Below are 54,726 nucleotides of genomic sequence, written 5' to 3'. Positions count from 1 at the left end.
AAAGGGTAGAAAGGCTAGCCTTGGCACATCCCCCTAGAGACTTTAAAGAAGCCAACCACTCTACCATTAACCAAAGGAGCGATCCAAGGGGAAGAAAAGCATTTGCCATATCCAAGTTTATTATCATTCGTTGCTCTCCTCTTCTCCAGCTTGAGCCAATTGCCTCTTGGAGTAGGATTATATTGTCAAAAAATTTCCTCCCCGGAACAAATCCCCCCTGGTTGTCCGAGATCAAAAGGGGCAAAAGAGGTTTGAGTCTAGAGGCCAGCAACTTCGAGAAGATCTTATAAGAGACATTGCATAGAGAGATAGGAAAGCATCTAAATGAAGAGGGGGTTTACTCCTTAGGAATCAGCGCTAAGAAGGTGTTAATTCCCCCGCCCATTATAAAATCTTGAAGGAGTATCCCACCATTCTACAAAGGCCTTTCTTTATCACCTCCGAGAAGTTTTGATAGAAGCAGGCCGAGAACCCGTCCGGACCATGGGCTACAAACTTTATCTCATCTAGCAATGGTGCGGAGATCAAATCCGTGTTCATTTGCGAAGAAACCATTGGGGGTACACACTCCAGAGGAAATCCTCACTCTCTATATCTAACAGAGGGTCTCCATGGTAAAGACTCATGAAGTGATCCACTGTCGCTTTCTTTATTTCTTCAAAATTCTTTATAGTCTACCCCTCATAATTGATCTGAGAAATATTGTTTTTGATCTCTCTAAACTTTGCTTGCTTATGGAAGAACTTAGTGTTTTTATCACCAAACAAGAGCTAATTGTTTCTCGATTTTAATCTCCAGTACTCTTCTTCTCTTCTGAGGTTAGCGTGAAGGGCTTTGAAGGTTTCAGCTTCTTTTTGGAAGTCTGATATATTAACCTGAGTATTCTCCATTTGCCCCTACAATGAGGCTAAGCTTCCTCCATTTCCTTCGTGTCATATTGCCTTCCAAGCTTATTTTCTGAGCAATTTTTTAATATCTCGTTTTAACCTTTTGACTTTTGTTTCCCATATGGTAATTAGGTTGCCCTCAAAGCAAACCGACCAAGAGAGGGAGACCAGATCAAGGAACCCAGGAGAATCTATCCATAAAGGGGAGAATCAAAAGGGGATGGGGCCGAGATTAAGGGACAAGGAAAGGAGGAGACTAATCGAGCGATGCTCTAAGCCACACCATGCCAGAATAAAGGATTTTAGGCAAAGGTTTAAGATAAGCAAACTATCAGAGGCTAAAAAACGGTCCAGCATAGCAGCAATATGGCCCAAGTTGGTTCGTTTATTATTCCAGGTGTAGAGAAATTTCGAAGGCTTGACATCAAATAGGTTTAGGTTAGGAATAAGGTCTTCCATATTCTCCTGGAAGGCATCTTTGATTGTTGAGCCTCCTCTTTTCTCATTATTATGAATAGTGGTATTAAATCCCCTCCAAATATGCAGTTTCAACAAAACTCAATACTTTTTAGCTCAGTCAATGTTTTCCAACATTCCTGCTTCTCTTGAAACTGAACATGCATATAAACATTGATCACAATGAAGTTCAGTTGCATTTCTAAACTTCTAAAAGTAGTTACAATGCAATGTGTAGTTTTTTTCATACTTACTAGTGGTGATTTTGTAGGATTCCACAATGTGCAGAAGCTCCTCTCGAGCTTTATACTACCAAGTTGTTACAACTCCAAATTTTTGGTTGTAGTGAGTGAAGGTCAATCTCACCCAACTTTGTTGCCTAAAGGAGAGTGACCACCGGTCATTCCTTTTGAATTAGAGATTTCACTTCCGATATTCCTTTTCCAAATCCTAGTCCCCTACAATTCCAAGAGATCATATCCAGAATTTACTTCTTTGTGGAAGCAACGCCCTTCACATGGCCTACTATACTTCCCTTCTGTCCTCTGTTGCTCCCCAAACCTGCAAGTTGGCGAGGTATTATGTTGGAAACCCAACTCTTTATCTTTTTCAGTTTTTCCCCGCCTTATTTCTTTGTTTGGTTTCCTTCCTTATCTTCTAACTTTTTTATCCATTTCCTTGGCTCTTGCGCCTTCTGATTTCTCGTCTGCCGAGTTGTTGTTCTTGTTGTTCCCAGAGCTTCCTTAGAGGACAGGAAACTTCATCTTCCTCATCTTCATCCAAAGAGCCTTCTGTGCTGCTAGAAGTTTTTGGATTAGAGGTTATTTCTTGTTGTCTTTTTGAGTCCGAGGAGAGAATAGCAGCGTCAGGGACGTTGAGCCCCGAAATGCTTTGGGGGGGGGGAAGAGCCCCCATCCTCTTGTATTGAAGCCAAAACAATGATCCTATTATCTTCTTCATGGCCTTCCCCGCCTTTCTATGTAGCGCCCGCAGGAGGGCCAAGTACACTATTACTTGAACTAGCATTCTTGGGAGCAGACTTATAATTTGTTGTTGGCCCATTATTCTACTTTGAGTTTTCCTTTTTTCTTTTTACTTGTTGTCAATGCTCATTTGTTTCTCCTGGTTGATTTTCCAAAGTGTCCTCATGTTTTGGGCAACTTTTTGCAAAGTGCATGTATTCATGGCGTAGTTTACATTTGAATGGGCACTGATCATAGTCCACTACATGCGCATGAGTCCAGCTATCCATACATAGATTTATCACTGTTGGGAGACCTTTTTCTAGGTCTACTTCCACACAAATCCTTGTACAAGAAAATAGCCCATTCTTTGGCTCTAAACAGTCTATATACTTACCAAAGGAGTTTCCAATCAATTGAAATTTAAATGTTGCATCATTCCAGCAGTGAAAAGGAAGATAAGGCAACTTCACACAGACTGGGACCTAAGAGGGAACATCACATTCAGGGTTAAAGCTAGGATCCATCTATCTAAACACATCCCTTAATCACCCATGCCCCTAGGATCCATCTATCTAAACTCATCCCTTAATCACCCATGCAGTATGGGCCACTCCTAAACATTAAATCTTTGTCCAGAGTATTCTCAAAGTAGAAATTGTCATTACCACAGAAAGATGATATAACCTCCTCGCCTTTGATGAGAGGCCTCCAATTCTTCTCAATCCATGATTTAACGATTTGCAGAGACGGTCAGAGGCCCATAAGCTGGGCAATGAGCCCCCTGTCAGCCAGCTACAAAGCCCGAGAGCGGGGTTGAGTGGCATTAATCTCCACCGTGGTGATAACATCAGTCGTCTTCACAAAACGTGATGGACCTTATTTCTAAAAATTTGGGGCAAAGGCCACCATAGAGTTAAACGTTGCTATCTCAGCAACCAAGGAGCCATCCAGGGCCGGCACCGCCATGGGGCCCTAGCCAAAACAACAGCCCAGCCAGGAGGCCTAAGCAACAAGGAAGCAGGGGAAAGGGGAAAGGGAGCATGGTCCGACAGCAAGGTCTGAGGGGCCGAAACAAGCTAAGAGGGTGTCTCGCAGCAAGGGACCGAGAGACAGGCACAAGCAAAACCGTGAGCCCCGCAGCAAGGGGTCGGGAGACAGGCACGGGCATAACTGGGCCCGAGACCAGGGGAAGCGAGGGAGGGAGGGGGCCCTCAGCAGGAGGCCGAGAGCACAAGCTCAAGCAAAACCAGAGGAACCAGAAGCCATTCACCCTATAACACCTTTATTATTAACTAATAAATCATTTTTATTATAAATAACGTTATTTGATATTACAAAACCTATAGCAAAAACTCATATATGCTTTACATGAAATAAATTTAAATTTTGTATGTATACTTATACTATTAAAAAAAATTATTTAATTTAAAATTATGATTCAAATTAATGTATCATCGTTGTATATGTCAGCAACCAAGGAACCATCCATGGTCGGCACCGCCATCGGGCCCTGAGGCCTAACCAACAAGGAAACAGGGGAAAGGGAGCAAGGTCCGAGGGACCGAAACAAGCTAAGAGGGAGTCTCGCAGCAAGGGAACGATAGAGAGGCACAAACAAAACCATGAGCCCCGCGGCAAGGGGCCGAGAGATAGGCACGGGGGGGATCCTCAGCAGGAGGCCGAGAGCACAAGCTCAAGCGAAACCAGAGGAATTTAAATTTTGTATGTATACTTATACTATTAGAATTAAATTATAAATAAATAATTTAATTTAAAATTACGATTAAAATTAATGTGTATCACCGTTGTATATCCCACCAACCACGCGTTCAGCCTTTCGGATTGAGATCCATGATTCTATGTGGGATTGAGATCCATTCCTTCCACAGGTTTACCCCCTTTGGGATTGAGATCCATTCCTTCCACAGGTTTACCCCCTTTGTGATTCAGATCCATACCTTCCACAGGTTTACCCCCTTTGGGATTCAGATCCATTCTTCATGAAGACTACAAATTTATATGCGTGCATATTATTATTGTTGTACATGCAATCAACCGTACCTTTCCTTCGACAGGTTTGCCCTTTGGGATTGAGATCCATGATTCATGAATACTACACGACTTAGTGGATCCACAATATTCACACCATATAACCCTGTGAATCCCAATGAGCCTGTAAGGCATGAAAATCACTCAAAAAATGAACCAACAATCTTAAATCCAAATAGCTTCGATTTGTTATAACATCATGTCAAATACTTTGAGAAAGCGGCTTATCAATATGTGCTCTCGACCCCTTGCATGGTTGGGGGTGTGTGCTTGTGTATTTTCATTTTTTTTACCGTAATGTGCATGGCAACCTCATGTTGAATTTTACCAACAGTCACTTGCTAATTTTATTCTTTCCCTCCAGCAAGGGCTTCATCAACCATGCACTTTAAAACATGATAATGTATTTTAACTACACGATATATTGAGCATTTCTGCGTTCCTCGAAAACTATTACATGCCTCTTTTGCAAAGAGAAAATGCCATCCTGCTAGAACAGGATGGTTCATTAACTGTCCAGTTGATCATTTTATATCAACAGTGGATATTTCATGTATAATCATCATGTGCAAAGTTCATCATGCGAGGCAGTTGTGTTCTTGTAGAGATGTTCTTAGAGCATATCTTGTAAAGGTGTGATAATTAAATGCCAAATTCAGTTGAGCTTATTTTTCAAGCAGCTCAATTGTCTGTCAACATCAGGATTAAGGGTTTCCAACAAGTTGATGTTAATTTTGAACCTCTGAATATTTCTGCACAATATGCAATCCACCAGAACATGATTTAATTAAATGAGAAATTCAGTTGAGCTTATTTTTCAAGCAGCTCAATTTTCTGTCACATCAGGATTAAGGGTTTCCAAAAAGTTGATGTTGTTTTTGAACCTCTGAATATTTCTGCACAATACGCAATCCACCAGAACATGTTATATTCCTTGCTTGGCCTGCTGTTTAATTGATCATATCCTACCACTTTCACCGACAGCTTACACAATCAGCCTAACGAAATCATGGCAGAGATCTTCAAAGAAAACTTAGAGCCATCAGCCCAGTTGAAGCCCCAAGAATAACGTGATCAGAATTTGTCACATGTTTATGATCGAATGTCTTCCGGGGCTCTACAGATCATAAAACAATAAATACTTTGATAGTTCCAGTTTCCACGTGAGAATTGTTTAATTTGATGGTTCAGAATTAGCTGCATTACAATTTTCCATCAGTATATTAGGGTGATGTATAACAATTAAGTCACAAACTTCCTACCTGTCCATAGAAAGGCGGCAAAAAGTTGCAATTCATTAGTCAGACAAGAATGTCGGCCTTCTACCGTGTGTCTGACATGGAGATAAAACTTGTATAATATAACAGTATTTATATCAATACTAGGTATTCCTCGTTCCATTTAATGAGTGAATGCACAGGAATCTAGTAATGAAGAGAAGTGAAAATATATTACAGGAAAGTAAAATATGCTCTCCAAACACCCACTGAGAAATGCCTTGGAACAATATTTTTGATTAGACCATTTTGCAAAATACAATGACATTTTTTAACACAATTATACAGGCATAAAACCCAATCAAGCTTTTGATGGGCTCCAATGCTGTATCGGGAAGAGCTCCACCAGAGCCTCCAACAAGTGCCACTCAAAAAAGGGGCATCACCTTCCTAACAATGGAAGGGTATCCTCATTTCGTTGCAGTGAGGATGAAAAAGGTAATTTTAAATTGTGCATAACTGTATTTCCAGATTGCCTTGATATTAGTTGAAAGGCCCACATGATATTCAAGGATAAAGATGCCCTTAAAGATCCAAGAATGCCCAAGTTTCTATCATACGTATGAATTTGTACTGGGACATCAACAAAAGATACATAAGCCCCTTGCAAATCCGCACTTACACTGGTAGGAAAAAACTTTCGGAAAATATGTCGAATTGCACAAGATGTTGTAACTATCAAGCCTAATATTAGTAGTATCCTAAAATTTTGTTGCCACCATGGACGATTCCCTCCATCACCTGTACAAAGTCCTTCCCCTGCTTCCTCGCTACTGAACAGGGTCCTATCAGAACAGTCAAGACGGGCACCACAAGCTGCATTATATGATTTGCAAGCCGAATAGCAAACACGAAGCCGATTATCACCATCGCATCTTTGAATGGAAATCTGTGAACATATTCAAAGAAGTGTTTGTAATAAAACAGTTAATTTAAAGTTCTGTGTAAAAACCAGTGTGTTGTGGCTTCAATTAGTAGTAGCTTAACAGAGTAGCGATCATGTAGAGTGTAATAAAATAGTTTCGAACTAGGTAAAGTGCAAACATAATATAAATAATCAGTGCATAATGCAATCCCTGTCTTCCAGCAATTTCAGGAACAGAAAAAAAAAGGAATTTCATCCCTATAAACAACTTTTGTGGAATGGGAATCAATTTCCAACTTCAGTTTTTACATTCAAAGTTATAATATGTAGTAAGTTTATTTGCCAAGATTTATACAATGTGCATCATGTTTGCCTCTTGTTAACAATTTTCACTTGTAGATTAAATGATTGGATATGAAAAGGATGTTTAGTTCTGATGAGTAGTATGATAGTATATCTAGCAAGAAATAGGATGGGCTAGCTCTAAAGTAGTGTACCAAGATTCCTTCTGGGAAAAAGCAGAGGATGAAAAGTTAGAGAACGTTCAGTAAAGATTTTTTGCCGAGTTGATGGTGATTAACACACAAAAGGCTACCTATATGAGGCAATAGGTACCAAAAAAAGCTATCCATCCTTCTTATGAGTTCAAGGGTAAGTTGGAGCATGAAAACAGCTAACAATCTGAGATTTAATCGATCAACAATGCATCTAAACCATCATCCCATTGATCAGCCGAGTTCTACCTCGACCTCATTTTTTCTTAATAATGATTTTAGTTAATATGGCAACACTATGGAAGAACGTATTCCGCCTTCAGAGGATCGTGCCTAATCCAGTTGACCATTCAACCATAACAAGCAACATGGAGATGTACAGATTGGGCACTAATTTATTTGTCTTTGAAATGGGAGTACAGTGAAGAAAAACTACAATGCCAGGAAAGTAATTTAAATTTTAATTACAAGTCTGGATGTTTTGTTTTCTTCTTTCCTATTTGCTACTAGAAAAAAATGTAATTTAAGTCATTTCCTATTTTCTTATTTGCTGTAGATATGTGGTGGGCAAATTATGCTGGAAAAGCACCAAATTTGTAGAGATTTGCCATATCGGTGCCTAGCCAGACTTGCGGTGCTTAAAGTCACATTCACAAATTGGAGTGTGTTTCAAAAAATACACAAAGGTGCAACAGGTTAAAATATCAGTGTCTTAATAATACGATCTACAATCCTTATGGCTTAAGCAAATTGAAAAAACACTTGATATGGATGCCATTTTCTTATAGAAAATATTGACACAGTACAAATGGTTGGTGGAGGCATAACCCTGTTAAGGGGAAGTCATCTAAATGGTTAGATGAAGATGAGCAGTATCAGGTGACAGGTTGCACAGAAGAATGTCCTACAGCAACATAAAAGGAGAATGAGGAAAGTCAGATGCTAGCATCAGTACCTGCACAGACTGAGATACCAATTAGTAAGCATTCAACTGTTATTGCAGGACCTTCCTCTAGTAGAGGATGACACATTACCTTTGCCCATAAAAAAGGATTGAGGAAATTGATAGTAGAGTCTAGACTGATGATTGTACTCGCTCATTTATTCATTAATCTGTATCTGTATTCTAAATCATAATGTTAAAACGTAAAACTTAAATGCTTTATTTCAAAGTTTCAGTATAATTATCTGATTTATATCCCAGTTTCCTGATTTTTTGGGAGGGTCAAGTTTCCAGCAAATTCCCCTTTCAGATACACATTTCCATTTCCCCCATACCATGCAACTTAGGTTTTAAAGAGTATTAGAGAGCTCCTAATACAGGCAGTTCCCTCATTTTTCCCTATTTTTTGTCTTCTATATATTGTTTTATTATTTTAATACAGATTATTGCTGTTCCCAACCGGTCATTTCCAGGAAATTTTGGGTGAAACTTAATAGTCATTCCAGACACCGATACCCACATTCTGGACATGTCCATGTTTTGGAAACTTGTGCAACACTAGTTTTTTGTTCTTCGTCTCTAGAACTTAAACAGAACTCGCAAATCCAATCAATCTGCAAATTTTAGGCTAGAGTGTTTTACAAACACCAAGTCTTTAGAACATATATGTAGCCCCAGATAAATATTTAGTATTAAAAAGCAGCAGCTACCAAGAAAAATGGAACACACACAAATATCAAGAACTCACCCAACAAGCTAGCCGCTTTGCCGCTGCTGCACAATAACCATTATCCAGAATAGCAAACAGTGTCCGACTAGTTGGAAACAACCTGTTGTAGTTTGGCATTACAACAGCTGCTTCTAATTGCTGCAGAATGCTTGCTTCACTTGGAGCACAGTGTTGACCTTCTGAATCACGTACAAGAACATCTCCACACATTGACAAACTTGAAAAGAGAACACTGCTGTTTTGGCATGTGTATCCTGCATAATCTGAGCACCGGAACTCACAAACACCATTATCACAAACCCCACCATGTAGGCTACACTGCTCATCACAACTAGCTGCAAAATCAACTCCCAATTGTAAGTTCTTTTAAATAAAAACGATAGAAGCTTTGGATATAGAAATTTCAAATCTCGTGATCTGAAACTAAAATAGTCAGAGACAAGATCTGAAAAGGAAATATGATCATACCAGTCGAGCAGTCTACCCCAGTATAACCTGGTTCACATTCACATACTCCATTTGGGTTGCATGTACCATGCCCAGTACAGTCAGCAGGGCAAGTTCCTGTAGTGAATAAGCACCCTCTCAGATAACTTTAAAGGTGAAAATATAAACTGAAGTAGAATATTAATGAACAGTTTATCTCTGGAAGTACCTAAAACAAAACATTTAAGCTTGCTTGCCCACTAACTCATGAACATTCAACGGAAGAAACTTACTTGTGCTGCAATCATCACCAACAAATCCAAAAAAGCAATGGCATTTCCTCTCTACGCATTCCCCATTCAAGTTACATGAATTTGGACATTGTCCAGGTAATGCCAATGGTGTATCATCACAAAGTTCATGATAAGCAGGACAGACCAATTCACCTGCAATGCAGGACAAAAGGTAAGAAAACTCTCTCGATCACAAAGGAAAAGCTTAAACATAATGCAGCAACCTAGCATAAGACATGTTAGAAATCATACCATTAAAGCCTGAAAAGGCAATTGCTCCACCAGCTTCAGGACAAGCTTTCCATATACCATCGACAGCAACCTGGATAAACACATAATTACTTCATCTCAAAAAGGTTCATAATTGCAATTAAATGTGATTAAAAATATTAACTACATGAAAATCCCTCGATGCTTTCACATGTACACCAAAGTCTAATTTGAATATTAAAAAATTCAATTATCAATTTGTGGGAAACAAAATTTTCATAGAAACATTTCAGGTTTCTGTTACAGCCCCATGTAGATCATTTTGAACTATAAATGACCTTGATAGGATCAATATGTTGTTTGTCATCCATCTCGATGCTTTAGCACAGCATCTGTTTTCCTAATTCTACAAACAGAAATATTTCCAACCGCAAAAGAATCACTTCAATCGAAGTCCGTATGCAAAATCTATGCCTCTGAAGTTGACCTTCCTGCTTTGACTACCATAATTTGAGAAGATGCCACATCAACCCCCATTTCTTATGCAAAAGGGACTAGCCACGTGATCATGATGATGAAGACTCTAGAAGAGTCAAATTGTAACTCTCGTTAAGAGTTGAAAGAGTCAAACCTAACAAATAATAGGCTATCAAGTTGTATTATAACTGGGCCACCAGGAGGAAAAGAGGACCATTCTTTTCAAGTGCGCCTTGTTCCATAGACGAGTAGAGTAGCCAAGAGGCATAGGGAGAGAACACAAAAAGAACTTGTGCACTGTAGTAGCCCACAGGCCACAGATCTTACTTCTTTGTACTTGCATCCATTTTATATTCAAAGAAATAGAGCAAAGCGGCCTCACCTTCCAACTATGCATTCATTTGAGTTTCCTAGGATATATCTTGTGTCAATTGTGGTCTGGTTCAGGTGTTAGAACCAAAACAGGGCAATTCAACTAGGGAAAATTTTAGGGGCTAACATTCGCGAATGGGCTAATTTTCTATACTTTTTCCAAAAAAAATATTCGCCCAAATTTTATAGAATGAAATTATTTTACCCTAAAAATCGCCAAAAAATTATATATAGACTATATAGAAATATTATAAATTTGAATATTTTTAGAAAAATATCTCCAAACATTTTATAGATTTCATATTATGGGCTAGTGGGATTCACCAAGGTTTCTAAACTTTAAGATAAATTTCCATCCTTAAAATTTTTCATGAATTCAACACCGGTTCCGTACACGCGGCCCAACCAAAAAAAATTGCATTTCTTTTTCTTTTGGATGGCCAACATCTAATGGAGCCCTAGCCCCCCGCACACCCCCCCAAAGCTATTTAAACACATGCACCCCCTCTCTTTCACTCATACTACTCATTTGAGTTTCTTGAAATTCTTGAGCTGAGCTTCTTGAGTAGAATTGGAGAGTTCTTGCAGGGTCGTTATGAGGGAGTTCTTGGGCAGGGAAATTTGAAGCGTTGGTTGGAGAGTTGTTGCACTGATTTCTAAGGGAGATTTTGGAGCTGCTTCAAGGGTTTTTTCCCCAAATATCTTTGGGTGTTTCTGAGTGGTTTTTGGAGCTAATTTAAAGGACAATTTTTCAGATTTTATGGGGGCTGTTACGGCACTGATTTCTCTATTGTTTGGAGCTCATTTTCTTTTGAAAATTTAGAAGGCAACTCAAGGTATTTCATGGCATCCATTCTTGCTCTATTTTTCCTTAAAAAATTGTTGTTTTCGCCTAGAAATTTAAAAAACCTAGGCTTTTCTATGCAGAGTTTTATTTTTTGTTGCGAAAGTTGTTATGGCCCCTATCTTTTTCTATTTTTCTCTAAACAAATGTTGTTTTGCAGGACTATTCAGAGGGATTTCTTGGGCATATTTGTAAGAGATATTTTGGAGCTAACTGAAAGGGAAATTTTCAGATTTACAGGGGCTGCTACAAAATCACAAATCTAGTTTTTTTACTATTTGGATTTTATTTTCTTCTCAACATTTGGAGATCTCAAGGTATTTCGTGCAATCTACTCTTCTATTTTTATCTAAAAATTTGTTTTTTTGCCCTAGAAATTTAAAAATCCTAAGGTTTTATGCATATCTTTATTTGTTGTTGTAAAAGCTGTCATGGCCCCCAAAAACAAGAATGGTCCAACACAGGTTCACTGCCATTTAAATGAACATGGGGTAAAAATATGCAACTTTCGTGAATTAAGGATGGGGGGATCCATAGGATTAAAGAACGCCTAGCACATTGGACAGTGCAAATAAACCTTGTAAAAAAGCTGTTGATGATATTAAAGCAGAAATGTTAGGTCTGATTGAAGCCTTCCAAGCAGAAAAGAGAAGAAAACAAGAGATTTAGAAAAGAAATAGGCAAAAGTCAAAAAAATGATGTTGCTCTTAGTGAATCTAATTTTGAAGAATGTATGCTCGGTTTTGAAGATTCTTCTAGTTTCCCTATTAGAGTTAGAGATAATCATCATCATACCTCTAGCCCTAGTTCAACTACTTTGAAGAGCGCATCAGCACATAAAGGGATTGAATCTTTCTTTGTACCCCATACTACCCTTCGTTCTCAACCCACCATTGATGCTAAATGGAAGAAAATAGAGAAGGAGGTTGCATATGAATGCACTTGCTAGATGGTGGTATGATGCAAACATACATTTTAATGCCACTAACTCTGCATATTATTGAACTAGGCTTCAAAGGCCTTGGCTTTTATGATATCAAGGGGCCACTTCTACAAAATGAGGACCATACCAAAGAATAGATGAGTACCCCATTGAGTTCAAACAATCATGGACCAAAACAATGTGCATATTTATCTCTAATGGATGGAATGATGACAGATAATTGCTTGCCAAAAAAATAATATATTTCACAAATCTGTTGATGCATTTGATCAAGTGAAGGATGCACAATTACTATTTTGTCTTTTAGATGAAGTGGATATGGAAGTAGAAGTTGACAATGTTGTACAAGTGATCACAAATAATGTCTCCAACTATGTTGCAGCTGGAAAGATGTTGGAGGAAAAACACCCTACTATTTGGTGGACTCCATGTGCAGACCATTGTTTGGACCTCATGCTTGAGGATATTGGCAAAATTGAGTGGTGAAGTGTATGGATGAAGCAAAATCCATAACGAGGTATATCTACAACCACTCATGGGTTTTGAACCTTATGAGAAAAAGCACTAGGGTACATAGCTTATTCAAACCGTCATTACATGATTTACAACAAATTTTCTATGCAATCCCTTATTTAGCAAAAAGCTAACTTGAGGAAAATGTATTGTTGTGATAAATGGAATGAATCTTAGTGGAGCAAAAACATTAAAGAGAAGCAAATGGTTTACCAAGTGTTTGACAAAAATTTTGGTCAAAAGCAAATGAGATTGTGCTATTTAGTGAGCCTCCTGTGAGAGTTTCGTGAATGGTGGGTGGCAATAAACCTGCCATGGGTTTTGTTTATGAGGCCATGGATTAGGGCAAAAGAACAAATAAATTCAACATATGGGGATGGAAGGCAAAAGTACATTCCTCTATGGAATATCATTGATGAAAATGGAACAAAGTTACAAACAACTCCATAGACATTTACATGTAGTTGAATACTCCCTAAATCCAAGGTATGTAATTTTGGATTTCAATGCTTATAAGTTTTGTCATTCATTACTAATTAGAAAAGTTTTACCAAATATTCAACATCAATTAACGAATTGTTTTTTTGTTTTTTGAACTTCAAAGGTACCATTACACTACAAATTTTGAGATGGATGGGAAGGAAATAGAGGGATTGTATAGATGCAATGAGAGCGTGGTCCCAAATCCCAAGATTCAAGATAATATTCATACCAAAATCTTGAATTTAAATGAGAGTACAAGTACCTTTGGCATTTCTATGGCTATAAGAAACAAAACAAGGGATCCCACAAGTAAGAAATGTAAAAAATTGCAAATTATATTACTCATTGCAATTATTGAGTCCAATTTTCATTTGCTAATACTTCTTTGCCTTCCACCTTTTTTGTAGCCTCTTGGTGGCAACAATTTGGTAGCCAATGCCCTAAACTGCAAAAATTCGCAATTCAAATATTGAGTCCAACATGCAGTACTTCAAGGTGTAATATCCCATCCAATTTGTCCTATATTCTTAAGAACATGGTCATGACTGTTGTCCAAAATTTACAAAACCAAGGAAATGGAGAAATGAACTTTCCAACACACCTTGTTGTCCCAAAAGTTCAATCTATGTGAAATTTCACCTTATTGTCCCAAAATATCAGTTTGTTGTCCAAACTGAGTTTGTTGTCCAAAAATTCAGTTTGTTGTCCAAACCTCTGTTTGTTGTCCAAACCTCTGTTTGTTGTCTCAAACTAATGTCTGTTGTTCAAACTGCAATTTTCAACATGTGCCTCTGATACCATGTTGAAATTTGATGATTAAAAAAAAGTTTCCTGCAATCCCAACCCGATTTTAATTTCACCTTATCACTCCCATTCAGTTAAATGTCCTTTCCCATAAACATACATTCAACATATAGAATTCTGGAAATGAAATTTTCAGGTTAAAACACATAGAACTATCAACACACGCTGAAATTAAATATGGACATAACCAGGTCATCAACACACATAAAAATACACACAGATTTTTGGTCAACTTAGACCCAGGCAAAACCCCTTCAATATTCTCCTGGGAAAACCTATTAGAGAGCTCTTCAAATTTATTTATCTTTCAAGTTCAAGAAAAACACACTTGTAGACAAAACAAAACCGCAAAATACAACTTATCTCTTCTGTTGAAAACTCCTTGAAAATTGTGCCCACTTTGCCTCAATTTTCGTGCCCACTTGAAGTTGAAAATATGTACTATACGGATATAACTATAGGGGATTTATTGTACGGATTGTACAGATTTCCGTGCCACTATACGGACTGTGCCATTTTTTTTTTCAAAAACTTTTCTCGAACGCCGTGCAGCTCACAGCGTTCAATGATGTTCGTACAGGTCCTTTTGTTATCTTATATACCTTGATTTCCATGCCCATATTTTTGCCCAGAAATCACTCCTTTAGCTTGGTGCAACAAATTTCTCCTTCAAAACTTTTCTCCAGCGCTCAGCGTCCTTTCTCCAATCTGCTCATGAAGAATGAACACAGTATCTCTTTTCTTTTCCCCCTTTTGTTTCCTTAAATGACTTTTGAGCAACCCTAAGATCTAATGGCTCAGAGTCATTTAGATCAAGGTGCATTTAATTCTCACTTTCTATCTTTTTAACTCACCCATTAAATAAAGTACCCACATTGTACTTTATGTCTAAAGTCACTTTTCACTTTATAATTTAACATTCACTTTACCACTTACAAAGTCACTTTCACTTTATAAAGTCACACTTAGGAAAAGAATTATTTGGGACACTTTTCCCTAGGTAGAGACTAACCCGCGGGAAACCACTTGTCCAAAGCACATTAAAAATCAACACCCAAGACAAGGATATGTCACAGGATTACAGACAGGAAATGCAGGAAAGATTTAACAATCAACATTTAGATAAATATGTGGGAAATTAAGGGTTATACATGGAGAACTGATAATGTGTACACAAGCCGCAAACGACAGAGAGCCCTAGCCCATTCCTGAACTCCATGTTTCAAATGTTACATGTCAAGGAGTATGTTAGAATGCTTGCTGCAAGGGACCAAAGAATGCCACTTGAGTGCAGGTCAATGAGAATCCCAGATGATACAAAGTAATGAACTGAAGGTATTGGCCTAGATAGTGTGAATTTCTTTAATGGTTCTCCTGTCCCTTATGTTCATGTGTTTTCTTATGAACAAATGAGTTCATATAAAATGCAAATGAAACTTGGGTACTGCACTGCCTGCTTACCTCTATGTGAATTATATATCAGGAAAAGAAGGTTTGCAAGAAATAAGTGTGTTTTTGTACGAACTGAAAAGGCTTGAAGGCTACTTTCTAACCCCACTGTTAAAATATCTGTTTGATATCAGCCTGGACTGGAGCTCTGTTTTTATTTCTTTTTTCCCTTTCACCATATACAGTTTGAAATTAATTTATATTTGTAAGTAGTTGATAAGAGAAACTATAGTGGTTAACTAATTACAAATATAATATTTCATTGTCAAATATGACAATTTCATAATATCATAATAACAACAATGATTGATGAATCATGTTTGTATCAAAATTTGAATTTAGCATTAGTGTTTATCTTGCACAATGATAAATTTACATAAAACGAATTGTTATGTATGGATTTTTAATTTTTATAATTTTTGAGACAGGGCCCCCATGCTAAGTACACCCGAAAAAGAATTTTTGAAAACCTACATGCCAATAGCAAAAGTTCTAAAATCTAGACCTAGCATAGAAACTGATCTATTTGATTCCTATGCAATTGAACAATTGAAAGTATGGGGTACCTGATGCTGAGTCTATGGAACCAAAACCAAGGGGAAGATGGATAATAAGTTACATTTACCATCAAAAATAGACAACGATTAATCAGTAGGATCAAATATTTGCTTGCATTGTACCTCCAATGTTTTGTTTCGACAACGATGCTGATAACATCCATTGCCTTGTGTTAAAGTTCCTCGTACAAAGCCCGTTCGAACTAATGATGATGGCATACACCTTGAAAACCAGGCCATAATAAACTATAAGAACTACTGTCTAGTGTAATAAGCGTAGAAGAGCTATTCTACAAAAACTAAAAATGAAAATTAACTCGCATAATGAATTAAATGCAAGGTTCTAATAAATACTATCATTGTATTTAAAATATGGCCATACTCTTCAGAATCACCTGTGTAATTGCATTTTGTACATGATTGCAAACAGCTTAAGTACTATCTATATCTCTATCTTAAGTCACATGCTACATAGAGCACATAACAAATTAAATGCTGGCTATGTTGATTAAAACAAATAAATTACAGTTTGAACAGCACCCTCAGGTAAAGCTGGTCATCATTTATTTGAAACATACACTGAAGACCAAAAATATTAAAGCCTGACCAGCTTGACAACTCACCTGGAATCAGTTCCACGCATTTCACCCAACATGCGGTCAGGTGATCGTGCACTGTTTGTGTCAGTACATGATCCATCTGAATATGCTACAAAATATGCACAATAATCTGCTAAAGAAGATTGTCCACCTGCAAATAAAGGAAGATTCTATGATCAAACAGCAACAAGATAAAGTTATTCTGTAATCAACACAACAACCAGAAAAATCTTATTCTTAGTAGTCACAACTTTTTAATAGTCATCTTTCAAAAATATCTTCAAGAATGTAAAGGTATGCAGAAGCACTTATATATACAGATTCGTTTGTTTTATAGTTGTAATAATATCACAATTTCAGTTACTTCTTATGCTTCACTTTCTACAGAATCACACTAATTTATTTGAAAAATGAATGTCGTAGGCTAATCTGTTTCACCAACAGAATCTTAGGAATTTTTGACCTACTTCTTCACCTTACATTATTTTCTCTTATCCATATTTTAGAAATCAATCTCATATTTGGCAAACATTGCAACTTGGAACTGGAATTTCATAACTGCTGCTGAAATTATCTGTAAGGAATGACTTTTACAATCCACAAATCCTGGAAATTATTACAATTCATCCGCTATTATTAAAATTAGCAAAAAAAAAAAACATCAACTGCAAGCACAAATTACATTGGCATTATAATGAAAAACAGAAACTACTCTAAAAGTAAAAGTCTATCCTATGGGGTACGATCACAGACAACTGACAATGACAATAGTGAATTGTTATCCTACATAACTTATTAGGCTTTTTACTCTCAATTTTTTGAAAAATCCCGGAAATTGACTAGTTATCCATGCAATCACAAAGATTATCTCCCACGGAATATTAAACTAATCAGATTGCTTTCTTCAAAAACACTTTCAAATGATGTCAGACTTGTAATAATGCCAAGGACATTAGTTAAAGTATCATAGTAAATATTAAAATTAAGGAGGTGGTGTCTTAAAAGAAAGGTCACCTTTGTTAGGCTGTGGAAAGTAGCGAGCCCATTGGGGCAAGTCGCCACTGTAACTCACAATAGGGCAGTAACCTTCAGCCTCTCTATTGTAGGTGCAGCCCGATGAATGTGTAGAATTGCAATGATAAGCCCCCTTCCATTGGTCACAGGGAGAAGTAACAAAGTCGATTCCTTGATGTCGCCCCCATTCTAGTCGTTCAGCCATGCTATAATTTGCCCGATACCACCCACTATCCTCTAAGAGAGCAAGTGTCATTGGTGAAACAACTGACCTCGTGTCTACAGAACCAGTCATTATCTCATTCATCAAAAGCCTCTTCTCCCAATGAGATCCTGCAATTTGAAAAATTGTGATAAAGAACATAAGAAAGATGGAGAATAAAACATGAAAAATTCCAATGGCATCTTCTAATGTTATAACATACAAAGAAGACCATCCAGCTGATGTAATAAACACAAGGATTTAATAACTTGCCTGCCGTCCCCCTTCCACCTCCATCTTCAAGCTCTAATCCTGAGAACTCTTTCGAAAATGCCTAGAAACAAGAACATTTTTGGCATTAAACTTGGCTTTGGATATTCTTATTTCATCCAACAATAGCACAATACAAAAACTTGCCACTTGCATTCAATATAGGAAAATCCATATAAAAACTAAAACCAACCAAAAACTTGCCACTTGCATCCAATATAGGAAAATCCATATAACAACTAAAACCAACCTACTTCGTTGGGATGGAACTAGGTTAATCCAATTCTATTCATATGAAAAATTATATTATGTAATAAACTACTGCAACAGAATAGATCGATAACAATACCCCATAGTGCAATCTTGAATGCATGACAACACGTGGGAGCACAACACGAGTCACCTTGCGACCAAGTTTTGAATCAAGGGATTGTTTCACCACCTGAAGGCAAAATATATAATTTTGTGAGAAGAAACTTAAAAGCGTCAATTTGGTTAAAGTTCAATATCTACTTTTTTTAGTCAAAATCATGTTCTGGTCAGCCTACTTTGCACAAATGAATTCCCAACATTCAGTTTCTTTATCAAAATTCTACTACGGTCAGCTCAATTTGCACAAATAAATTCCTAATCTTGACCATGTTGCTGATAAAAAAAAATAGCATATAAACATAAATGGAAGGTAAAACCATAATCAGGAAAAATATTGAGATACGGCATTTCTTAAAATAGTGAATGCCTCAAAAGTCGCATGTCTGCATGGAAAATGGAAAGACAACACTCCACTAATTGATAGTTATCCATATCACTCGCTCACACACATATATAGTTAAATAGATATGTCCATCACATTGTGGTCTCAACTTGCAGCAGTTCTCATGAGGATGATCTAGACAAAATCCCCACAAGCTCGCTCCCCCTATCTGGTGAACAGATGAGTATGGCCTCTATTGTGGTTCTTTGATGATGTACTGGCCTAGCCACCAATGTTACTTTCACCTGTGTGCAATTGTTGATCAACCTTCAGAGTGCCCCAAGGGGTTAGCTCAACCAATTGCCACTAATGTTGCTGGTTATTTTGATAGTTCTATGCTAACAGTTTCTCAGTTTGAAACCCCAGAGTGAGGTGCACTTGTCTACACCGACAACTTTACCATTGATGCCATCCATAAATGTGGGGAAGCATCCCTTGGATTTCCTATAAGGTTTTCCCTGAAAACAATGCACGAGCACGCGCACACACATCAATTTATGTGCATGTCATTAAAGTTCATCTCAATTCTCCAATTTTACTACTCTATCTATGTTGTAATCAATCAACACACATCCATGAATGTGTGGAAGCATCCCTTGTGTTTCCCTATAAGGTTTTCCCTGAAAAAGATACACACACAAATACACATCAATTTATGTGCATGCATTAAAGTTCATCCCAACTCTGCAATTTTACTACCCTATCTATGTTGTAAGCAATCAAAACACACACATATATATAACATCAGTGGGTCAGCTAGCTCAATTAGTTTGAAGCAACCAGTTTCAAGGCAAAGATTGTTGAGATTTCATGAGTTCAAATCCAATAGAGTCGCTTTGAGTACATGTACTCCAGCAGCATTTACCCTGACAGCCAATCACAGAATGTGAGAGTGTACCAGAGGGTTTCCCTATGGACTGCAGCTATATATACATACACATACACACACATATAATGAAAATGTATGCATGTGATTAAATTTCTACATGACAAAAGTCTTCCAAATTCTACAATTTTGCTACCTTGCCACCCTATCTGTACTAATGTTTTTAATTGTAGAGATGAATTTTAAAACTTGATATAAAAGCAAGGACAAATATGCCTTGCAAATGGTGATAGGCAATGAACTTATAGTGCAAAGAAAAAAGAAAGGTTATATAACAAGCATAACAATGGAAGGAACTCAAAGGCAATGAAAATAATTGAATGTTGGGCCGCTCAAAAATCAAGACATGAAAATTTTATGCAGATCTGGTACAATATAAAGAAGTATAGGTAAGTCGATAAAAACCTGATTACGTCTTCGCTTGCGCTCATCTCGAAAATGTGCAAACGCGTGTGGATCAAAACCAAGAACATGCATGACCTGCATCATTAGGTTAATTGCCTGGATTCATTTCTCTTGTTGATATACATTACAACTCCAAACATGCCTAAGCACGAAAGAAGAGGCTGTTTAAATGATAGCTCAACAATAGAACACATAAACACCACAAAATAGAGGTGGTTTAAATGATAGCTCAACAATAGAACACTACAACGTAAACGTGGATTAAAAAAACAGATAGCTAACCTCATGTATCAGTGTTGCAAAAAGCAATGTTTCAGCCTCTGCTGTTAGATGCCGAGGTGCTACATTTACATGACCTGGACAAATAATTTACTATGACCTATTAAATGATTTGCCATAAACTAAGTTCTTGAAGAAGGAAACTACTGTGAATTACAACTTTTAATGGAATTCCAACATGTTCAAGAAAATAAAGAAGCATGCAACTTACCTGCAATTGCACGGCCCCATTGATCACGCTCACATGCCACAGCCCAAGCAAGAGTGTTCCCAGTAGTTGGCCGTGTTGTTACTAGGAGTACCAGATCAGCATTAGCAACACCTTCTGTAGATGCAAATTAGTCCAGATGAGTGACTTGTCATGGAATGGCAGACACATAACAACAATAATTGCACGCCAAAAGAGCAGTGTGATCAGTTGTTAAATACATAACAATAATTGAGCTTCAAAATACATATAACTCTATGCACCTAAATTTCCAGAAAAGAGCAGGATGGGTCAAAAGATCCCATATCCTTACACAAAGAGCTCGCCTTACATGTAATATAAATCACGTATGTAATGAAAGAAAACAACAAAGAAAGTCCATCTTCTTACCATCAACATACTGACGCGGTAATTGTACCCCACCATCTTGACCACATGCAGAGTAACCACTTAGACGGAGGTGTCCTTTTACAGGTTCCACTACCAAGGCCCTTTTAAACCAAGATGCTGTTTCACCAAGTGCCTGCACATATCATAACAACAATGAGAAATAATAATTTTAATAAATATACAACACTATTTAAAATAATATTTATTGCATTGAGAGGTACTCTACAATCTAGTATGGCAGCGATGTTGTAAAATATTGTGTAATGTTATGTTGACTTAGTCAAATTATTTAAAACTAAATTAAATTAAAATTAAAAAATAATACTTACATATAAGTTTGAGTTAGTCATTTGATGGGTTTACCAATACTGGATTACAAGCACATAGTAATTGTTCATGGTATTTGTTATGCTGAAACTTATTTAAACGCTTGAGAAAATTCATTATGGAATGCATGAGTACTAAATTAAATCCATCTTAACTCCAGACTTAATGCCTCTCAGCGTATAGTAAATCCAGATTTAAGATAGATCTAAACTAATTAATAAATTCATCTCTCATTTTATGGAATAAAATATTATATTCATAATTCAATATTAAGTCAAAAAGATAGTGAGTGCGGAAAGACGGACTAATTTATACATCAGATTGTAGATGTTTGAAATGTTAAAAAAAAAATGACAATCAGATAGATATAAAAAAGGTGGCAAGCTCCAGAGTTTCATATTTCCAAAGATATTGCTTGACACTGCCTACAGAGATAAGATGTGAAAACTGAAAATTAAGAAGAATGTTTCCAATCATGTACCTTTAAAATTCCATCATATTCTCGAGGTATAATTGAAATTTGTTTTCTATGTGATGGTTTCTTTTAAAATTAATTATTCTGGTAGTCTTTGCAATATGGAAGCAACTTAAAGAGCACTATGATCAGCATAGATCTATCTTAACTTTGGATCTATAGCATAGATACATCTTAGCTTTGGATCTACCAAGTACCCAAAGAGTTCAAATCTCTCAAGATACAAACCTCTTTTTGAATGCAAAATCTTAAAGAAAAGTTTGCACCATCCTAATTCTTAATAATATTTTTCATATTTATATAAATTTCACATTTCTATATATAGAAATATTCTTATTTTTATTCTTATTAAAATCCAAATAAAACATATAGTTACATATATATGAAGCATTTTTCTTTGACATGTTTTATAATTTTTTTAATTTTATTTTTTGAGATATGAATAGTGTAGATATTATAATTTTATATATATATATATATGAGAAGAAAAAAAATAGTTGTAAATATTGAATTTTTATATATTTATTAATTAAATTTAAATTTTAAGTTCTTAAATATAATAGTTGTGAATATAAATCAGTATATGGTCAAATGGATCTTAATTTATAATTAGTTATATTAAATATATATTTCACATTTTCATATTTAGAAACATTTAATACTTTTAATTATACATTTATGTTTAACATAATTTATTAATTATTTTTATGTTTATGAATTATATGTTACCATGTAATGATAACAAATATGAATCATTATTTTTTAAATTTATCTTAATGTGATACGTATATTATGATTTTTTCCTGGAAAAAAATTATTTTTAATTTTTTAATAAAAAATTACAATATAATAAATTAAATTGAATCTATTTATTATTTTTATTACTTTTTTAATGGAGTCAATATTATGTTTTCTTATTATTTTTTGAGTTAATCTTTCATTTGATAGACATTAAAACATCTCTCATATTGAGCCTATGTTTAAATGTTTACTAATTTACACGATCCGGATCCGCCTAAATACGTCCAAGAACCGGCAGCATGGCGAATCCATGATCAATGATCAATGGAAACGAATCCTTCAATTTAGAAACGGATCCTCTTCTTTTTATACATTCAACAGCCTCTTTTTTACCTGTCGCACACAGCAATTTGACTTGCTTATTTGCCAACAAAAATGTTCTTGTTTTTCCCTCTGCTAAAAGAAAAGGAGCTCAGGATCCTCTTTTTTTACCTGTCGCACACAGCAATTTGACTTGCTTATTTGCCAACAAAAATGTTCTTGTTTTTCCCTCTGCTAAAAGAAAAGAAGCTCAGGATCCTTTTCTTCTATGTTGAAGTTTTGTAAAACAAATTATATTAACTGCTTGTATCAAATTTGCATACAATTTAAGTCAATAAAAGAAGCTCAGGATCCTTTTCTTCTATGTTGAAGTTTTGTAAAACAAATTATATTAACTGCTTGTATCAAATTTGCATACAATTTAAGTCTATTGAGAAGCTGGATACATGTGGGCTTGATGCTTGCAGACTCCCAACTTATAAAATACAAAAAGTCTATAAACTAAAATTTTAAACATAAATCTTAGTTACAGTTATAAATTAAACTTAAGTTTAAAATCGTATAAATTTTATATAAGCCCTTGGTGATAACAGCAGGACCGCAGGTACTCCCACTTATATAAAAAAAATAAGTTTTAGTTTTGTGTATTGATAATAAATTTTAATTTGAAGAGAATGCAGATCCATTTGAGGATATGTAGTCATTATGGTATTAGTAGAGTAGAGTGATCATGGATGAGACACTCGTTTTTGTACTTACTATTATCATTTATGATATCGTTTTTGTACTTACTATTATCATTTATGATATTATCCTTTTTGTATTATAATATTAGTAGTGTGATCATGGATGAGACACTCGCTTTTGTACTTACTATTATCATTTATGATATTATTTTTTTGTATGAGAGAGGATGCATCATTTCAATGTTTCAGTTTTCATATTTATAATATATCTAATGGTTTCAGTTTTAAATGTTGCAACTTGTGATTTATAAATGGATTTGATTTTTGAACTCAAAGTGTTTTTTAAAATTTTAAAAATATTATTTTCTTTTTTTGTACTTGATGTTTCCTGCTATATCTGGATCCTGGATTTTCAAAAATCTAGCAAATCCGGATCCATATTTGTATCCAAATCCATATCCGAATCCTGGTAACTTAGAATGTTTACACTTATTTATGAACACTACATCTCTTCCATATTGAGCCGATATTTAAATGTTTACACTCATTTACAGATACTACAACATCTCACCCATACTAAGCTGTAAAGTGCCGAGATCCCATACTAAGTTGTGAAGCGACTCTCGGCACAATAAACGTATTGAAGGCCCCACAGGGGGTATAACAGATTGCACTGGCTGTCTGCAGCAGAAAGACCTCTGTGCTGAAAGAAAGTTCACCGGTAACAACCAAAAAACATACAATTCTACATTTAACAACGTTAACAGCAACTTGATGCCTTTCTTATTTCAAGAGTTTCAGAAAGGTAAGCTGCTATCCTATGTAAAACTGAAAGTCTGGAGTCCCGGTCATTCCAAGTCACCTTTTAGTTGCTTCAAGAAAGTTCATTTCCAAAGTATATATTATTAGGAACAAATTTTCAGTCTAAAAAGCCTAAAAGGAATTAGAGACTCAAGTTCTTTGGGATGTCGGAAGCAAATGGGTAACACCTAACATGAATTAACTAGAAACTGATGCAGGAGCATCCGTACTTAACCAGCAATGTGATTGTATGTTCACATGTTGTGGCTAACAAGAGATGAATTTCATTGACCTGAGTGGTCAAAAATCAGTTTTAGTAGAGAGGGTTGGATCTCTCGAATTAATCTTTATCTCAATTCTTGTAATAATTAGAATATTGTATTATTTTTAGAATAGGAGATAAGTTGTTAGTATAGGTGTGTATCAGAGCTTGAGAATAGGGATTTAATGGTTGAGTTGATAAAAATAGAAATTGAGTTATCAATGCAGTTAAGATAGAATCTCATTCATAAAAAAGGAAAGAATGTAATGACAAGGAGATCAGATGATCGAGAATAGGGTGAGTAAGCGAGAGTTTGAGTGAGAGATTGGGTTTGAGATTGAAACAGAGGTCAGACAAACTATTGTAATCAAGCCGAGAGGGCCAAGACTCTGTAATTTCCATTTTGTTGAATAATTGATTGAAGTGTGGTGTGGATTAACTGTTTTGGTGCAGAAATTAATTTGTCGCTATGTATCGGCGTTCTGGACCCTATTTGGGTATTTTTCTCTGTTCATACATTTTATTGAATATCACAGTCGATTAATATTAATGATTAATATTGAGCTTAAGCGTTAAACTTTCCTTAAGCATCTTTATTAAGATTGTGAATTAATCACGTAGTAGTATTCAATAAGTAGGAAGTGGTATCTCGCGCGCCCTAAGGTGGTAAGCGGTATTCCTAAATTTCACGCGATTAGCCTAAGCGGGTGACACATAGCACAAGAAAACTATTTTTCTCACACGCTCTTGACCTGATATCGGTCATGCAAGAATCTGCGCGAGATTGCGCAACAGCCGTTCGATTGGACGGATCACATCGATGGTGGAAATTGTCCGAGTTAGTTGGTGAGCGGACGACGCGATATCTGTTGGATCTGGAGAATTGAGATCAACGGCACAGATTGAAGCGCTTGATAAAAGGAGAAGTCAACGAGAGACCGACAATGATTGGTCAGATAAGCGGGACCCTCAAGGAGAAAATCCACATACAAAATCTGTTTGTGCGCAGCTGATAGGCTCTAAAGTTAACCAGTAATCTAATTCCAGACTACCACCTCATTTTCGTCAACCTTCTGTGTCAGAAACCAGTTTTGTTTCAGGTGCTAAACTGATTTTAGACAATGAATGACGTTGTTTCCACAACGTTGGTTGTACTTCCGCAAAGACTACTTAAAGTGTTGCAGGTAAAATCCAGCTGAATAGTTTTGGAGCCTGGCTAACAATCTTGGAACTGCATAAAATTACAGGTAAGAGTTATCTGTAAGACATTCTGAACAGCCTTTTTAAATCCTGTTCAATCTTCATGTTAATATTGATTGCAAGAGGTCCCTAAACCAACGAACCACGATCTCTTTCTCAGAGCTATGTGTCAGAGAGTTCAAAGTTTTCCTACCTCAGTCAGCACCATTGTTTGAGCCTGCTTTTGTGTTTGGAACCAAGCGAACAATTTCCCTCTCCTGTATATAGGAAAATGTTAACCAAGGCCAGATTGTGAATGGCAAAGCAACCTGAAATTGCGTGGTGAATATTTGATTAATGTAATAGCTAATAAGTTATCTTTCAATGCTCATGAAGAATCAGTAGCTGTGGAGCTGAAGCAATGAAGTAAATGTGAATTGCAGCAGCAGACTTTTCCAGCTATAAATATTGTTCCACACTAACCTGACAAACATTGCTGAGGTCGTTCCCAGGGCTTGTAATACGGAGTTGTCTTTAGTGCGACTTTTTGGAAGCTTTTCCGGTGGATTTTTCCTGTCTAATTTCTCTAAAATCCAACAGGAATTCATTGAAATCACAAGCTTGATGGGTAAACCCTGCACAATAGAAGTGCCCTAGGAGTTTTTCATGGTGCTGAATCCATATATACCGTCACAAAACTAGTTTAAATAACACAAATCAAGATTCCACCTCAAATTATTCCACCTGATTCTGGCACCAGAAACTCCAAAAAGTCACACTATAGACAACTCCCTTGTAATACCGGCATGGACTTGTAATGAGGGAAACTACTCAGAATAGGCACGCCACATGTCTCAATGACGGCATGGGCACACTGAGGACGACAAGCCTAAAGGCCTTTTTCCCTCAGTTACACCAGAGCCAGTGAGCTACTTCAAAGTTAACATTCAAAATTTGACTCTATGGAAGTTGATGATGGGTCATGGTGTTCACCACAGTGAGGATGAAATTCTGCAAGGGGCCAGGGTTGATTAACCTACGGGTGGGTAATCAAAATTTTATTGCTAATGACCCACTTTTGGCTGGAGACTTGCAGGAGGTAATGATTCATGTATTAATTCAATGCCGCAGGGACTTCCAGTACATTTTTTGTACATTTAGGTGGCAGAAAGAATAGATGATGCCAGCAAGGAATATGCCGTATTAGAAAAAAATTGGTAATTAAAAGCAGAAAACAAGATATAGCAGATACTGATCAGTGATGGGTGGCATTAGCATATGATAGCTGGCAAAACCTCAAGAGGACTATACATAAATTCGTAAAAGATGAATGACAGAAGGAAGAGTTTGCTATGGGAACCACAATGAAAAGACAAATAGTTAATAGGAGTGCCTTCTTAAACAATAAAAATGGAGAGCCGATATTGCTCATGAAATAAACAATGAGCAAGTTGGGCGAAATTGTTAAAACCTTAAAAGGAAGATGATGTCTTCAACGCAGCTTCAGAAATGTTGGGGAAAAGAGCAGCAGCCAAATTTTTCTCAGAAAATTGACATTAAACAACAAGAATTTAAATGGTGTGGATAAAATTTAACCAGAGATTGATTAGAAGGTGAAGGTTGAGTCATGTGATTTTGGAAAATGGGTTCATATTTGATTTTTTGGATTTGAAGAGGCAGCCAATGCAGTTCTTCTGAATGGGATATCAATGATAGTTGTACCCACCACCCATGTTCAGTCCTCAAGGAATGATTTCTTCCTATGTTGCATGAGTTTCTGGAACGTGGGAACGTTGGGAACTTGGGTACAGGTGTCGGGAACGGGTAGAGGTTTCCCCAAAATTTACAGGAAACGGCTAATCGGGAACGGTAATATTATATAATAAAAAAATTAAAAATATAAAAATAAAAGAATATAATTATATAATAATCAAAATTAATATTAAACCAAAATATTCAAATATTAAAATCAATTTAAATATATAATCTCTCTTATATATAAATATATTCTCTGGGTGTCTCTCTTCCTGAGTCTCTCCCTTTTATATATATAAAATATTAAAATGTCAAGTTCATTATTAGTTCTCAGACACATGACCAGTATTTGAAACAATTTGCCTTAAAAATACAAAGGAACAATTTTACTTATGTTTCTCTAGTTATTCTTATGAGAAAAAGTAAAGCGACTCTAATGGTTAAGCATTGACTGCCACATACAATATGCACACAATCTTCTGCGATAAATATACATAAACAAAAAAATAAATACTCATCAGCGTGACATCCCAAATATCGCTTTTACATTGAGGTGTCACACGCTTCCTTAACCCATCAAGAGATTGCTCCAGTTTCTCAATTAAGGATATCGGTGTTAAGGATGTCTTTGGCCTTTCTTCCTGCAAAGGTTTCAACAAAGCCTCATGTTTTGTGGGTAGTTCAACATATTTGTCTACATGCTTTGTATTCCCCAACCCCAGGGAACGCGGGAACTCCAAAAAAAACAGTCTTCAAAGCTCCCGGAACTTTTCCAAGCTCCCATTGCAGCTCCCACAGAAAAGGGAACGTTCCCATACAGTTCCAAAGCTTCCGGGAGCGCGGGAACCACTGGAACGGGTTTCCCACCTCTAGGGAGCGGTTCCCGTGTAACAGAGATTTCTTCCCATAGTATGCCACCCAGCAGCATTATCCTTTGTAGATTAAGTTTAAGAGTAGGACAGAAATTGCAAAGCATACATTGAAAATATAGCAAAGCTTCTTGGATGTCAATTGATGGAAGAGAAGCAAGATGCACATTCTGTTAGCCAAGTGCACCAATTTGCATACAGATAGAATCTCCCAACAGAAATTCAACTCCATTAGTACCGTAGCATACATATATGCAATAGGCTATATACATCTAGCTCCCAATTCTTGTTTGACATGACTTTCACCTGAATATCTTGAATGACTGCCCCTCAAAAATTAGGGATAGGACGTAGGCAAACAATGCTAGAACTTGGATTCAAGAATGATAAACCCAAAAACAGGATAAGACAGAATATGAAGTGGAGGGATGGACTGCTAAAAACAGGGAAATAAAAAAACAACCAAAGGTAACAAGAAGGTGAACGGGCACAAGGGCATGATCCCAAATTTGATACAGAACACCATCAAAATGAGAAAGTTCAGGCAGTACTACAAAGCCATCAAGAAGAGGGCCTGAACACTAAAAAGGGTTCTGCACAGGGGTCACATAAGAATAACAGACCTTTTTAGGAGAAACAATATCTGTGAAGACCCCAATGACCCCACTATAGACAGAAGTAAAGATAGTAGTTTAAACATTGGAGTCTGGACAGAGCCCTTAAGTACCTCCCTAATATCAGAATGGATAAATATTAAAAAGCTGTTGTTAAAATGCTAAGTTACCAGGATTTGGATCTGGATCCAGATTCGAATACACATCCATAATAATTTTTAAAACATGGGATCTGGATACAGCAGGGAAACAGCAAGTAAAAACAATTTAAATATATTTTTTTCTAATTTCTAAAATAAAATTTATATAAAATTTAAAAATACGAAGAAAAAAAAATTAAATATATTGTCAACTGGGTTTAGCTTGGGTGGCTGGGAGAAATATTATCATCCTGCATGTGACATGTTGAGCTCATAATCAGTATTTCTTGAAATGGCTTCGAGCCTTGCAGTCTAACTTTTATATACATTTGTAAATATTTTATATAATTTAAATTATTAACTTATAATATATAAAAATTACAACTTATATATTAAAAAAAACTAAAGTTAACCCTAAAGTTTGTACATTGTCACATAAATTGAAGTTTAAGCAAAAGTTTATATATAAATAGATATATCTATAATTAATTTCAACTAAAATTTAAAATTTTGGTATTTCATGTTGTCTCCCCAATCCCGAGAACAAACTGCCATAAACTTCAAGCTACATGCAAATGTTGGAGTTGAGAAAATTAGTGGCTACATGGGAGGTTCAATGGACAATTATTAGGGTCAAGCAATTGTATCGCTGCACAGAATCCTCAGTGGGAGAATGGTCACACAGGAAAATCATACATTTTGTTGTGGGCCACGAGCCTGATATGTTTCAGATTTGACGATCTGTTTTTGGAGTGGATCCTAGACAGATCTAGGGGTATCCAGATCCAGATCCAGATCCGATCCAAGGATCCATTCCCCTAGGCTGACTGATCTGATAATATATTTAAAATGTCTAATTCTATCTTAACCCATGAATAAGGACTTAATGAAGAATATTTATGAAACTTGAATTAATGTCCTGAAATGTGATGGGGACCCTTGGGAGATGGGAGAATATACCTCAGGCCCATACAATCAACATTCAAGGTATCAAACTAAATATCATTATTGAAGGAGTTCAAAGTCAAATGACTTTAAACTTCAGATCTTATTCATGGAAGTTGCAAGGGAGAATGACTATGTGGCATCATAGAAGGGGCAAAATCAAGGCTCAATCCATGAAGTAGCATCTTGTGCCCCCTCCCACCTCCCCCCCACATAATTCAGTAAAGAGGATGGCACTGCTGCTAGATGTTACTGGATTACCGTATTACTAATAGTCACTGTGAGATGGTCAAGTTCATTCTAGAGTCTATACCCATGTCTACATCACAGAAGCTAGAATGCAACTCTGATATTGGATGTCAAGGAGAGTTGAAGGCCAAATGACCACAATGGGTGCATCAAAAACAGAGGTTTGGGACAACTGCAAACTGACAATACACTATCAGATGTCATTTGGAGACTGTAACATCTAGCAGCAGCAGATGGATGGAACACTTTGATCATATCAACATAAAAGCAATGAGAGGACCCATGCTAGATTGGATAGATTTTATGCCGACCTGCAGTAAATTACCTTTCCATCAAATCTGCTTGCTTGGACTAATTGAAAATTCAGTGAATAGATGTGATCAATGCCTATTATACTGGCTTTATAAATGGATACACCATATCGATGGTTCCAAGTGCCTTCTAAAATCTACCTGTAGACTCTACGTTTCTCTTTCACGCTCACAGGAACCCATTCAAGCAATCAGCAGAATACAGAATTTGGTACAAATGGGGACTCATGTCAGATACAAGTCTGTTATTATAACAACTACATTTCTACAAGAATGGGTTGGAATGATCCCTTCAACTAAGAACAAAAAGGAAAGCAAGCTTAGGGAACAACTTCAACTAACCAACAAAGAGATGGAGCAGAAAAGCTTTTCATAGGGAAACAACAGAAGATGAGAGAGTTGGAGGCAACTCAGTGTTTTTAAAGAATATCAAGCTGAAGGGGCTATCATTGACTAGATAAAGGATGTGTAAGACACCACCAAATTCTACCTTCAGTACTTCTAAGAGGATATCAAAACTCAATGATAAACAAGAGGTGCTAGCTGAAGATGAAACCCATATACGAGAGATCTTCAGGACCATTATCCGAGGAGCATCATGTCTGTAGCATGCAGTAGTAGCAAGAAAGAGGCAAAGGGAGATGAGAGAAAAATCATTCCCACAAAAGTTGCAGCATTTGAGTGGAATCTTCTCAAATGCTATTAATAATGTCTGATGTGAAACCACCTGTGATAGACTACTTACCTTGATGAGTTTTATGAAAACTTTGGCCAGTAATTGAGAGCAATCTATTGACAATGTGATGAGAAGCCCTCGGGACTATATCATGGTCAAACAAACAAATATGGGATTGAATAAACTTATTTGAGGGGGGCAAGAGGCACCCATGGAAGACTTAGAAGAATCCCTTAGAAGGCATGGCCTTAGAAGAATCCCTTTAAAAAGATCCCAGTGCTCGAGGCACCTGACCAGTGATTAAAGGAATTTTTCAGCAGGTTGATATCAAAGATGAATTTGTAGCCCTTATAAGATGGCATTCTAGTCTCAGGAAATGAGTGAGGAAAGTAAGGTGACCATGCAATCTTGTGTGGATGCAGTCCTGCAAAAGCTGACTGAATCCCAGACAAGACTTTGTGACCAGCTGTTAACTTGGACAATTTGTCCATATCGCATTCATATATAGCAAACAAGAATTCAGCAAGTTAGATGGCTTCCCACGTGAGCTTTGCAGGACTACCTGGGACTCTGCTGGCCCAGATCTTCTCCAGATATATAAGGAAACAATCAGAAGGTTAAATCTCAAACAACAGTATTATCAAATTCATATTCAAGGCCAGTGAACTGGAGCTGAATCAGCTGATTACAAACTGAAGGCCCATCGTGCAATAAAATGTCTCTTATAAAATAATTGCAAAGGCCCTTGCTCTGAGAATTTCAAAATATATTCTACAAACAATTACTAGACCCGACAAACTGGGCCCAATGCCTTGTTCAACCAGATTGACTTTGAAAAAGCTTATGGAGTGAAGTGGCCCTATGTCCTAGCCATGCTAAGGCTAGGCTTCAGTCCCTTCTTTCATTGGGCACTTTGGCCTGTCTTTCCATCAGTAGATGTAAATATGAAGATATGGGCAAGTTAAAAGTTGTTTAAATCATCAGACAGTTTTCCATTAGTTCCTGGCTTCCATGTCATGGTGTCAAAAGCTTTTTAAGTATCTAATTACAAACAAACAAACAAAATGGCCCAAGGTCTAATCAAGTGAATTCCCCTTCCTGAGGCAGAAGTAGGTCAATTATTTAAAGGCCACTTTCCAGATGACTCATTGCTTATACTCTTTAAGGATCAAGAAGCTATTCCATAATTTAATCTAAATATGGATGGAAGTGCATGGACTTATTTAGAGAGATTGCAGATGGATTACAGATAAGCTATTGTCCTGCTGTATAGAGCCAGAATAAAAAAAGTGGTGTATGCATGACACAGAGGGTGGATGAAATAAAAGGTATCATTCTATCAGACCATATGGAAACTTGAAAAGCAAGAATGTAATTTATGTAGAGAGTTTTAGGATGAAAGATAATTAACCAAAGAATAGCAGTCAAAATTAGACATCATAAATCGGGACTAACAAAGAACTTCTATATTGCATTTGTTTAGAGTGGTCAAAGCATTGTTGGGATGGATTTTCTAGACACACAAAACCCTTATCATTGGGCATTTTTATTGCACAGGAGTTATTTAGTGAATGTGTTGATTGTCATGCATGATGACAACCAGCTAGGGAATACAATCATGCAAGGCAACTTCTGCTCTAGAGAAATACTTGCTTTTAAAACCAAATTAGCTTAACAGTTTTCAGTTAGAATGAGGGTGTCTAGGAAATATATATACTCTCCAGAGATCAGTGCTAATGCAGAAATATTGGTACTACTTTTTAATTCTGGGAGAGGATGTCAACTAAGATGCATTGTGCCATGTAGCTATCCAACAAGAACACTGCTGTTATCATTCTTTTGGTGTAATATAAGAGGCATGCTTTCCATAAAAATTATTTGGAAGAAAGAAGATTGCATGTACTTTTCTTGGCTTTTGTCAAGAAATATGAAACAATGCAAGAAGTAATATTAAAAAGCTTCTTCAGTCTCATTGTACATCATGAACAGTTTTTCTAGTGGGTACATGACAGAAAATGCCCTTCAATGTTACTCATTGTTATTCAAAGCAGTAAGGATCATGAGAGCCACAATCTTTCCATAAATATAATTTTAAAGAAAACAGAATTCCTGTATGTACTTTTCTTATCTTTTAAGAAAATCTTGTACGTATTTTTGTTGTCTCTTGTCAAGTAAAAAAAACAAAAACAATTTTCAATACAAGCAGTACTATTACAAAGCTAAGTTGGAGGAAACATGTAGAGTACAACTTACAAGGCTATGCCATGCATGTTTCCGTATGGAAACACGAAGACACATGTAGTACAGCCCCAGAATGCGTTTCCAGATATACAAATGTGTACCAGGAGTAGGAAATGCGTTTTGTACAGCTAGAAACACATTTCCAGGCCATAACAGCATTCATAAAACGTGTTTCCAAAAAGGTTTAGCTCATTTTTTACTCAGGTCTTCACTGGGTTTGACCAAAAATACTAGCAATTAATAGTAATGTTGAATTCTTAAAGTAAAAATAGGTATTTACACTATCTTTCCTGAGGACAGAATGAAAGACAAAGAAAATATAAAACTAGAAAGATAAAAGATATGTCAAGTTTTACTTAAATTTTTAACATAATCATTAGTTGTCTCAGGTTATTTGACTAATTCCAACCTCATCGGACTTCATATGAGAAAGTAGAATTTCATATCCCACACAAAAATCAGCAGATTTAACAGTTTTTATGATTTCAGGATTGCAGGATTTTCATTGGATACTATCACGTACAAGGGTATTGATTTGTCATTTAATCAAAAGCATCAAACCCTTTATGTGCCCCAATGTTGGTGGCACTGATTGTTGAACTCCCCTATCATGGCCTTGGCAGAAATGTACCCTTCACTCAAGCCAAAATAATTGATTAGGCATGTTAAGCTTTTTTACCATATTTTAAAGCATAGATTAGGTAGTTTCATCAAAATTGGATGCTGTTTGCTGATGTCCCTGGGAATCAAGGCAGAGACAAATGCAAGACAAGGATGCAGAGGGTGATACTAATGATGAGGATCCCAATATAAAAAATGGTTTAACATTGCTTGTAATTTAAATATTTTGCTCATTTATTCATAATGCTTTCTTTGAAAAATTTCAAAGTAATGTGCTATTTATTAAATAGCACATCTATATATATGTGTGTGTGTGTGTGTTTCGAATGTTTCCATGTTTCCAATGCATTCCTTTTTTGGAAACTTGTACCTATTTCCCTGTATAGTGCAACTTAGTTACAAAGTTTCCTCAGTCTCACTGTACGTCATGGGCAGTCTTTCTAGTGGGCATATAATAGAAAATGCTCTTCAATAATCACTGCAAATATTCAAACCCCTAACTCCTGAGTCATGGGCAGTAAGGATCATAAGCATGTAAGTTTACTTACTGTAGTTAAAAGTATAATTTCAAAGACAGGAAAATCATCTATTTTTTGTTAACCAAAAACACGAGCTGAGATAGATCAGTCATCATTATCGACCATACTGTTGGATTGGAATATATTTCCAAAAATAACAGTTCAGAGATATTCAAAATCATAAATACCTGAAGCACTGCAGAATCCATCAAAACATATAAAACAGACAAGTTCAAGGCATCTTACAGTATCCAAACATAGCATGCAGAATCACGGCACCCTATCATTACATGAAATAGAAACAAGTTTGCAGAACAATAAATCTCTACAAGGGTATGCAAAAGGGAGAGTATGTAGTTCCACACCATATACCACAGGAAACATGTGAAATTAAGGAATTGTCAAACTGCCTTTACTCTTGAAAACGATAGTAGAATCCTCAAACTTGAGGCTTGGTACTTAAATGCCAACGTAAGGCTTCAACTCTACAAGTAACATGACATCTCCAAAGATTCAAAGTACTTATGCTTTTCAACAAAGTTAAAAAAGAGGATAAAGTCCTAAGATATTTCTCACCTCATGGAGTCGCATTTTCTTGTCTTCTCTTGATATATCCTCTGAAGTGCAGTTGTACCAGCAATCACCATAAACTGGAGGCTCTGCATGTGGATCGCAGACAGGAACCCCGGGAATTGAGCTTATTGGCGGCTCCCCTAACTATATCAAGATATTCGAAAGCATAATAAGAAAAAGGAACCATATGCACCCCAGAAACATCTATGAACAGTGTGGTCATGTAACTCAAGGAGAATCATACACACCTTCACAATGTCACCAATGTTTCGACAATCTCTGTCCAATGAGTGTCCTACTGCATCATAATTCAAGAATATCCTTATCGGCTGCTTTTTGTTCAGTTGTGAGTTCTTGTTGGCAACAGCCAACAGTTCCCTGCCTTTCCTGTGATTTTCTATAAAACCAGATTCATCCCCATATGTCTGAGGAGTTACAGAATACTCCTTGCGTCCAAACCGACGGCGCTGTTCCAGAATATGATCATGAATACAAGAATGAGACTGAGGAGCCTCACCCACTTGCTCCATGTTCTGCCTATGTCGCCCAATGCCTTCAGCTTTGCAACCAACAGTACCTATCCAGAGCAGTAGCAGGAGTATCTGAATAGAACAAGCAGCAACCATCATAGAGATAAGGAGCCAATACAAATAAGATCCTTAAAGTTCTAAGCAAACAGCATTAATAACATACTATGTTCAATGTCAATGAGTTCCTCGCGTATATTTTCTTCCTGTTAGTTACCCACAATACAGAAGTTGGATTTAATTATGAAGGCAATCCAGTAAAGTGCAATAATTGCTGTAAAATGCAGGTAAGATTCAAAAAAGATGGTAAGTAACACATTCAAGTACTAAATTTGCAGACCGGATAAACCACTTGACATAAAGCAACGCAGGCTTGGTTGTATATACCTGACAGCTAGATGAAAGAGTTGTACTATATGCTTACTCATCTGTTCTGAAAGAATATATCTTCCTATGTTTTGTTTTGTTTTTCCAATCTAGGCAGAGCCTAGGCCTGGGCCAGCCCCAATATCGGATAGAAGAAATATCTACCCAACTGTGGGATGCTGTTACCAGGATTGTGTGAGACTCAGTGAGTCTGAACACCCTTTGGGACAGTTTTTAACGCCCACAGTTGGCTCCCACCCTCAAGTTTCAACCCCTCCCCATGAGATATCTTATATCTATTGAAGTGGTATGTTGTGTGTTTTCTCCAGGAACTAAGGTGGAATGCTGGAATGGAAATCGATACCCTTTCTATAAGACGTTTCTAAATATAATAACAACAAAATGATAAGCGTTAATAGGGAATTTGGAATATATCATGTTTATATTCAGGGCAAACAACTAATGAAATCTTAAATGCAACACTACTTGCCCACATGAATTCCTCAAGTAAGAAGGATTTTTTTTAAATGTAATGTTTAAGGAGCTTTTGAAATAATATTCTTCATCGAATTTCCCCTTGCTTCTGAAAGGTCACCGTTTACAGGTACAACACAAATTTAGTGTAATGAAAATTATCAGTTGTTCACATCCATGCCTTACGGAAGGCCTATATGAACATGTTTTCCAATCAAATTTTTCATTTTTTTTTTAAATCCCTAAGCAAGTTTTTTGAATTGCTTGGGTAGTAGAAAATTGATAAGTGAAAGGATGAATAACTCTGCATATAGTACAAGCACAGCACCATAGCAATGACAGATTTAGGCTTCATTCAGTTCCATAAGTAAATCTTCCCGTGTAAATATATAGCCATATGAATCAAGTAAAACCCATTACCTTGTGCATAGCCAAGACAAGGATCCATGATCTCTGAGACATCCCGTTTGCTCTTCTCCCGCCTTTCTTACACCAAGTTCTGCGTCGCATTACATCCACAGCATCGTCCGATTCTCGGCACAGCACCTCAATCCAAGGCCTCATCAAATCCAGAAACTCGACTGCAATAATCTAGATTGCAAACCCCATCATCTAAATTCACCATCTATACCATCAGGCACAAACCCATATCACCAAAGACGAATAAGCAATGAAGCAGCCGAATTCTTCCAGACATCCACGAGCTTAAAACAAAAGGAGCCATGACCACCAATACAAGACAAATCTTAAACCGTGGTGACACAGGTTATTTTTCTCTGCTTTGCAAGTCAAGCGGGCGGTGGCTTGGGCTTAGAGCTTTCCAACTTTATAGCAAGACGTGCTAAGAAGTTCGATCCCAGAAGAATAATAATGCCACAACAACATAAATCGCCTTTCGCCTTCACCCATTGCGGAAAATGTTCAAAAAATAAAAAGGTACCATCCACGGAATCATCGATTCCTTGGGGTTTCAGGCTCCTCAAAATGCCAATAAAATTTCAAGTTTTCCACGACGACCACGACACCGAGAAGCGTAAAATGTATCCATCAGGTCGCGACGCCTGTGATCCGGCGGCAGAAGCAAATGTTTTTCAGCGTCGAATCCGAGTCGTAGCCTGGGCAAGGCCTTGACAAAAGCCGTGATGGGCGTCCATGCAATGAGGCCCTGTCCAACCCCAACAAAACGTCATAGCCCTCCAAAAAGCCCGGGTCGACCGGTCAGGTTTGTCAGTCACCACCTGGTAATGTCATCGACTCTGACGATTCCTGTTCGGCCCTCTCTGTCTTCCACCTCGACAACTACCCAAGATACCCAATTTTACAACGACAAAATGGACGGCATTTCGGCACAGTCAGGGCCTAATGTGAGAACCTCCTTAGCTAACTTTAGCCCTTAAGCTGCGGCATCAAAATCCCTCTTCCAAACCGCCATTTTTTTTAGTAACAAGGGACTGTCTTGAAGATCCTGGGTGCCTAAATCGGAGCCGAAATGATCAAAAATACGAATTCGAAGGCAGAACGTAAGCAAATTACACCAGTATTTGACAGATTCGGACCGATTTCGCGAAAATAGTGTGTCTGAAATCCAGGTGAGGTACAGCTACAGCTGCTTTGACACTGTCGAACCCTAGGATCCTCCCTTCAAACCCTCCCTATTCCCAACACCCAGACCGGAAAAGTAGCCAAATTTTTAAAATTAAATTTCCATTTTAAAATTTTCAACGTCGTTCTTTACTCCTTTATTTATGTTTCTAACATTTGGATTTGGGAGGGAGTTGTTGGCTTTGGGTCAAAAGGTCTTGGGAGAAGAAAAGATTTGTTTTTTTCACGCGGTTACCAATATATTTTATTATTTCTTCTTAGTTTTTCTTACGTTGGAGTACATACAGATTAGTTGGACAACTCCGGCCCAGAATGGGATCCATTTTTAAATAATTTCTTTCCAACTGTATTGTAGCATAAAATTATTTGTTGCAACGTGGCTTTTATAATTATTAATTATCCAATAGAAAAAGTCTAAGGTGGGTGTACCTAGTGAAGGACTAGATCACCCATCGCATTTGAATGGTTGAAAACGAAATATGGTTTTGTTATTAAAAAAAAAAAAAAAGTTATGTGAGAATTTATGAAAGTGATAGTTGCGTTCATGCTTACACCCCACAAGTTCCTCATGGTCTCAAAAAAAATTCAAATAATCTAGTATTGTTTTGTTTTTATTATTGTGTAAATTCAAATAATTTAGTCAAGTTTTTTGTTTTTTATTGTATTGCATGTGATGTGTAACATGGTGTATGAGATTGCCTTCGTTTAAGATTTCAAACCTCAATCAATACACTTACAACGGATAATAGACTTTAACAATCCACATGGATCACTCTAGTTTTTAAATTGTTTTGTGTAATTTCTTGTGCCCAACCAATATCTTAAGTTTGCACCATAGTGATAGACCATAAATGAGGTTTTGGATAGATATGATTAGGGGATTTAGATTAGGGTTGCAAGTTAATCGGTAATTATTATTTTTTTAAATATGCAAATTAAGTATGGATAGATTAATTATTAATATTATTTAGAATATATATATAAATAAAAATAAAAAAAAAATCAATTTGATATAATATAATTTTTTAAATAACAGTGAATACTATTTCAACAACATTAAAATAAAAAATAATTAAATTTAAGGTGGAGGTAGTGACTAAGGGAATTATTAGTTAAGGTGGAGGAAGATATTTTTGAAAGCAAGTAGTTGGCCTCATGCTGTAAAATTTGAACTCCAACACTGTAAATTTGACATGTTCAAATAACGCCAAGTAAGAAAACACCCCTAACAATATATTGGCAATTGAATGCAGTGATCGGTTATGAGCAGAGGATGGCATGTGAACACCCATAACTTAGTCCAATTCAATGTTGTGCAGGCAGGTATGGTGAACAGTGCAATTCAATGTCGAAGGTATGGCAAATGGGCTAGATTGACCTACCGACCGTAACAGTGGAGTACAAGCGCCTCCTGCGAAGAGAAAGAGAAATTTGCCAGGCAATCCAGGCAAGCATTATCTTCGGTCTTCTTCTTATCAATTGGTTGGGTCATAAATTGTTTGCAAGTTGCAGACAATTAGACTTTAAGAGCTTGTTTCCCTCCTTTATTTAGTTTCGTTGCTTAGAAGGACACAGGTTGGGATGGTGTGTCATAGAGTTTATGCAGGTGACCAAGACATTGCTTAGAAGGACGCATGTTGGGATGGTGTGTCATAGAGTTTCTGCAGGTGGTCGAGACGTGCATGAAAAGTAAATTAAAAAGGAGGAGCAGTATGGCGAGATGAAGCAGGTGGCCCGTGGGCAGAAATTTATTTTGACAAATGACAAGATGATATTGGTGGGAGGGCAAACACATGTCTCAATGTTATTGGTCAAAAGGGTGAAATCCAATCATTCTCATTGGCTGGGGTGAACAGTGTTTGCCTATCCCAAGCCAGCAAAGAAAACTCCTATCAGCATAATTAATATATAAAAGAGGGAAATTATTATATCTAAAAATGAAAAACAAAAGGATATTAAAGATTTCTAGTCGAATGGGCATAAGCTTGCTTTTTATTTTTTTTTAAATGGATCTAATGTACTTTTCAAGAGGGAATTACCCTTTACCCTATTATCACAGACTAAACTTTGATGGGGAATAAAATAGTAACATGGGTTGGCAAGGATAGGGACATTATTTGGAATGAAACAATATCAACATTGTCATGCTTTCCCAACACAAAAATAATTATCATATGCTAACAAGTAAAAAATGCATCTATCTCATGACCTACAATTTAAGCTTTTGGTGAGACGAGGTGCTTTCTACTTTATTTGCTTTGTACATAATGTTGACATTTTGTTACTTGAAGGTGTTTTTCTACTTATTTGTTTTGCACTTATAATGTTGACATAAGATTGAATAACAACATAAAAGCATAATCTCTCAAAAGTAGATACAATGAACTCATGACTTACATGTTAAGATTATGATGATAAAAGGGTTCTTCCTAAGTTATTGCATGAGAGATTTGTTGAAAATGTAGCAAGAAAAACTAGTTTTGACTTTGCCTTGGTCAAATCAGATTAAACTTCGAATTTCAATTTCAGCAGAATACTTGGAGGTAGTTAACTGAGGTGACATGGCTCTTGTCACTCAGTTAACTCAGTAAATTCGAGTTGGAGACACTTGAGTTCAATTCTACATGATTGATGTTAATTTGTAGCAATATATTTCAGTTGATTTGAGTTATTTTCAGTTTAACTAGTTCTAACTATCAGAAGAACCCAGTGGAGGTCGAGTTGTGGGAGTGGAACTTTTTCCACACTGAGTGATTAATTAGCCCAAAATAATTGTTGCATGCAAAGAAATTGAGTTACCTAGTTGAGATTGGATTTCAAGGATAGTGTACTATCAGTTGTAAACTCATCCAAGTTTTACAAGTGGTGCATGTAGTCAAAGGATTGGCCTATGGTAATTGTGCAATTCCTTGGTGTGAAATTCCTAAATAATAGGGGCAATTTCCCAAGGGAACAACGCAAGGAAATAGGAGCTTGGGAAGGCTTGAAATTGGCTAAGTGTCGGGCCAGGTTCAGTCAGTAAGGCAAAGAGATAGACTATACTAGTGCAGGGTGTGCTCAGGCTTGAGTAAGCATTGTATTTCTTCTCTATTCTCTGATTAATGCAATACAAATAGTAAGGGGTTTTGAGTAGTTGTTTTTCCCTAGATAAATCTTTGTGTATGTGTGATGTTTTCTTTTGCATGTCAATGATTCTTGTTTTAGATGGTGAATTAACTTCCATGGATGAGTAGAGTAGCTTCAAATATTGTGATTTAGTAAATTTCATGAGCAGTTTTGAATCTACATTTTAATTTCTATAAAATTCAAGATGATACTCTTAACCAGGGTTTTCCAAAGGTGAAGATTTGTTGAAAACTATTTACACTTTAATCAACCACCATGACCTTATTAAGTGTGTTTTACTATGTCTAATTCCATCATATTTAACTTATTAATAACATTAACATAAACAGTCTTGCTAACAAGGGAGCAGAATTAACATAAGGTGAGAAAGAAGTGTGGGTTAAATAGTAATCCAATCAAATCCCTAGATTTGTATTAATATAGGATTACAAATAAGCCTAATGAGGAAAGTTCAACATCATTGATGTCAATGATATCTTCATGAAATAAGTTCTTCGTGTAACACAATGTTGAGTTCATAATATTACTTAAGTGGGGGTCATAAGCCTGGCTCTAAACTACATAAGATACATAGCCTTCGGGTGGAGAAACATTAATTGATTATCATTTATATAAATAGTTTATACATCTATGATTCCTCAAGTTATCTTCTCATCCAACTATTAGAGAACTGATTATGAACTAAATAAAGGTGTGGTGGGATCTATTCTCAACGAGGGTGCTTTGGTCTCTTTAATTTCTAAAGTGTGTTCAAATTATCTTTATAAAATGGTATGTATTGCAAGTTACCTTCTAATTGGCAAGTTTATAGAATTGTAATTGTATCTAGTGCTCACTTATGGTGGTCTTCATCCGTGTGTTTCACTTAATGAATGCTTGGTATCATTTGTTATTCCTTTTTTATATGCAAACTAATATAGTTATTCCATTGAAATAGTTCATCACAATAGATCTTACAATATTTTGAAATCTTTTATTGTGCAAAATATTACCTTAGATATCACAGAGAGGTGCTCAAAAATATGGAAATGGCTCAAATTGAAATAAAAGAAACAAGCAAATGAACACATCATCCACACAAATGAACACAAGATGTGACAAAAGAAAATTTATACCGAAAAAAACATAAGTATAAGGTAAGGTTCATGCTATGCTCTCTTTTTCTTATTTGCAAAATGCAAGTATAAAGAAAGGGGCACTCATTATGGAGTTACCATGGGCACTTTGCCCTAAATTGTTGATATGTGATATTCCACCTCATTTTTATGGTTCAATATCCCACTCCTAGATGCTTTGCTCAACCACGAAATAATGATAATACCAAAAGATGGAACCCCTTCAATTATGTCATTTCTTATTTGTTGGAAAATCACCCACAAAATCAATGGAGATGTCATCCCAGGGTCTAATGGGTACAGGTAAGGTAAATGTACACCTTTTTTTTGTTACCAATCTTGTTGGTACAACCAAGTATGCATCCTCTAATAAATCAAGGAACAACTTCTTAAGGCATATACAACGCCTTTGTGAGTGTTGGGGTAAATGAAGACTTAGGGCATCATCCATACATAACTAGGTTAACATATGACCAATTTTCTTCATCTACTATACTTTCCCTACCATTTCGGATCATCTCCTATTGTAGCATTTCTCTATTTTAGTATACAATTTTAGCAGGTTGCCACCTAGGATGACACATGATAGTGGTTAGGCATTGATTGGGTAGCGACATGGTGATTTCCTCTCCATTTTTTTACAATACCCTATCCTTAAGGTCCCCAATCACTAATGCACATTCCCTTCCTTATTTTGGGAGACTACCTTATCCATGGCCTTATCCACTTATATGCCAACCTTATCCTTTGATTTTCAATCTTATTTTTGGAGGTTTCTTGCTATTTCTAAGTTAGAAGTTGCATGAGGGAGTCTTCACTTAAGTTCTAAATTATTTTGACCGAGATTCCCACTCTATTTTAGGGTCTCTTACTCTAATTTTAAACTACTAGCTAATTAGGGAAAGTGTTTTTTCTATTTTCTAGTGTGCATGCACTATGGAACCCTAACCTAGTGTGCATTGGTTCCCTCTCAAGGAGGGTTATTTAAGATTATTCATGTCAAGCAATAATACACATAAGAGTTATGAGTAATTCAAATTGGTCTCTTCAACTACTTAGTATTCTTTTTTATGCCATTTCATTCTCTCTTCTTTTTTGTCATGCAATTGCTAGTGTAGTATTTTCTACACAGTAGATCCAATACTCGTGCTAAAAATACAACATGGTATCAAAGCATTAGAGTGTTTTGAGGAATACTAACATATTATTATAGGTTTTACAAGTTTGAGCAACCCAAAGAGAATGGATCAACAAAAAATCAATGTTATTCTAACTCCATTTAATTACCTTGAATAGAAACCAAAGGTTCTACTGATACTATGTAGTATGGGACTTTATAGGATCACTATAGAAACTTAAACAAAGCCCAATTTAGTTATAGGTAAGTCAAATTACTTCAACAAGATGGATGAAGCCTATGGAATCTTATGCTTGTAATTTCCCCCGATCTCCACTTTCACATTAGTAACATTCCCAATGAGGTGTGGGCCAAGTTGGAAACATTGTTTGGCAAACTAGATGATTTGGGAGGCCATTAGCTTACGAATTAGCTTATATCATTGAGCCCAAGCAACTTCGATACCCTATAGGAATTCTTTGCCAGGTTTAAGACTTTGTTTCAACAGGTAATAACTTGTGGCATTAATAAAAAAGAAGAGTAGTTAATTTTTTCATTTCTTCCAAAGCTAGGACCTAAATATTTTGTGTGCGTTTCTTCTTTTAACACTACTTAAATCTCCAAGGGTAAAATTTGGAAGATGCATTCTTTATATAGCTTTATGGAGTATTTGATTCAAGAGAAAAATAAGCTAATTCATATGGGGGCTTTAAAGTCATCTAAGGCTTGCATGCTTGCAACCCATGAATCTAAGAAGAACAAGTAGAAAAACAAGGGTAAAAAGGAACCAAAACATAAGAAGGAAGGAAAGAAAAAGACCACTTTGGAGAGTTCTAATTCCTAGAAGGAGAAGACTATGTATACTTTTTGCAGTAAAGGATTCCATCTTGAGAGTGCAAAGCATGAAGAGGTCAATTAACCTTATGGCACAAACCCTTCCTCAACATAATCTTGAGGAATACATTCTTGATAATGTGAAGAAGAAGTAGGGAGATAAGTGACGCAGTAGAAGTCTTGCTTTCTTATCTCTAATCTTTTAATGCATGATTCACAACTTCTTTTGACTCCTTAGCACAAGGGGCTTAACCAAATCACACCATATGACGGTAATCAGAACTAGATGCTTGATGCCAAAGGCGCTTAAGCCTACATCTTGTTATAAATTAATTAACAGAGCAATGAAATACACAAAATATTGTGGAAATATAAACATAGAAAATGCATAAAAAAGGAGAGACACAAATATGTGTGGTTCACCCAATTTGGGCTATGTCCACGGATAAACAACCAGTCCTTTCTTTTATATTATCCAACAAAATGAAGAGATACAACCTACAACAAATCCGATGTAATTTCCTCTTCGCTCTCACGCAGTCCCCTCTTCCTTTCTCATTGAGAATAATAATACACATACGCAATACAATTCCCTCATATAGATTGAGGGTTGCCTTCTAGGGAAAATAAACCCTAAATTAACATAACTTCTACCGTCAGATAATTTTCCTTGTGAACGACCGAGATTAACTATGAAATTACAATATTTTACCAGGAAATTTTTCATCTATTTTTAGCTTCGGGGGCACTACCCCAACACCCCCCCCCCCCCCCCAACCTATGGAGGGGTGTACAGTCTTCCTGGGGTATACATCCAGCTGAAACAAAGACCTCTAAATCAGGAAGATAATTAGGCTCCACACCCAAACACGTATATGTATTTCAGTGTTTCCCCATTGTAAAATAAATTCCTCTAAATTCACATTTTTTCTTAGGTTAGGGGTCCGAGATGATTCAAGCATTACAACTCTCCCTAAGGCCTAGATATCTCTGGTTTCGAGATAACTTTTCAACGAATGTTATATTTGAGGTTTGGAGCCAAATGAGCCCAATTTTCAATCCTACAAGGCTCACATTTCCTCTTTAAATGCTTAAAACAAAACTTAATCAAATATGACTTACACTTTGATCTATGCATTCCACTGAGATCCCACAATGGAGATGACCTGAATGTGTCTGGGGCCCAGACGACCTTTAACAATAATTACTTAAGATGTCAGCACAAATATCGTATAATCCAAATATTTGTTCAATCCAGTGGTCTAGGAACTTTTCGAGTGTCAACTTTGACAAAGACCTAGATATTAGATCCTCACCTTACTGGGTTTCATGCCAATTCAAGTGCAAAATTTTGAAATTGGTCGAATATTGGATTTCGTCAGCTAATGAATTTTGTGATATGGAATTCCTTCTCCCGTTTATTTATGGATTTCTCTACAAAATTTAGTTTGCTCTTGCTTTGCGATTTGTAAAATTTTCTTCATTCCACGAGTTGATAAGAGTCTGTGTGTGAGGCCTTTGTATCAATCAGTGACTAGTTGAGGAAATGAATACAGTCGATCCAAACTTAATTCATTGAATTCAAACCATCCAAAATATAGACATTTTTGTGAACACAGATGACTTATGCACAGGTGCCCTTGAACATAAATCAAAATGCTAGTAAATTATCAAAGGACATTGTAGAGCTTAACTGATACATTCAAAAAAATACTTTCCCTTGCTCTCTCTTGTGCGCTCACGGGGTCTACAAGCTATAGGTTTATATTTTTAACAAAGAGAACAAATTATCTAAAACTGAATGGGGAGGTTGCTTTCCAATAATGTCTCTCCCAATATTACATTTGGACTTTCTCCATAATCCCTCTACTGACTAACTGATGTAGTTGTCCCATAAGGGACACATAACCATAACAACAAAATAGATATAGATCTAGTTGTCCTATAAGGGGCACATAAGCATAACAAAACAAATATTTGGTAGTAAATATATACAAGTAATTTTTCCCTCGTTGGGAAAAAACAAATGTTTGTAGGATGCTTTTGCATCAATAAGCCACTAAAGGTAAAGGTAAGGTGCATGTCTTGATTGCTCTTTCTTTGTCTCCTAACACTTGGATTCTTGATTCAGGAGCCACTCACCATATGGTTTCTTCATCTCATACTTTCTCACACTTGCATACTTATTATGGACAATCTATTTTGATAGGGGGGTGATTCTCGTATTGAGGTATGTGGAGAAAAAATAGTTGATCTCGACCATGGGAGCTTTTAAAATGTGCTTAATGTACCTAAGCTCTACATAAATATTCTCCTCGTCTATCAAATTAGACACTAAAGTTCAAGGAAATAAGTCGTTCACTCCATATACAATGGTGATTTCTGACATGGAAGATGGTTCCAATATTGCAGTTGGCAAGGTTGATCACCATTCTAGGTCGTATTCTTTCTTTCACTTCATTCCAAAATCGATCTCTCTCTCTCTCTTCTTACTCGTGTGAATTAGGAGAGTAGGTTGTGGCATGAGAGGTTTGGTCACCTAAACTACAAGTATATGGATTAGTTGGGTAAAGAAGGAATGGTTTAAGGCCTACCTGACAAAAAATACATAGATGGAGTTTGTCAAGGTTACATTCTTGGTAAGCATCTTGAAGAGAAGTTTGACATAGGAAAATCATGGAGAGATTCTCCACTTATAGAGTTGTATCACGGTGACATTACGGGTCCTTTCCATCACCCATCCATGACCAAAACAAGGTATGTAATTACATTCATTGATGATTGGTCAAGGTTTACATGGATGCATTTTATGAAACTTAAATCCAAAGCCTTTGAAATAATTGAGGCATTCAAGTTGCCTATAAAGGAAGAGGATTAAGAAGCTCCATAGAAATAATGGAGGAGAGTATGTCAAAAAAGATGTTGAAAATATTTTTTTAGAAGCGGGTATAGAGCCACAAGATACATAACCATACACACTACAACAAAATGGAGCAGCGGAGAGAAAGAACAAGTCATTAAAAGAGATGAGAAATAATATGTTATTGGCTAGAGCACATCCTCCCAAGCTATGGGTTGAAGCCATAAAACATGCAACCTATATCCTAATATAATTCCTCATAAGTTATTAAAGGGAATCACTCCTTATGATGCCTTGACAAGGAAGAAATTGGATGTTACTCATTTCATAAATTTTGATTCCCTTACATTGGATAGGATCCGTTCTAATAAGAGGAAGGCTATGGAACCTCAGAGTAAGGAGTTTATATTGGTGGGATATCTACAGGGAGAGAATGGATGTATATTGTTAAATTTAGCCATAAATACTTTGTTCATATAGTGGAGTGTCAAGTTTGAATAAGGTCCCTTACAACCTACTCGAGAGTAGTCTACTTCATCATCTCCACTTATGGTCATAAATATGAGAGAGGCTTCTTGAGATTAGATTTTTTATCAGATTTTAAAATTTCATATTTTTGGAAAACAACATGAATTTCATATCTAGAGCATATATCATGGTCATGGGTACAATATAAACTTTAGACAAACGGGGAACTAGCAGTGATCCTATAGATAGTTGGAGAACCAGATCGCAATTTGTGGACCTTCAATAAGAGTTTGCAGCCCCTAAGCTTATGTTACCTATTCAACATTATATGATGCTTGAATCAAACCTTTATACTTATGCAATGTTTGAAGGGAGCCCTTTCCAGGAGATAATGATGAGGGAGTACAATTCCCTAATATATAACAACATATAGGAAGTGGTTCATCTTCCAACCAATAGGAAAATTGTTAGACATGTGTGGATTTATAGGACAAAGAGAGCTAAGGATGGAATGATAGTACTCTATGTAGATAAATTACTATGAGGAGTTCATCCTCCTCCTTTGTTGTAGTTAATTGTGCTTTGCATGACAAGTTTGTTATGACAAATATGGGATTATTGAATTATTTCGTTGGTCATGAAATTGGCCAAGCTAATTCAATGATCAAGGTGTCTCAGTCCAAGTATGTCAAAGATATCCTTGAAAAATTTTAGATAACAGGTTGCAAGATAGCTCCAACTCCCTTCCTTTATGGGGTTAAGCTAGAAGATGGTGGTACTACACCTTTGGTTAACTCTACCAAGTATCGATAGTTAGTTGGGACTCTTTTGTACCTTGCTCACTCTTAACCCAACATCTCCTATTTAGTTGGAACAATATCTACGTACTTGTAGGATCTACATGAGTTGCACTAGAAGGTAGAAAAGCGGATTCTTAAATAGTTAAGGGGACTACTACCTTTGGTTTACATTGTGCATCAAGGTCTTCCTTAGATCTTGTTGGATACATGAACTCAAATTAGTCCAATAATGGCATACATCAAAATTCCATGGGAGGATATGTTCTCTATCTTGGATCAAATCTGATATATTGGTCAAGCAAGAAGCAATGAATTATTTCTTTGTCATCAGTAGAGGTAGAGTACATGGGTGTAGTGAACATTACGACTCACACTATATGGTTGCAACACTTCCTTACAAAATTGGGTGTTTATTTTCATCATGCGAAAATTATATGGTGTGATAATCAGAGTACACTTAAGTTTTGCAGAGACCCGGTACAAAGGCAATGGACTGGGCACATTGAGGTTCACATACAATTTAGTAGAGGATAGATTCATGGAGTCATTGGCATGCGGTAATACCCTTTTTCTTAGCAAATTGTAGACATCGTCACCAAGAGTTTCACTGAGCAGAGGATCACAACTTTCCAAGAGCTCTTCGGAGAGAAGGGAAAGACAACCTAGGAGTTAATCTTGCCAGAATTAACATTCTTATTTTGAGGGGGACTTTTGTTCTCGTTAAGCTTTCCCTCTTTACCTCACTTTTCAAGTATTTCTTTGTACATGAGTACCTAACATGGTTGAAAACTATTGGGACTCATTCACAATGCACACTCACTAGTTATGCTCAAGGGGGGAGGGGGGTGTTGAGGTAAATGTATGCTTAGGGCCTCATCCATACATAATTAGGTCCACATGTGACAAATTTCCTTAATATACTAGACATTTCCTACCATTTGGGGTCATATTCTATTTTTAGCATTTTTATTTTTATTTTTAATAAGTTTATTTTTAGTAGGGGGTGTCACCCGGGATGACATGTGAAATGAATGGGCTCTAATTGGGTAGTGGCATGGTGATTTCCTCTTCATTATTGTGCATTACCTTATCCTTAAGGTCTCTAATTACTAATGTGCGTTCCCTCACATATTTTGGGAGACTACCTTATCTACTAACCTACTAACCTTATCATTAGACTTTCAGTCTTATTTTTAGAGGTTTCTAGCCATTTATGAGCTAGGAGTTGCATCAACGAGTCTTCACTTTGGTTCTAACTTAGTTTTGGCTCCACTTATATTTAGTCAACCCTATTTTAGACTCTCACTCTATTTTATGATCTCCCACTCTGATTTTGTACTACTAGCTAATAAAGGAAAGTGTTTTTCTATTTTCTAGTGTACACACACTTTGGAACCCCAAACTAATGCACATTAGTTCCCTCTCAAGGCCCTAATACTCTTAAATGACCCTATTAAATGATTACATATTTAGTACCAAAGGTGTAATCTTCAACGTGTGTGGCCTTAAAAACATGTTTTTCCATCTTATTAGTGTTTCCCTTCTTATATTTGATGGCCATATGAGATGACCACAAAAAACCCATCCACTTTTACAATCTAGATTGTCGAAGCTTACTCTAGGCCTACAAACACTACAATTGCTAGTTATCAATGTGAATTCTCCTTGATCATGAGATGGTACTTCCACTTCTTAATTACTTGTACCAAGTTGTAGAGATCCTTAACGTACATAGTGTAGCTCAAGACTCCACTATAAAACATTTCAAAATGACAACATACATACTTACCTCCCCACATCAAGACCACTCCCATAACATATCCACTTGCTTGTTTCTCCACTTCACTAAGCAATGCAAGAATTGGTGCTCAACTGATATTTTAGTTCAACTCATCGAAAGCTTTATATTGATTCATCACCCCCTAGAAACTCTTAACACTAGTTGTTATGGCATGAAGTGGTGCGACTATAGTTGAAAAGGATACTACAAACTTCCACAGGTATTATGACATGTCAACAAAGATACTAACTTTGGTGACATTAATAGGAACTAACCACCCAAGGATGGCCTCCATCTTCACTAGATCTAGCTCAAGTTCCCTTCCACCAATCACATACCCCAAGTACACTAATGATTGATGAGCAAACTCACATTTCTTGTGTTTATCTAGTAGTTGATGATCTTTTAGATTCTCTGGCACTTGGACAAGATGTGAGATATGCTCTTCCTAGCTAGAATTATAAAGCAACATACCATATAAATGCACTATCACAAATGAATATATAAAGAAACACAATACATCATTCGTCAAATGCATAAATATAGTGAGTGCAATACATAAACCAAAAGGAATTTCCAACCATTCATATAGACCTTGCATTCTCTTAAAGGAAGTCTTCCAAGTGTCTTCATATTTAACTCATACCTAGTGGTATCCCCATTTGAGATCCAACTTGGTGAAGTACTTGGCATGTTACAACTAATCTAACAAATCATTTATCTATAAGTTAAGTGTATCAATTCTTAAGGGTGAACATGTCCAAAGCTTTGTAGTCAATACACATTTGGTAAGTCACATCCTTCATGGGCAATATTGTTAGCTTTTAAATACCTAACAACTAATTTAGGGAATTTGCAGGCATGAAAGAAACTGAAACTGAAACCTTCAAATACATTCACCAAACATGCTCAGTATTCTAACTCAGCATGCATAGGAAAAAATAAAATATGAAGACAGCAACACCATAAAACACAATGACACCAGAGATACCCAAGAAACCGCGACTGTGGAAAACCTACAATGTGTGTGTTCTTTATTTCTTCTTCAACAAATGCTCTTATTCAGAAAATTACAAAGAGCAGGGAAAGCCTTCCATTTCACCCAACAACGTCTGAAAAACCCTCAGCGCCCAAACTAGACTACCCCTAGCCCTCTCAGCCTTCTCTCCTTCCACGTGACCCTCTATATCTATGCGTTGTATGAAATTCGTATGGATCCATACAACCCTTTGTGCAACCCTCCTACACTGAGAAATTCATCCTAGATGAAGGTGATGGTTGGTTGGAAAATTTGGAACTGAATGTCGTTTTTCCTTGCCCTCTCAGTGCTTGTTTAAATGCCCTAATTGTTGAACACACTGGATACAAATGTTGAGAAGAACACACACAATTTTGACGCATTAAGTCGATTTTTCCACTAGTTGCATTATCTCCCTTTATAACTTGACTTGGGCCCCACCTAACACTCCTAAAGGCTTAGAATACTTTACAAAATAAGGCTGAGATCAAATTATAATTCAAATTTGGAAATAATATTTTTTCCTAAGTCAATATAGATGAAATAAATAAATCTTCAATAGTGGAAATATGTGTCCCTTTGCTAGTCTAGACATCATAGACTAGGCACAAAACCTTTGCTCTCTAACTCCATTCAGCTCTCCCTCTTAGAGAGGAATGTGTTTTGTACTATCCCCGGTTTATCTCTGAAGTAGACAAATCCCCCCTAGACAGTGCTTTAGTCAAGATATTTGTTGTCTGCTCCTTTGTAGGAACGTGTTGAAGGCTCACTATACCTCTCTTAACACAATCTCTGATATGGTGGTACCAGATCTCAATGTGCAGGGAGTGGTCATGAAACACTGGATTTTTAGAGATATTAATGCAACTCTGATTGTCACAATGAATCATTGTGTGCTCCAACTCCTAACTGAACAACTCAACAAGTAGTTTTCTCAACCAGATAAACTCACAGGCTATTAGATTGGCAATCATGTGCTCAGCCTCTGTTGATCTTAGTGCCACTAATCTATGCTTCCTACTAAACTAAGAAACAACTACTAACCCAGCACTGAAGGTTCAACCTAAGGTGCTCTTTTTCAAATTTGGGCTTCTATGATCCATATCTTGATTTCTGAGAAATTTTTCGATGATAATCACATCAAAATTCATTTGTTGACGCAATTCAAACCATCCAATGTGGTTCATCGTCAAGACAAGATGGAGAATCAAATCATGGCAACAAGATAAATAAAGAGAGTGGATGAAGTGACCGATCATTCCAACAGCTAGAATGTAACGATTATTTTTTACTAGACCAAAAATTGAGAGATATTTTTTAATCTCCCTACCCAATTTGTGTCTGTGAAGCCCTAAAGCCTCACTCCATCAACCTGCCCATATAATAACCCATAATCTAGTGTTCCCTTGAGATACCTCAACATGTGCTTAGCAACAACCTAATAAAATCTAGTAGGCTTAACTATGGACTGGCTCAATTGGTTAACTGTGAAGCAAATGTCGAGTTGTGTGTTCACTAGATACATCAACGACTCTATAAGTTGCTTGTAAAGTGTGGCATAAATTCACTCTACTTTGGTACATTCCACCTTCCTCTATTTTGTGACTAGAGGCATGGTCACGAGCCTACAATCCTGCATGTGGAACCTCCTGAGAATCCCCAATGTGTACTTTCCCTGTCCCAAGAAGATCTCCCCATCATCCTGTCATACCTCCAACCCAAGGAAATAATCCATCAACGCTAAATGCACCTATCAATGTTAGGTCATCTACTACAACACTAGAATGAGCAAAATACCTCCAACTACAATGTAGTACAGGTCGGGGTCCGCTTCACTCTTAGTGAAGTCCAATCCCTAAAAGTAGTTGTCTATCCAGGCATACCATTCCCTCGGTGCCTAATTGAGCCCATATAGGTCTCTCTTTAGCTTGCATACATGCATGTGTCTACTGAAGGTCTCAAACTCCTTAAGATGCTCAACATATATCTCTTCCTCAATAACTTCGCTAAGGAAAGCAGAATTTACATCCATTTGGTGGACCTTCCACCCCATATATGCTACAACAACCAATATGGTCCTAATGGATGAGTACTTGGCCACAAGAGTAAACATATCATCATAGTCCATCCCCTCAACCTAAGAGAACCCTTGGGGCATGAATATAACCATGTACTTCTCCACACTCCCATTAGCTCCATGCTTGATCTTATAGATCCAGTGTGAACCAACCACTGATTTTCCAACCAATCTTGGCACTACCTCCTAGACGTCATTCTCCATGATGGAGGAATATTCTTCCACCATGGCATCTCGCCATATCTATTGAGAGGTTTCCTCCTTGTAACAAGAAGGCTCTAAGTCTAAGCAACTCAATCATCAATTCCATGTACCTCATGTACTTTTGTGGCTATCTACTCTATTTGAATGTGGAGCTAGGAGCTCCAACTCTCTCTCGAGCCTCCTTAATCAACTAATCTGGCCACTTGGCTCATCTTCTCCCTATGATGGGAATCTTTGGTTGAGTGGGATCCACTTGCTTTGCTCTCTCCTCCTGGTCCTGTGCTTTCTCCTCTTCTGCATGCTACTTGGTTTACCTATCAATTAGTTGTGATTGAATTTGTGGAGTCTATTAAGCCTCCTACTTGGGAGCTTACTACTCCTCCACCTATGTTGTAGCATGCTCATGCCCCAAGGACTTCCTGAGAGCCATTTCCTCCTCAAACCTTACGTCATGCCTTATGCCTTAGACATATCATTGTAGCCTATAACAATGCTCTTCTCTGTCATGGGCTCCAACTTCTTTTTGTTCTCAGAAGGCACATGACAGTACTGCCAAAAATTTGGAAGTGAGATACGCCAGGCTTCTTCCTAGTGAAATTCTCCTTTGGTGTGACTCTGTGTAGCACCTTGTGTGGACTCTTGCTCTACAGAAAGACTACAATGTTGCATGCGTATACTAAAAGGAACATGGGTAGTCCTTGGTCATGTGAAATGGCCTTAATCGCTCCAACAATGCTCTAGTCCTTCCACTCGACCACCCCATTCAACTTAGGTTTATAAGGGGTGGTGAGATCCTTCCCGATGCCCTCCTTGACACACAAGTCCCTGAAGGCATTGGATATGTACTCCCTACCATTTTCTAACCTCATTGCCTTGATATTTTTACCTATCTAGTTCTCCACCAAGGCTTTAAACTCTATGAACTTCGAGAAGACTTCATCTTTCTTCTTGAAGAAGAAGATCCAAGTCTTTCTTGAGTGGTCATCATTGAGGGTGACATACTATTTGTA

At 36.7% G+C, this 54,726-nt stretch overlaps 1 protein-coding gene across 2 annotated transcripts; it reads right to left on the bottom strand.

Moving 5' to 3' along the window:
* Positions 1-5,851: 5,851 nt before the first annotated feature.
* On the bottom strand, positions 5,852-38,428 carry LOC149180072 (metalloendopeptidase / zinc ion binding protein). 2 transcript variants are annotated; one of them, XM_089415884.1, is made up of 17 exons: positions 37,136-38,427; positions 35,597-35,950; positions 35,352-35,492; positions 21,045-21,177; positions 20,658-20,771; positions 20,450-20,523; positions 20,168-20,242; positions 18,472-18,564; positions 18,126-18,186; positions 17,651-17,983; positions 16,661-16,787; positions 16,161-16,260; positions 9,638-9,707; positions 9,386-9,538; positions 9,135-9,230; positions 8,685-9,001; positions 5,852-6,523 (listed from the first exon to the last, which is right to left on the bottom strand). In XM_089415884.1, the coding sequence occupies exons 1-17, from the start codon at positions 37,277-37,279 to the stop codon at positions 6,017-6,019; spliced, it is 2,892 nt and encodes a 963-aa protein (XP_089272010.1). In that variant the 5' UTR covers positions 37,280-38,427; the 3' UTR covers positions 5,852-6,016. The 2 variants fall into 2 exon arrangements, with proteins under 2 accessions (XP_089272010.1, XP_089272011.1); XM_089415885.1 differs by having other exon boundaries at positions 6,432-7,897; positions 37,136-38,428.
* Between the last annotated feature and the right edge of the window lie 16,298 nt (positions 38,429-54,726).

This window comes from Pinus tabuliformis, chromosome 3_2, assembly GCF_031772625.1.
Source record: "Pinus tabuliformis cultivar Carrire ecotype Pingquan chromosome 3_2, CPIR1, whole genome shotgun sequence".
NCBI classification, from domain to species: domain Eukaryota; kingdom Viridiplantae; phylum Streptophyta; class Pinopsida; order Pinales; family Pinaceae; genus Pinus; species Pinus tabuliformis.
The sequence above is the reverse complement of the archived record's forward strand: the minus strand, read 5'-3'. Positions and strand labels throughout refer to the sequence as shown.

What these genes read in the sequence shown, in the direction of transcription:
- LOC149180072 (XM_089415884.1), bottom strand. Translation starts at nt 37,279, where the DNA reads ATGAGGCCTTGGATTGAGGTGCTGTGCCGAGAATCGGACGATGCTGTG. An exon ending in ACCGCGTCAGTATGTTGATG is followed by an intron (nt 20,772 to 21,044) that starts GTAAGAAGATGG and finishes TTGCATCTACAG; the next exon opens with AAGGTGTTGCTAATGCTGAT. An exon ending in AGGTGGAAGGGGGACGGCAG is followed by an intron (nt 17,984 to 18,125) that starts GCAAGTTATTAA and finishes TTCAAATTGCAG; the next exon opens with GATCTCATTGGGAGAAGAGG.